We start from the raw sequence: 72089 nt of genomic DNA, 5'->3' as shown, positions 1-72089 counted from the left end.
CAATGAAATTAGAAGATCCTGTGTGCCACAACTAAGACCCAGAACAGCCAAATAAATACATAAATAAAACTAAATATTTTTTAAAATGCTTTGCCAGAACTGTTCAGAGGGTTTGGGCGTTTTTGAGCACAAGCCACCCTTTCTCCTTGCTCAGCTCTGCAAAAACCTTCCTCTGCTCCAGACTCTGGCATTTCAGTTTATTTGGCCTCACTGTGCATCAGGCATGTGAGCTTGCATTTGGTAACACAGTGAACACTACAGAGAGGCCATAAACAGAATATATCTGAGAATAAGTCAGTGTCAAGTTCTTAGTCGCTATTCTATGTGAACTTCTTGAGGCGAGGAGTTACAGAGCTGTTCCAAGCTAACATTCTCCCATTCCCTGTGAGGGGTTTTAAGTTCATCATTAGCGAGTCTTACCCTGAATCATAATGTTGATGCTGATGATGTCAATTAACATTTATTGAGGGTATAATCAAACTGTTATTAATCAATGTACTGTTATTAATCAATGTACTGTTATTTAATCCTCCTTGTAGTCTTGAGAAGTCTAAATAATCTGTAGCAGAAGTAGAGAATTGTAGGTTTAATGGTGGTTTATTTTAAAACTGAAATGTTACTGAGTTAGAGAATCCTGAAAATGAAGCCAGATTAAAGCTTGAGAGAAGCACCCATAAAAGCCACCCTTCTAGTTTGTTCTGATTTCCTGCACAGATGCTGTCAAGTATTGATGGTTTTGTGAAAATTTGAACCTGTACCAAACACTGAGGAAATGTGAGCAAGCAATTTCCAGGCTAATTTTTATAAATAAAGACACTTTTTAGAAATAAATAGTCACTACATTAAACTAATTTGAATTTACACCCTTTCCCCTGATTCCAACCTTCTCCACTGACTGATGCATTGTCTGCTTTTCAGATCTGGATAGTAATTTCCCTACTTAGATAGCTTATTTAATTGAATGCTGCCAATGGCATTTTCTCCTATTGACTCAGTATAACAGATAACAATGAAAAGAGTTCCTAATAGAATGACTGCTATGAACTAGTTAATTCACATGGCAGGCACTCTCCTAACTACTTTCCAAGTATTATCTCACTATTCACAGGAAAACATGAGGTAGACGCTATGTTGTTATTGCTGTTTTGCAGATGAGGAAATAGTGTCTCCAAGAACTTAAGTGACTGTCTTAATGAACAAAGCCAGTAACCTGGGCTCTCCTGGTGGCTCAGACAGTAAAGAACGCACCTGCAATGTGGGAGACTGGGGTTCAATCCCTGGGTTGGGAAGATCCCCTGGAAAAGGGGAAGACTACCCACTCCAGTATTCTGGCCTGGTGAATTCCACAGACAGAGGACCCTGGCAGGCTACAGTCCATGGGGTCTCAGAGTCAGACACGACTGAGTGACTATCACTTTCACTTTTCACAAAGCCAGTAGATACGGAGATCCAGTGTTTGAAATCGGTTCTCTTTAACTTCTGAGTCCTAACAAGCTGTTTTTATTAATTTATTTTTTATTGTTTTATGGTCTCAATATCATCTCTGATGTCTTTGATAATATCACTACTAGTTTCTTTAGAATTATCATTTCCTTTTACAGTCTCCGTTTTTTCCACTTTGCTCTTTTCTGGTTGTTTTTGTTTTTGCCTTTTATATTGTAGCCAAGGTTCTCAACTCTGAATATAACCAAAGACACCTAGAGGGCTTTAAAAAAACACTGATGCTCAGGACCACAGACCAATAAAATCCAAACCTCTGCTGTTGGGACATGTTTCTTCAAAGCTTGCTAATTGATTCTCTGTTCAGATCTGGGGAATCCTTGGATGTCTCTGTGTCTATGTCTGCTTAAGCAAGGAAGACTGGAAAACTGACTAGAAAACTCAGGCCCAGATGATTCAATTAGTGAATTCTATTGAACGTTTAAGAAAAGAAATAATACGCTATTATACAAAATCTTTCAGAATATGGAGAATGATGGTCCTATTAAACTCATGTTTTGAGGTCAATATCTCCCAAATATGAGGCCAGACAAAAACACTAAAAAATCCATCCATCCATCCATACCAGTAATCCTTGTGAGACCCAAAGATTTTTAACAAAATGCTAACAAATAAATCCAGGAAGGCAAAGTTGATTTAATATTTGAAAATAAATCAGTATAATTCACTTAATAAAAGAGAAAAATTATCATTTCAATCAATGTAGAAAAATGTTTAAAAATATTCATTCATGATAAAACATTTAATCAAGTTATAAAGGGGACTTCCTCATTCTGATAAAGGGTACATATGAAAAACTTACTGCTAATATTATACATAATGTTTCAAAATTAAATGCTTTCTCCCTGAGATCAGGACCAAGGCAAGGGTGCTAATTATTACCCCTTATGTTCAACATTTTACCAGAAAGCATAGCTTTCACAATGAGGCACGAAAGGAAATAAAATGCAAAAAGATCTGAAAAGTAAGTAAAACTATCTCTTTTTGAAGATGTCATGATTGACTATGTAGACTATTATAAGAAATCTATAAACAACTGCTATCTACAACTATTAAACTAATTTAGAGAGGTTATAGGGTAAAATGTCAATGTACAAAAAATTGCATTTTTATATACTAAAAGCTGATTATACCCTTTTTGCATGAAAGAGGGACTGGCTGACATTTAGCTTCAGTATAAGGTGGTCTTGGTTGTTTACAGGGATATCCCATTGTAAATATTTTATATCTTTATTCTTGGGCTGGTTGATTCCTCAGAGAAGAGTTTTCTAATCTGTCTAGACCATAATGTTCTGACTGCCAGTGTTCTGGAGGTTGGAGATTTCAGGAAAATCAGTACACACATTTCCACTTAATTCCCATTTTTTGATTCCCTGTTTTTTGCCTAGCATCCCTGGTACATTTACCCTCTCTTGAGAATCCATCGATGTCTTCCACTGGGACGAGGGAAGGACTCTCCCTGCGGAGGGGTGGGGTCTCCCCTGGGATGTGTGACTGCTTCTTTCAATCCCCTTACCAGAGTGTTTTAATTTGGAGCCTCTCTCTCCCTCACCCTGCTCCAGAAGTGCCTGTTGCTACCAGCATCTGAGTCTTTTGAGAACTCTGTGGCAGGGATGAAGTGGGTTCTCTGTGTTCCCTGCTGCCAACTCAGGCTCCACTCCTGCTAACTAATGACTGCTCAGCCATCTGCTTCCAGGCATGCAATATTTTTATTGTTATCCTCCCTTCTCCTGTTATCCTCCCTTCTCCTGTTCCTATATGTGTTTGTGAGAAACCTCTTCATCTTTTCTATAAAGTACAGCGAGGATACTTTATGTGAAATTGAAATATCAAGATCACTGATTTAAAGGAATTACTTACTTTATTAAAAAATTAAGTTATATATTACATTTTAGTAATACTTTATACTTATGTAAGAAAAGAATAATCAAACCTCTCATTTGTAGGCTTTAAAGTAACAAGCATTTCACATGGAAAATTCCATATGGAAGCAGATGGTTTTATTATCTGCAGTGAAAAAAAAAAAAAAAACTAAAAGAGTATCTGGTTTACCCAATATCAATGAGCCACTTTTCTCTTCATTCTGCCTCTCACATAACCCATACATTTATAACTTAGGTTTTCATGGTAGTTAGAAAGAAATTTGGTGTAATTGTCACCATGCCTCCGAGGAAGAGAAAGACTACATTTTAGAGGCAGTACTAATTAATTTAACTAATTAATTTAATTGAGAGTTAACCGTGAGGCAGGCACTGTCTGAGACAGAATGGACCCAGATCCCTAACCCTCTACGGATTCCATGCCAGGCTGCTGGCTTCTGATATCAAAATCAACATAAAGGGCACCAAAACACTCCTTCAGTAAATTCTGTGAAATAGGGCACCTGTGCTTATATCTGTGGGTATTTCTTCTTGTATTGCTATCTGTTTTTGACTTCTGTAGCAGAGAGATTAGCATTGTATTCAGATTTAATTAAATTCTTCTGATGTTGCTGTTTGTTGATTATAGCATCCGCTTCTAAAGATGACTTGAAATAGGCTTCCAAGGTATATGCAAAGGTGATTAAAAAAAAGTTAAAGTCAGAGAACTGAAGCAGAGGGAGAATACAAATAGGAAAATAGAATAAACCTCAGACTGACAACAGTGAACAAAATGCATGTAGACAAGACCCATTTCTCATTAGGCACAGACCACAAATTTCCCTCTGTTTCTTTTGGTATTTTAAAGAAAAAACATCATTGATTTCCAGAAGTCAGAAAAACCAGTTCTCAGGTGATATAGGCACTTCCCAGGTGGCACTACTGGCAAAGCACCTGCTGCCAGTTCAGGAGACCTAAGAGTCGCTGGTTCAGTCCCTGGGTCGGGAAGATCCCCTGGTGAAGGGCATGGCAACCCACTCCAGTCTTCTCGCCTGGGGAATCCCATGGACAGGGGAGCCTGTGGGCTACAGTCCATAGGGCTGCAGAGAGTCGGACACGACTGAAGCAAGTTAGCGCTCACGCACGTAAAAATATGGAAGATCTTGACGAAAGGATCTTCATTAAGAAATGGAGTGAAAAACTTTCTTCCCAAAAAAAAAAAAAAAAAAAAATACCACAGGGATTCCCTGGTGGCTCAGTGATAAAGAATCTGCCTGCCAATGCAGGAGCTGTGGGTTTGATCCCTAGTCAGGGAAGATCCCACGTGCCTCAGGGCAGCTAAGCTCCTGTGCCCCAACTATAAGCCCGTGCTCTAGAGTTTGTGCTCTGTAACAAGAGAAGCCAGCACAACGAGAAACACTCAGCAACTGGAGAAAGCCCCTGTGCGGCAGTGAAGACCCAGCACAGCCAAAAATAAAGAAAATTATTTAAACATTACACTTTGACTTTCTTTTAAAAAAAATACAACAGTGAGTTCCATTGGACTACTTTTTCTTGCATCTTTACTATAGTCCAACTGTGTTAAAGTATAATTTAGTAAGAGTGTTATACCAGGAATCTAAATTAAGAACATTCTAGAAAACTCTTCTGCATATTTATTTTAAAAAATGTGAATTTTTCATTCTCTGTGAGGTTGTAATAAATTTACCAATATTTGCAGTTTACAAAATACTTTCTTTCATATGGGTTCCCTACCAAGGCAACTTTCCAGTGGGTGTTGTCATTATCATCATCTTTTTAACACAGAGAATCATACATATTAAATAATTCACACAAAATATCCTAGCCAAGAAATGGGAAACCAATATTGGAATAAAGAATCTTTAACTCTAGATATTGTCTTCTTAACAACTTACCATTTAGCTACATCTAGGTGACCAAGAAAATGCTAACACACAATTGTTTATTCCTTTTAACTTTTAATAAACTGTAAAGAGCATAAAGTGGACTCATTAGAGACTGATGAAATATATCTGGCTATGACTATGTAGCAACCATCCAAATCATGATATAGAATATTTCCAGCAGCCCAGTAGGTTCTTTTGTGCCCTTTCTTGGTCAACATTTATTCTCCCAGCTGCTCCTGCTGCTGCTGCTGCTAAGTCACTTCAGTCGTGTCCGACTCTGTGCGACCCCATAGATGGCAGCCCACCAGGCTTCTCTGTCCCTGGGATTCTCCAGGCAAGAATACTGGAGTGGGTTGCTGTTTCCTTCTCCAATGCATGCACGCATGCTAAGTCGCTTCAGTCATGTCCAACTCTGTGTGACTCCATAGACGGGAGCCCACCAGCGTCCTCCGTCCATAGGATTCTCGAGGCAAGAATACTGGAGTGGGTTGCCATTTCCTTCTCCACTATTCTCCCAGAGGTACCTCTTCAGAGGTAACCAATATTCTGGCTTATATTATTATCAACTTGATCAAGTCTTTGAGCATTATGTAAATAGATTCATACTATGTATACTCTTTTATGTCTGGCTTTTTTTGCTCGTAAAAATGTCTGTGAGATTCACTTATAATGTTGTGTATATCATTGCTGGGTCTTGTTCTTTTTTAAAAAACAGCTTTATTGACATTTATTCTGCAAAGGATACAATTCATCCGTTTAAAGTACATAGTTCAGCATTTTCTAGTATATTCAAAGAGTTATGCAACTATCACCAAAATCTAATTTTAAACATTTTTAACATCATCTAAGAAATCCCATACACATCAGCAGTCATTCCCCATTTCCCTCCCAAGCCTGCCAAGCCCCCCCAAACCATGAATCTATCTACTTTCCATCACTATAGTTATGCCCATTCTGCATATTTCAATAAAATGGATATACATAGAATGTTGTCCTTTGTGACTGGTTTTTTTCACTTACCATCATGCTTTCAAGATTCATCCTTATTGTAGCATAATATCAGTTCAGTCGCTCAGTTGTGTCCGACACTTTGCAACCCCATGGACTGCAGTATGCCAGGCCTCCCTGTCCATCACCAACTCCTGGAGTTTGCTCAAATGATCATGTCTGTTGAGTCAGGGATGCCATCCAACCTTCTCATCTCATCCTCTGTTGTCCCCTTCTCCGCCCACCTTCAATCTTTCCCAGCATCAGGGTCTTTTCCAGTGAGTCAATTCTTTGCATCAGGTGGCCAAAGTATTGGAGCTACAGCTTCAGAATCAGTCCTTCCAATACATATTCAGGACTGACTTCCTTTAGGATGGACTGGTTTGATCTCCTTGCAGTCTAAGGGACTCTCAAGAGTCTTCTCCAACACCACAGTTCAAAAGCATCAATTCTTCAGTGCTCAGCTTTCTTTAGAGTCCAACTCTCACATCCATACCTGAGTATTGGAAAAACCATAGCTTTGACTAGTTGGACCTTTGTCGGCAAAGTAATGTCTCTGCTTTTTAATATGCTATCTAGCTTTGGTCAGTTTTTCTTCCAAGCAGCAAGTGTCTTTTAATTTCATGGCTGCAATCACCATCTGCAGTGATTTTGGAGCCCCCCCAAAATAAAGTCTGTCATTGTTTCCATTGTTTCCCCATTTATTTGCCATGAAGTGATAGAATAGGATGCCATGATCTTAGTTTTCTGAATGTTGAGTTTTAAGGCAACTTTTTTACTCTCCTCTTTTGCTTTCATCAAGAGGCTCTTTAGTTCTTCTTCACTTTCTTCCATAAGGGTGGTATCCTCTGCATATCTGTGGTTATTGATATTTCTCCCAGGAATCTTGATTCCAGCTTGTGCTTCATCCAGCCTGGCATTTTGCATGATATACTCTGCATATAGCAAACACCCTCTTCCAACAAAACAGGAGAAGACTCTACAAATGGACATCATCAAATGGTCAATACCAAAATCAGATTGATTATATTCATTGCAGCCAATGTTGGAGAAGCTCTATACAGTCAGCAATGACAAGCCCAGGAGCTGACTGTGGCTCAGAGCAGGAAATCCTTTATTGCCAAATTCAGACTTAAATTGAAGAAAGTAGGGAAAATCACTAGACCATTCAGGTTTGACCTAAATCACATCCCTTATGATTATACAGTGGAAGTGACAAACAGATTCAAGGGATTAGATCTGATAGACAGCCTGAAGAACTATGGACGGAGGTTTGCGACATTGTACAGGAGGCAGTGTTCAACACCATCCCTGAGAAAAAGAAATGCAAAAAGGGAAAATGGTTGTCTGAGGAAGCTTTACAAATAGCTAAGAAAAGAAGGGAAGCTAAAGGCAAAGGAGAAAAGGAAAGATATACCCATGTGAATGCAGGGTTCCATAGAATAGCAAGGAGAGATAAGAAAGCCTTCCTCAGTGATCAATGCAAGCAATGCAAAAGAAATAGAGGAAAACAATAGAATGGGAAAGACTAGAGATCTCTTCAAGAAAACCAAGGGAACATTAGAGATACCTAGGGAACATGTCATGCAAAGATGGGCTCAATAAAGGACAGAAATGGTATGAACCTAAAAGAAGCAGAAGATATTAAGAAGAGGTGGCAAGAATACACAGAAGAACTATACAAAAACGATCTTCAAGACCTAGATAATCACGATGGTGTGATCACTCACCTAGAGCCAGACATCCTGGAATGTGAAGTTAAGTGGGCCTTAGGAAGCATCACTGCGAACAAAGCTAGTGGAGGTGATAGAATTCCAGTTGAGCTATTTCAAATCCTAAAAGATGATGCTGTGAAAGTGCTGTACTCAATATGCCAGCAAACTTGGAAAACTCAGCCGTGGCCACAAGACTGGGAAATGTCAGTTTTCATTCCAATCCCAAAGAAGGGCAATGGCAAAGAATGTTCAAATTACCACACAGTTGCACTCATCTCTCATGCTAGTAAAATAATGCTCAAAATTCTCCAAGCCAGGCTTCAACAGTACATGAATCATGAACTTCCAGATGTTCAAGCTGGATTTAGAAAAGGCAGAGGAACTAGAGATCAAATTGCCAACATCCGTTGTATCATCAAAAAAGCAAGAGAATTCCAGAAAAACGTCTACTTTTGCTTTATTGGCCACACCAAAACCTTTGACTATGTGGATCACAACACACTGTGGAAAATTCTTAACAAGGTGGGAATACCAGACCACCTGACCTGCCTCCTGAGAAATCTGTATGCAGGTCAAGAAGCAGCAGTTAGAACTGGACATGGAACAACAGACTGGTTCCAAATTGGGAAAGGAGTATGTCAAGGCTGTATACGTATGAAATTGCTAGTTTGTATAACAGTTCTATTTTTAATTGTTTGAGGAAGTTCCATACTGTTCTCCATAGTGGCTGCACCAGTTTATGTTCCTACTAACAGTGTATGATGGTTTCCTTTCCTCACATCCCCACCAACGCTTGTTATTCATTGTTCTTTTGAAAACAGACATTTTGTCAGATATGAGTGTTCTATCTTTGCAGTTTTGATTTGCATTTTCCTTAGGATTGGTGATGTTGAAATCTTCTCATGTGCTTTTGACCATTTATTCTTTAGAAAAATGTCTATTCAAAAAAAAAAAAGAAAAATGTCTATTCAGATCCTCTGCCCATTTTAAAATCGGGGTATTGATTTTGATGTCAACATGTATGAGTTAATTGTATCTTTTGGTTATTAACCCCTTATCAGATTTTGAAAAATATTTTTCTCATATCCTGCCACACTGCTGAATTTATTATTCAATATTTTTACTGCAGGAAAAAATATTCATTTGGGTTCTTTTCTGTTTTTTAATATTCTGTATAACACTACTATGAACATTTTTTAATATGCTTTTTGATGGACATAGATAAATCTGACATATTATCTCAGATATATACCTCTGAGTGCAATTTCTGGGTCATATTATAGTCAACATACCTTCAGTAAAACTCTATGTCAGTTTCAATAATTTGTTTTTTTTCCATACTTTGATTGTAGTGATGACCAGCTTGAGTTATTTCTTAGTGATATGACCTCAATCTATTAGTGACTAACTGGTATTTATCAAAATTGAAAAAATGGAAAGGATTACAAAAAACTAGATTTAACATGATGAGTATTAAGGACTGTTATTTCAGTTCAGTTGCTCAGTCGTGTCTGACTTTTTGCAACCCCATGGACTGCAGCACACCAGGCTTCCTTGTCTATCACCAACTCCCGGAGTTTATCCAAACTCATGTCCATTGAGTCAGTGATCCCATCCAGCCATCTGTTGTCCCCTTCTCCTCCCATCTTCAATCTTTCTCAGCACCAGGGTCTTTTCAAATGAGTCAGCTCTTCACATCAGGTGGCCAAAGTATTGGAGTTTCAGCTTCAGAATCAGTCCTTCCAATGAACACCCAGCACTGATCTCCTTCAGGATGGACTGGTTGGATCTCCTTGCAGTCCAAGGGACTCTCAAGAGTCTTCTCCAACACCACAGTCCAAAAGCATCAATTCTTTGGTGCTCAGCTTTCTTTATAGCCCAATTCTAACATCCATACATGACTACTGGAAAAACCATAGCTTTGACTAGATGGACTTTGTTGGCAAAGTAATGTCTCTGCTTTTTAATATGCTGTCTCGGTTGGTCATAACTTTCCTGCCAAGGAATAAGCGTCTTTTAATTTCATGGCTGCAGTCACCATCTGCAATGATTTTGGAGCCCCCCAAAATAAAATCTGCCAGTTTCCCCATCTATTTGCCATGAAGTGATGGGACCAGATGCCATGATCTTAGTTTTCTGAATGTTGAGCTTTAAGCCAAGTTTTTCACTCTCCTCTTTCACTTTCATCAAGAGGCTCTTTAGTTCTTCTTCACTTTCTGCCATAAGGGTGGTGTCATCTGCATATCTGAGGTTATTCGTATTTCTCCCGGCAATCTTGATTCCAGCTTGTGCTTCATCCAGCCCAGTGTTTCTCATGATGTACTCTGCATTTAAGTTAAGTAAGGACGTTAGACGGGTAATAAAGAAGATGTCAGAATAAGGGGAGGAGAATGTTTAGCTTTAAAAAGCATAGTCAATAGATTTTGTTTTTCTAACAAACTGTAGAAAGTAAACATTGGAATCATTTCTTAAGAGTGAGAGAGTCTGACTTAGTAGTCATTTATAGACACAGTTTAAAGAGAAATATCAGACTAGCTTCCTTTCTACCTGCCTAGTTTTAGAGATCAGTTCTTTCCTCTATAAGCTAAGACTCATCCAAACCTAGTCTTTAATGTTGCATTAAAAGTAGTTAAAAGACCAAGTAGTTTAACTTAAATATAAAGGAATAAGTTTAAAGAAGTAGCTTAAAGACTGTTTTTCCCACATTGCTCCTCTTCACTGATGAAAAGGGTCAGAAATAATGAAAAAAAAATTTTTACTGGAGGAATTAACTCAAGAATAGATGTGAGGTTAAAATTTTCATCCTTTAAGAAAATCCTGCCTGTTTGAGGGAACCTTGAACAGGTTATCCAAAATCTTTCTTTGCATGGGTAGATAATGAAAAAAACATTAAAATGTCTTTTAAACTTCAACTAAAAATAGGTAAAACTATACATTTCAACTTTGGCAGAATTTCAGCTCTTAATGAGAAGTGAAAAGGAAGCCAAATTTGAAGAAAAATTGTTAAGCATATTTAAAGTTTGAGTAATTTATTTTGTGGGAACTTTACAGAACATTTTGACTTAGTGTTTTTGGATACAGATGATGGATTAAAGTTCCTTCTTTTAAAAGTCAATGTAGTTAATGATTTGAAAATTTAAAAGGTTCTTGAATTAAGGGCACTGTTTTTATTATTATCATTTATATTTATTTACTTGAAATATTTTTCTACCCTTCTTTTCCTAATCTTTTTTTTTGTTTGTTTGTTTGTTTGGTTGGTTGGTTATTTTAGTGTCAGTATTTATGGCTTTTCCAATATGGTGACTCTTCCTTATTTTTGTAACAGCTTCTCTGGCTCTTTGTTTCATCTGGAACTGGTAAAAATTCCTAGCTCTGAAATTCAGTGTTTGGACCATGACGTCCATTTCTGTCTCTCACTGTTACTTGTACAGAACCCGCCCTTGTCTGTCACTGAGAAACCTTTCCGCCCTCATTTTCCACTGCTCCCTTGCTTACCTGAGCCTTGCTGCTTCTCTGGAGTGTTGCAATAACTATACAGAAATAGTTTCTCCTTTCACTTTCTGGCTTTTGAGCTTTGCTAATTCCCAATTTCTGGTAATAACAAAATCAGTTCCGTTAGCTGGGTGTCTCAAAGCTGAGTTTTTTTCTGGAGAAGGTGACAGGGCAGTTATGATTGGCTGAGTATCCCAACAGGGTATATCAGTTTCTCCTGACTGACTCCTGTCTAGAGAGCCTCATGTTTTCATGGAGCCATGACCTATTTAACAATTATTTCTCTTTCTCCTCCTTATTTTCCAGGAGGGGTGACTACTATCTCAAGTCCTGATTCCCACCTGGGCCCCCTGTGTCTACTTTTCTCGAGTAAGAAGTTTCTTCTTCTTCTCTCGTCTAAAACCCCTTCCCTTGTCCTCCCATCCTTTCCCGTCTATCATTGTTCTTCTGTCTTTCTATCAGTTTTGAGTTCCTGTATAAGCGCTTTTGGTCTCATCTGCATGTTTTGAACCCTGCTCCACCTCTTACTTTTCTTTCATGGTCAGCTTCTTGAATTCGCCTACTCCTTTGAAAGTGAAAGTGAAAGTGAAGTCACTCAGTCGTGTCTGACTCTTTGCGACCCCGTGGACTGTAACCCACCAGGCTTCTCCATCCATGGGATTCTCCAGGCAAGAATACTGGAGTTGGTTGCCAGTTCCTTCTCCAGGGGATCTTCCCGATCCAGGGATCGAACCCATGTCTCCCGCATTGCATGCAGATGCTTTAACCTCTGAGCCATGAGGGAAGCCCCACCTACTCCTTTATCTAAGGAAATATTCCTTTCTCTAAGCCAGTGATTCCCAATAGGGAGTGAGCTGTTCTTTCAGGCGATGTTTGGCAACGAGTGGAGGAGTGTTTGTGTCACAAACTGTGGCATGGGGTGTTATTGTCCCCTGTTGACTGGAGACCAGGGATCCTGTTCAACATTCTACAATGTCCAGAGTAGATACCCCTGGCAAAGAACTACCCAGCCCAAAATATCCTTAGGGCCCTAGTGGAAGAACCTTGCTGTAAGCCTAATTCAGACCAAACTTTTGCCCCTCCAGGAAACTGAAATGCTTTATGACTGTGTTTACTTCGAGTTTTTCCTTCCCCTGTCTCCTACTTTTTCATGATCTTCTAGGATGAAAGTCAATGCTTGTTGGCTTAGCTTCCTTAATTTCCACTCACATCACTGAATAACACATGATGATGATGAAAATTATGACTCACTCAAAATTATTAAGATCTTTAACAGAATCAGTGTTCCCCTGAGCTCATCACAATCACCTTGGAAGTGAATGAAGCAGCTGCGAATACTTCTCTCATTCCACTTGTGACTTGATTATTAGCCACAGAAGCCTATGACCTTGAACTTAGATACATATTTAAACATTTGTTTAAGTATGGTACATAAAAAATCATCCTTGCTGATTTTTGTGTTGAGGAACACCAGGCGATAGCTCTTTGAAGTGAACATTGTTAAAGATGTATTTGAAGTCCAATCGCATAACTTTTTACAATATATGTGCATTTGTCAGAAATAATAGAATCAAGTAAAAAATAGACTGCTTATACAGATAGGGTGAGATGTGTAAAGCTTTACTGTGGGTGTGATTTCCCACCACGAGGCTGTGGTGCCCTTGAAAACATCAATGGATATGGCACCATTCAAAGAGACACCTTGTCCAAAGCATTTGCTTCTCTGTCTTCTCAGAGTGTTTAGTAGGATATTTTAAACACATACACACAAAACAATACATTTCTAGTAAAATAGAAAATAACCTTAACTTCTTCCTGTATTCTGTAGCTAGCAGAGACAGTTGAAGGAGTTACTTGGAATCTCTCAAGTCAGAATTGAATTATTTCCCTTCTTGGAGGAAAAGCAATGAAATATCATAAAGGAAAATCTTGGGTAAAATTTTTCATCATAATGATGGAGAGTAACTTACAAGGTTGAATTATTCAACATATTTAAAAGAAATGTTCAGCTTGCCATTTCCTTCTCCAGGGCATCTTCCTGACCCAGGGATCGATGTAGGGTCTCCTGCATTGGCAGGTGGATTCTTTACCACTGTACCACCTGAAAGTCCATATCCAATAACTACTCTTATACAAATCAAATTATGAAAAGAAAGCTTGTGATGAAGAGTGTGGCTCGGAGTTTAGACAGTTTACAACATTTAATGAAGATACTGCGTTAGTTTTTTTAAAAAAATCAATGATCAATTTATTGTTTTTTCCAATGAAAAAGGCATTTGAGAGTGTTCCCTAAAGGAAAAAAAGAGACTCCCAAGGGAGCCAGAGACTTCCTTTGTCCTTGTGACCCAAGTGACTTTAAGTCTCACCAAGAGAGTATATAGTGAAATTTCTATAGGAAAAGCCTGAACATGTACCACCAAACTCTATAAAATTAATTTCATTTTTTTCTAAATTGAAAATCAATATAATAGCCAATGATACAGGTAGAAAGTAAATTTAGACAAGGAACCTGACTGAGTTAATATCAAGATTTTGAGAATAGAGAAGGAAATAGTTCAAGAAGAGGAGTAAAGCTCTAATACTGCTACTTATAGCATTAATATTAGTAGATTTGGGTTTTTTCCCGCATATAGAAACGATTTAATTCACAGTGTCTTCTGTGAAGTTGACACATAACTCTTTCCAAGGCATTTGTTCAGAAATTGAGAATAGCTATAGTGAAATCAAATTATCTATTATGAATGCCCTTATGCCAAGTAGTATAGTTATTTAACAAGGAACAATAAAATTTACTAATGACAACTTCTGCTCTCTCTAAATTATTCATTTTTTAAAAAAAATTCAGCATCAAGAAGATAAAAAAAGAAAAATAAAGAACTTAAATAGAGTTCTTGTTTGATAGTTATTGGAAACCAGTGACTGGAAGCACTTCGTATAGTGTGTCCTACAAAGGGCTTTTTAAATTTTATTTTTTGGTTGGTTTTAAAGCTCTTAACCCCCTCCAGGCTACTTAAGGAAACACAAGTGTCAAACCACTGTTGAAGTAGTTTCCTAACTGGAGGAAGAAGACTTGAAATGAGTTGCATTTTTAATAGATTATAAACTATATCTTATTTCAAATTTTAGTAACAAATCCTCTCATTGTCCATCTGGGGTATAAATTTTTTTTTCTGTCCCTTCATTAAACTTTCAGTTAAATCCTCTAAGTGTGCCATCCTGACTAATAGATGCTAAGTAAGAAAAGTTAGCTAACACATACTCCACTGATAAATCACAGTCTCCTTGCACTGTGCTCCCAGACTGTGTTTTCCTCCGGAAACACTTTCCATTGTCCCCTGCCAATGCAGGAGAGAGACGTGAGTTCAATTCCTGGGTCAGGAAGATCCCCTGGAGATGGGCATGACGACCCACTCCAGTATTCTTGCCTGGAGAACCCCATGGACAGAGGAGCCTGGCAGGCTGCAGTCCATAGGGTCCCAGAGAGTCAGACATGACTGAAGTGACTTAGCATGCATGTAGACAGCGTTAAGAAAAACCAAAAAAGATATGGGAAGCATCAAGATTTGATCTCTAGTTCCAGAACCAGAGATCAAATTGCCAAGTTTTGCTATCATAGAGAAAGCTAGGGAATTCCAGAAAAACATCTACCTCTGTTTCATCGACTACGCCAAAGCCTTTGTGTGGATCATAATGAACTGTGGAAAGCTCTTAAAGAGATGGGAATACAAGACCATCTTACCTGTCTCTTGAGAAACCTGTATGTGGGTCAAGAAGCAACAGTTAGAACCCTGTATGGAACAACTGATTGGTTCAAGATTGAGAAAGGAATACAACAGGGCTGTCAGCTGTCACCCTGTCTGTTTAATCTATATGGTGAGCACATCATGAGAAATGCTGGGCTGGATGAGTTACAAGCTGGAATCAAGATAGGTGGGAGAAACATCAATAACATCAGATGTGCAGATTATATCACTCTAATGACAGAAAGTGAAGAGGAGCTAAAGAACCTCTTGATGAGGGTGAAAGAGGAGAGTGAAAGAGCCAGCCTAAAACTGAATATTTAATAAACTAAGATCATGGCATCGGCCCTATTACTTCATGGCAAATAGAAGGAAAAAGGTGGAAGTAGTGACAGAGTTCCTCTTCTTGTCTCTAAAATCACAGCAGACAGTGATGGCAGCCATGAAATCAGAAGAGATTGCTTCTTGGCAGGAAAGGGATGACAAATCTAGACAGTGTGTTGAAAAGCAGAGACACTACTCTGCTGACAAAGGTCTGTAAAGCCAAGGCTGTGGTCTTCCCCATGGTCACGCATGGTTTTGAGAGCTGGACTGTAAAGAAGGCGGAGCTCTGAAGAATAGATGCTTTTGAACTGTGGTGCTGGAGAAGGCTCCTGAGAGTCCCTTGGACTGCAAGGAGATCAAACCAATCAACCTTAAGGGAAATCAACCCGGAATACTCATTGGAAGGACTGATGCTGAAGCTGAAACTTCAGTATTTGTCATCTGATGTGAACAGCTGACCCATTTGAAAAGACCCTGATGCTGGGAAAGATTGAAGACAGAAGGAGAAGGGGATGACAGAGGATGAGATGGTTGGATGGCATCACCGACTCGATGGACATGAGTTTGAGCAAGCTCTGGGAGTTGGTGATGGACAGGGAGGCCTGGCGTGCTGCAGTCCAGGGGTAACAAAGAGTCGGACACAACTGAGCGACTGAACAACAGCAGCAGCAGCAGCAAGATACTAGCAGGAGCTGGAAGCCTGCCCCGACCTGGGCGATCAGAGGAAGCTGGCAGTGACCAGGGAGGCCAGCCTCGTGAGCTGGCTCCCAGTGCTAGAAGACGTGCTTTCTCCGCTCTGGTGTCAGCTGGCCTCCTGCTTGGATAGGGGGACCTGAAGCAGTGTGGGAAATTGGTGGAGAGTGTAGGGAGAAGTCCCAGTGATTCCCTCTGTCTCCTTAGGCTGCAGGTCCCTCTGGGTGGGCCCTCCTGGCCACAGTTCCCCAGTGGTGGGCCGCCCCTCCCCTACTCAGCAGGCGCGTGGGATCTTTCTCATGCTGGTCTCATTGCACCCCAGTGCTCTTCAGCTCTTCCGTCACTTTTGAAACCAGCCCACAGCTTTCATCCTCTCTAATTTTAAAAATGAAAAATTGTCTTTCCCTGTTGGATCTTGATACATACTTTATATTTTTAATTGCTATTTTGCACAGATGTCTTATTTTTCCTTGCAGTACTTATAGTCTGTATCTTTATCTATTTGGTTATTGCTGGTATAGAGGAATGACTTAAATTTTTAAATTTTTTATACAGTTTTTAAAGGTCACTTTCTATTTATAGTTATTATAAATATTGGCCATGTTCCCTGGGTTGTACAATAATCCTTGATCCTATCTTATAGCTGACAGTTTGCACCTCCCCTTCCCCTACCCTTAAATTTCTCCTCCTCTGGTAAGCATGAGTTTGTCATCTGTATCTGTGAGTCTGCTTCTTTTTTTGTTATTTTCACTAGTACTCTGTTATATTGTTCAGATTCCTCATGTAAGTGATACCATACAGTACTTGTCTTTCTCTGTCTGACTTATCTCACTTAACATAGTGCCCTCTACGTCCATCTGTGTTGCTGCAAATGGCAAGATGTCATTCTTTTTTATGGCTGAGTAATATTCCATTGTATACATGTACTGCATCTTTTTCCATTCTTCTGCAGATGGACACTTAGGTTGCTTCCATGTCTTGGCTGTTGTAAATAGTGCTGCTATGAACCATGGAGGTGCATGTATCTTTTCAAATTAGTGTTTTTCTGTTTTTGGATATATACCCCAGAGTGGAATTTATGGGTCCTATGGTAGTTCTATTTTAGATTTTTGAGAAACAACCATACTGTTTTCCATAGTACCTGCACCAATTTACATTCCCATCAACAGTATAAAAGAGTTAGAAGAATGACATTATATCTACCAACCTGGCTGTACTCTGTTATTAATTTAAGTATTTGTTGATTCATCTGTGTTTTCAATAGAAATAATTGTCTGAGAAATAATGCTTATACTTCTTATTTCTTTCACTTTGCATATACCATTGGATAAGACTTTAGTCCTATATTTGATAGTTGTGGTAATAGCATTCTTTTTTTATTACCACCTTAATTAAAATGTGTCTATGGTTTTTCCATTTTGGTATAATGCTTGTTACTGTTTTAAAAATATATAGATATTTACAAATTTAGGAAATTTCTATCTATTTCTAGTTTTTTGGGTGTTTGAATAAAAAATTGATAATAAGCATTTACCATTACTTTCTAGCATCTATTGAAATAATCATAATTCTTTAATTCCTCACTATGGTGCTATGGTGTATTGCACTGATAGATTTCCTGATGTGAAACATTCTTGCATTACTGGACTAAACCCTACTTATTCATGACTTTCTTTTTATAATATTGTTGATCACATTAGCCAGAAGGTTTTGTTCTCTCATCTGTTTAATTAACTTTGGTTCCACATTCATAAGTGAATGGAATGTTTAATTATCTTGTCAGCATCCTATCTTATTAAAGTTTTCAATATTCTAGCTTTTGACTTTATTAATCTTCATGATTCTTTTGGTGTGTTTTTATTTATCATTTAATTTATTTTTAAGTATTGCCTTCCTTCTAGTGTCATTGGGTTTTCTTTGCTATTCTTTTTCCCAACTTCCTTCATTGTTAATTAAAAAAATTTTTTTTGTTTCTGTTCTATGCATTTATGGCTATTAATTTCCTACTGCATATCACTTTAGCCATGACATAAACCTTTTTATTAAATGTTTACATAGTTCTCCACTTCTTAGTAATTTTAGATTTCCCTTAGGATTTTTTCCTTTGAAGGGGCTATTCAGTAACAAATTATTTCATTTCTATACATTCATATGGCTTTTAAACTTATTCTGTTATTGTTCTCCAATTTTTCCCTAATGTCCAGATAATACAATAGGTAAGATATAAATCTTTTAAATTTAATTTTTCTAGCTTTAATGAGGTATTATTGACAAGTAGATTGATTATACTTAGTTGTACAATGTGATTTTTAAAGGCATACAACATAATTTAATATATGTATGTATTGTGAAATGATCACCACAGTCAAGCTAATTGGCACATGCACGACCTCATGTAGTTGCCATTGTTTGTTGCTGAAGAATTGGCCTGAGACCCTGTGCTATGCCCAGGTGTGCAGTGCAGTGACTCGGTATCTCTATGCCGATCATCACAAAAGGGTCATCACAACATGCCGCTTACCCTGTGTCACCAGTTATTACATCACAAAAGGGTCATCACAACACACCGCTTACCCTGTGTCACCAGTTATTACATCACAAAAGGATTATCACAACATGCCACTTACCCTGTGTCACCAGTCACTACAATATGATTGACTGTATTCCTCATGAGGGACATTTCATTTCAGTGTCTGTTTTGTAATGGGGAGTGTGTACCCCTTAATTTCTCTCACCTATTTCACTCATCCCCTTCATGTCCTGATATTAATTTTTTTAATTTACTGAGGTTTTCATTTTGTTACTTGATATAGTTAATTTTGTGAGTGTTCTCTATCACAAAAAATCTGTGTCAATTTTTACATAGATCTAGAAATTAGTTTTTATAGCAATTTCCCCCATTTTAGCTGTTTAATTTATTTGGTCTGAGAGAGACACGTTGAAATCTTCAATTCCAGTGGCAAGTGCTGTTGTATCTATTTTTCCCGTTCTTTCTCTCCATTGTTGCTCTACATTTTTTGAGCCTATATTCTTAGGTGCATATGTTCCTGCTTTTCCTTTTTCTGCTACATATTTTTGTTCCTTTATCTTTTATGCTTTGACCCTTATTTTGTCTAATATTAACATTGCTATTCAGGCTTTTGTTTGACTTGCGTTCTGCTTTATTAATCTTGGTGTCATAAAGGTACTCTCCTACATTGGTTCTAACAGTTGTGAAATTCTGCCTATTACATGTAAATCATCAGTCCATCTGGCATTGATATTTACATATAATGTGATATAGGGACCTAATTTCACATTTTCTCCACCAAGTCAGCCATCTACTTTTTTCATCACTCATCTGAAATGTCAGCTCTATTTAGTAACATGTTTCCATACACATGTTGTACTGGTTCTGGGATTCCTATTCACTTCTGTTTGTTTATCTTTGCACCAAATAGATTAGTCTTGCTTACTAATTTTATAGTGAGTCTTAATATCACGTACAGCAAGTCCTCCTTGGTTTTTTTTTTTTTTACCTCCTGAACGTTCTTTGTATCTTGATCCTTTTTTCTGCCATATAATTTTTGGAAAAAGCTTGTTGAACTATGGACAATCTGTGGCCTCCTTTTTGGAATGCCTCAGACTAACACATTGACAGCATTTCATCTTGTGTTCACGCACATGACAGTTTTCCTCATGTGTTGTGGTAGTCGGTAATGTTATTCACTAAAGTTCTATAATTCTTTGCATACCAGGGATCACTTAGGGTACTGAGCTGGAGTCTGTTCCTGCCATCAACGCCTAATTCTTTGTAGGGCTGACGTGATAAATACACGACAAGACGATCTCCTGTATACAGTGCCCTTTAGTCAGCTTGAGCTGCCCTGATAAATATCATAGACGGTGGCTTAACCACAAAAGCTTATTTCCTTATGGTTTTTGGAGGCTACCAGTTCAAGAGAGAGGTGCCAGCTGATTCCATTCTGGTGAAAGCTCTCTTCCTGGCTTACGAACAGCTGCCTTCTTATGCCTGTGGTGGGCAGGGAGAGAAGGAAGGAGGGCAGGGAGAGAAGGAAGGAGGGGAGGGAGGGAGAGAGAAAAAGAGCTCTCTGATGTCTCTTCTTAAAAGGACATGAATCCTCTGGGATCACAGCCCCTCTCTTATGATCTCATTTAAACTGAATTATCTCCATAAAAGCCCTGTCTTCAAATGTAACCACAGTGGACTCTGGGGCTTCCACATGTGGATTCGGGGAACACAGTGCAGGCCACAGCAGCCCAGGCTCTTCCCCGGTAGTTCTTTGCTCCTTGGGACTAGAGATAAAAGGCAGCACGGCCCGCCCGGCCACGACTCGCTCCCCCAGCTGAACTCCTTCTTGTCTTCATCCTACCATGCTGTGGCAGCTCACATTTCAGTATGGTTGTGAAAGTGCTTGAAGGGTATTCCTTTGGAAACCCGGAAATGCAGGGCAGGGCAGGAGAATTTTGCTCATTTTTCTTATTGCTCCAGGCCCAGTTGGGAAAAGTGGAAAACGGATGAAGTATTCATGCCACTCCTTCTACTCTTTTAGCAGGAAGAGACTGCTCTCTCTCATGGGGCAAAGCATCAGTTGATCACACTCTGGTTTTTCCCCAACCAGTTCCATCAGCTTTATAGCTAGGAACTTCTTCCAGATGCTGGCCTTAAATCAGTTGTATTCATTTTCAGCATTGTTGTAAGCTTTTCTAACTTCAAAGATATTTAGTTGGAAGGCGGAGAGGCTAGCTCAACACCCTTTTAAATGGAAATGACCAAATTTACCAGTTTTCATATGAAGTAAATGTATGTTTTTTGGCCCCCCACACAAAAAAATCTCAAAACAAAACACCCAGGATACTGGGTGTTGAAATAGGAATTTTTATGAGTGTTTAAATAAAATCCATATTTTCAATCATAGCTATCTTTTTTTCTTTTTTGTGGGCATGTCACCAGTACTGTGAAACTTCTATAGGCCAAATAAATGAAGAGAAGTCTGCCAGAATCACAAGTGATATTGAAATGGGTTTGGATGTTTTTAAAGATTTTAGTGTTTTTCTCTATTTATCTCAAGAGTACAATAGTTCTGTTAAATGCTTTCTGGATAGTGAACTCTTTTGTGGTTTTGATCAATAGAAATTCTTCTTCAATTACATATGGTATTATGTGATGGCAATCTATTATAAAATCATTTCCATAGTTTCTAGTGTTGATAATAAACAATTTATACAAATGTATTTTATCTTTCATATTTTGAAGACTGACATAGTGTTTCTCTAAACTTAAAAAACTCCATCATTTTAGGGTTGGAAATTTTTCTTGATAAATTCTTGTAGTGAGGAAGGACTTGCCTTATTGTGATGATCTATCGTGGACTTCCTGGTGGCTCAGCTGTAAAAAATCCGCCTGCAGTGCAGAGCTGCAGGAGATTCAGAGTTCGATCCCTGGGTCTGGAAGATCCCCTGGAGGAGGGCATGGCAATCCACTGCAGTATTCTTGCCTGGAGAATCCCATGGATAGAGGAGCCTGGTGGACTACAGTCCACAGGGTTGCAAAGAGTGGGACATGACTGAAGCAACTTGGCACACAAGCACGCGATGATACATAGTGTAGTGTTTTAAGAACAAAGACTTAGGAATCAGCACTTCTGTTTAACCTTGAGTGAATAATTAAAGCTTTCTAAATTTTAGTGTTGTAATACATAAAATGTAAATTATAATAAAACCTACCTTATAGTGTTCACATGATATTTACAAGACTAATTTAGCATAGTGCTTGCCATAAACGAACATACCTTAAAAGTTGGCTACTGTTAAGTATTACTGTCCTTGTGAACAAAGATTAAATGAAATTTTCTATCTTTTATCTTCTAAAATAGCATTTTCCAGGCCAAACGATAGTATATACTAATAACATTTCTACACACTGGAGCCCATAAGTGAGGGAAAAAAAGCAAAGGTTAACTAGTTTTGCTGAAGGATGTCTTGGAAGGAACTTAGAAAATCATAAAATATGCCTGCTCCTTGAAATCTTAGAGGAAGATTGCCAGATCACTTTGTGATCATGTCATATTTCCTGTATTGAGAATGAAAGTACGTACAGCATTTGTATATGGGAACCAATAGCCGTTTCTTAGTATTTTCCAGCTTAAACCAATAAGAAAAAACACGATACAAGCTCTTGTTAAAGAGAACTCAGAATTTTGTCCTTCCAGCAATTTCAAAAATCATGTTTTCATCTCAGACATCTAGTTTCAACCTCAAATGACTAAATGGAGGAATTATTCTGTAGAGATATCTACTCTCCCGGTGCTAATCCGTTGTTCCAAGAGCAGCATCCTGATGCCTGATTTATTTTTCTTCTGCATGAGTCTCCTGACTGGAGAAGCAAAGGCAGAGGCCCTGGGTGAGACCCGCACTGGAGGACACTTTGTGCTGTGAAGGAAAGATGTGTGAAGACTGCTGGTGGCAAGGCTCCTCTCTTCTGCTGCCCTATGAGTAGGTGCCTGCACCCAGCCTTCTCCTTCAGAAGTTGGTTAATGGTCCTCAGTGGCCGTTTGATTATGCCCACAGGGATATTACCGCTACTCAAGTGAAAGTGGCTCGGTCGTGTCCAACTCTTTGCAACCCACGGACTATCCAGTCCATGGAATTCTCCAGGCCAGAATACTGGAGTGGGTAGCCTTCCCCTTCTCCAGGGTGTCTTCCCAATCCAGGGATCGAACCCAGGTCTCCCATATTACAGGCAGATTGTTTACCAGCTGAACCACTAGGCATGCCAAAGAATACTGGAGTGGGTATCCTATCCCTTCTCCAGCAGATCTCCCTGACCCAGGAATCGAACCAGGGTCCCCTGCATTGCAGGCAGATTCTCTACCAACTGAGCTATCAGGGAAGCCCACCTCTACTAAAGGCGTTTATTAAATTATTCCTATCAATCACATACACTATTTTTCCAGTTAGCTGTTGCTGTGTAACAAATTATCTCAAAACTGAAAACAATGACCTTTTCTTTTTTCATGACTTTTATGAATCTTAAATTTAGGCAGGACTGAGTAAGCTGATTCTTATTTAAAAATACTTATTATTTATTTGGCTGCCTTGGGTCTTAGCTATGGTGCCGGGTCTCTCTGGTTGTGGTGCCCAGACTTAGTTGCTCCATGGCATGTTCCCCAACCAGGGCTCAAACCCACGTCCCCTAAACATTGGGATAATATAAGGTGGATTCTTAGCTACTGGACCAGCAGGGAAGTTTCTGAGCTGATTACTTAACTGGAGTCACTTGGTGGCCTTGAGGGTCTAAGAATGACAGCTGCCTTAGAGTGGTGTAAAGCCCTCCACATGGTGCCTACAGTAGGGTGGATGGACTTCTTACATACTTGATGCCTTCCCCAGAATGAGTGTTCTGAGATAAGAAGAGAGAAAGAGGAAGACTTCTGGCCTGGTCCCTGAAGTCACTCAGGATTATTTCCACCTCATTTTATTAGTAAAACGCGAGTCACGGGCCCAGTCCAGATCTAAAGAAAGGGTGGGTGAATACACAGGATCATGAACCGGGAGGGAACGGTTCACTAGCTATCTTTAGAGACTAGTCTCTCTGAGAGGAATTAGATGAAAATAATTGTTTCAGTCCTGCCGTAATTCCAGTGATGCTTTTGCAGCCCTTATCAGTTGGCACCTTGGAGACCTCCTGGTTGGCCTCCTCCTTGCTCAGGCTCTCTTCATGTCGATGACCTATACTGGGTGCTGCAGGATATGTCGACAGAATTCTCGATGGGAACTTGCTTAAGCTGAGTTCAAGAGTCTTTGCCATGTGTGGCTGATCAAGAATCTAAATTCACAGCACCGAAACTCAGATCACCTGCTGCACTCCCACTTCGGTAAAAATCTGGTTGGAATTCTCAGCTCGCCCAATTCTTCACTATACAGCTCTGACCCCATGTTTAATGTGTATCACCACTCCAGTTTTATACATCCCTGTATAACTCAGATCTTAAATAACTGTTGCACAACATCTGCTGATACTTCTCTCAGTGCTATTTATTATTGAAATACTCCTCTTCCTGCTTCCGTCCTTCCTCCTACGGTTTAGTCAACTGGAAATCAAGTGATCCTTTAAAAATCCCGCAGACTCTTGACACTTCTCTACTCGGAGCCCATTGGTGTCTACTCTTCTTACTTAAGTAAAATCCAGAGTTCTTACAATGATTTATGATGCCTGATGCGATGTACACCTGCTTTTCCCTCCCTGTTCTCTTATACACTTGTTCACTTGTCCATTCATTTCGCAAGTATCTACTTAGTGCTACTGTGTGCTAGACACTGTCTCGTGTGCAGAGAATAAGTGACCAGAGTAAAGAAAAACGCTGTCTTTGTGGAGTTGCACCACCCGCTCACGGTTCTATCTCCTCGGTGGTCTCCTTGCAGTTCCTGAAGACTTCGAAGCATCTTCCCATCTCTGGCCTTCGTGTCTGTTGCTCTCTCCGTTTGGGAATGCTCTTCTCCCAAACATTCACACAGCTTGCCCCCTCACTTCATTTATGTTCAAGCATCACTTCTGCAGAATCTGTTTCTTGACTATTCTATAGAAAATAGTGGCTACCCCTATACCATATTATCTTACCCCTCTCAGTAGTATTCATCACCATATGATAAGCTGTCTGATTGTTGCTTATTATCTGCCTCTTTCTAGACTAGAAGAAAATCTATATGGAGAGAGCTCAGCTGTGTTGTAACTCTGTCCAGATCATAGTGGGCATTCAATAAGTGCTTGTCGAATACCTTTTTGGATTCAATAATATGAATTCTGTTAACAGAAAACCAAATGGCTTTTCAGTGATCACAAGCCCCCTCAGTCAGTCTGTTCAGGGGCTCAGCCATGCCCGACCCCGTGGACCGCAGCACTCAGGGCCTCCCTGTCCGTCACCAACTCCCTGAGCCTGCTCGTGCTCACGTCCACTGAGTCAGTGGTGCCATCCAGCCGCCTCATCCTCTGTCATCCCCTACTTGTTGGGATTTTTAGTTTATCTAGGCCATTTAGCTGCAGATGAGATTGCATTGGTGATTTGAATTCCTTCTCTCAAGGTTAAACATTGACCTGCGCTGCATGCGTGCTGAGTCGCTTTAGTCATGTCAGACTCTTTGTAACCGTATGGACTGTATCCGCCAGGCTCCTCTGTCCATGGGATTCTCCAGGCAAGAATACTGGAGTGGGTTGCCATGCCCTCCTCCAGGTAATCTTCCTGACCCAGGGGTTGAACCTGCGTCTCTTGCGTATCCTGCAATGGCAGGCGGATTCTTTATCACTAGTGCCACCTGAGAAGGTACTATATTTACCTAAAGTAGCATAAAGAGATAGCTTAAGCCCTATTCCATGGTTACACAGAATAGTTTAAAGCCTCATTTGTGTTTCATTAAGAGAAAATATATGGGAGAAGATCTTGAGTCATCTTTAAATTATCCATATTTTCATATTCATGTATAATGCTCACTCACAATTTATTTTGTTAGGCAATAAACAGCAAATGTTGGTTTATTTTAATTAAAAAGCTACTCAAATTAAACCAACACCATTTAAAGTTCCATTACATAAAATGGACCATCATACATTATGCAGTAACTTCAGCGATACAAATACAATGAACTGAATAGAATTAAATTTGTCAGTGGAGTTCCTTAAATTGACTTACGCACTAAATACCTCTTGTTTGTCATTCAGAGACTTTAGATGCTGCCTTGGTAGGCCACGCTGCATGTATAGACAGATTTCTTTGTTATTAACATTTTTTCTTTATTCTTTTTTTTAATTGTGTTTGTTTTTGAAGCTCTTTATTTTATGTTGGATCATAGCCAGTTAATGTTGTGATAGCTTCATGCGCACAGCAGAGTAACTCAGCCATACTTAGACATATATCCAATCTCCCTGAAAACCCCCTCCCATCCAAGTTGCCACATAACTTTGAGCAGAGTTCCCTGTGCTATACAGTAAGTCCTTGTTAGTTAACCATTTTAAATATAGCAGTATGTACACAGTTAGGGAGTTTGGGAAACAACATTTACGTAGACAGGTTTATTTCAGTCTTTTCTATCTTTAACTTTCAAGTTGCACAGAAATTTGAGCTATTTTGACAATATTAACTCAAAAAGGGGGGGGTAGTTATAATGGATACTGAGTTCTTCTGGTTGATCTGAAGCAATATTAAATAAATTATCATCATTACTCATGAAGGAAATATTAATATCATTGATAACTTCACACAGGAGTCAGCAAATCCAGGTTGCAGGACAGGCCTGCCTACCACTTATTTTTGTTCAGTCTGAGACCTAACTGTGGTTTTTTTAAAATTTTTAAATGACTGGAAAAAATCACATGGACCACATTTCATGACATGTGCACATTTTATGAAATTCAAATTTCAGCATCTGTAAGTAAAGTTTCATTGGATACAGTCTCAACTGCTTGTTTACACATTGTCTATGGCAGCTTTCATGCTTGCTCAGATGGTAAGGGATTTGCCTGCAATGGGATAGACCCAGGTTTGATCCCTGGGTCAGGAAGATCCCCTAGAGAAGGGAATGGCTACCCACTCCAGTATTCTTGCCTGGAGAGTTCTATGGACAGAAGAGCATGGTGGGCTACAATCCATGGTGTCCCAAAGAGTTGGACATAACTGAGTAACTGGCGCTTTCACTTTTGTGGCAGCTTTCAAGGAGAGTTGAATAGTGTCAAGAGGGATCATTTGACCCCAATTCTCAAAATAGGAACTGACTGTACTTTTCCAGAAAAAACTTTGCTGACTCTGATTTAGTATGCTGATTTCTCTACTTTTCTCAGTAGAACATATACATCAAAATTAAGTGAAGAAAAGCAAAATGCAGACTTGCCATCTCTCCCTTGGACAGTCCTGCTCCTTGGCTGTGGAGTAGTTTCAGGCTGTACTGAGGAGTCCATAGCATTGGGGTGGGGACTCCCTGACCTACTGCACATGTCCTTCTAGTGAGGCCCATGTGGATTTATTTCTTGGTTCACTGTCTCTCATTCATTCTGTGCATTAATGTAAATAACATTTCCCAAAGGCAGGCTCTCTCATTAGTAATGACAGCACACATTTTTCTCAGGGTTTATTTTATTTACATCTTTAGAGTATTTTTAGTTATACGCTTGTGTTAATACTGTAATTTAAATAGGGTAATAATTTAAAGAGACAAAATCCCATAAAGTGATACTACAGATTTAGCTACTTGCCATGTAGAACAGATTGTGTCAATATTCATAAGCAAAACTATCACTAGCTTCCCATTAATTTAGATTCGAAGTGAAGATGGTGCTCAATCATGAATTATGCCTGGAGAAAAAACAGGACTGGGTTCATGTCATGAATAAAAAACGGATATCTGTATTTTAGTGCATTACACAGAAGCAGATATTAATCTTTCACTCTTTATCAGGTATAGGTAGCAAGTGTTGATCTGAGTCCTTTAAGACAAAATTAGTGATGTGATAGGAGCCTGAGAAATCCTCACAGACTGGGCTTCTTTTCAGCTTCTCTTTCTGGGTCTGTTTATTAATAATGTCACTGGAACTCATCTGTCTCACAAAGACAGTTATACTTTATAATGTCATTGTTATTTTGTTTATCAAGAGGCTTACTTTTAAAGTAAAAATGTTTTCTTAGTGATGCTGCATATAAGCAATAGATAAATGTTAACTCCATATGATTTGTATGACTTTTTAAATAAAAGGAGAGAAAGTAAACACAGACTCTTGCCATCTTGTTCTAAACTTGAGCTACAAGAATACTCATTTCAGTTCTGTAGGTTTGTTTCATTTTGAGGGAAACTTTTTTTCTAATTGACAATTTCATGGAGATAATTGTAGATTCACATACAACAGTAGGAAATTATAGAATGAACTTATGTGTCTTTTATTAATTTCTTTCTCCTAATGAATATACTTTGCAAAACTCTAGTTAAATATCACAACCCAGATACTGATTATGGCTATGGCCCACCTGCCTTACTCAGATTCCTCAACTTGTACTTGGATTTTTTATGTGTACATTTACTTCTGTACAATTTTATCACATATATAAAGTCACCCCTGCTCTTTTATTACTGTTTAAATTGATGTTTGCCTGATATCTTTTACTATTTTTTAAAAATTTCAACTGACCTATATTGAATTTGAAGTGAGTTTTTTGTAAACAGCTTAAAGTTGGGTTATTTTTTCAATCAACTATTTATTCTCTGTTTTTTGATTGATGTATTTAAATAATTTATGTCGTAGTAGTTAGTGATATGATAGAATTGCCCTGTGTTTTATTTACTTTTTTTCCCCTTTGGTTTGTTTCCTCTAGTTCCCATTCCCATGTTTCTCTTTTTTTGCCTTCTTATGAGTCACGTGAACATATTTAGAATTACATTTTTTTATATTTATTTATAGTGTTTTGGGGTGTCTTTGTGGGGCTTTCAGAAGGGCTGCTCTGGGTACAATATGATACATATGTAATTGATAACAGCTACTGGTATCAACATTCTACCTTTGTGAGCGACGTATGGGAACCTCACTTGCATTTAGGTTCATTTTCCTTCCTTCCTTTTAAATATCATTGCAGTAAATATCTGGTGGTTTGTGTATTTTGTTTTAATCATCAAATATAATTCACAAAATTCATGAAGTAAATGATAGCTTACTGTATGTACCTATATTTCTTGTCTCTGTGGTTCTTGCTTCTGAGGAAGAAGAAAACTTTGTTCATTTTCTAATTTCAGTTTTGTTTGAAAAATGTCCTTTGATTTTTAAGGATAGATCTGCTAGTAACAAAATATTTTACTTTTTTTTCCTTATGAGAATGTCATTATTTCCCCTTTATTCATGAAGGATCGTTTTGCCAGTGTGGCGGGTTGAATGGTGGTCCTCACAGGTATGTTTATGTCCTAATACCCAGGATCTGTGAATGTCGCTCAGTTTGGAAAAAAACATTTTGCAGATTATTAATAATTAAGGTAAGCATTGTGAGATGAAATCATTCACGTGAAACCTACCTTCAATGACAATTATTCTTGTAAGAGACAGAAAAGGGACAGAGAGACAGATGTGAAGATAGAGGAAGAGACTGCAGCTTAGGAATGCCTGGAGCCACCGGAAATTGGGAGAAGCAAAGAATGAATTATTCTCTAAAACTCAGAGGCTGTACAGCCTTATCTATGTCTTGATTTTGACCTTCTGCCCTCCAGAATTGCAAGGGATAAGTTTCTGTTGTTGTAAACCACTCAGTTTAATGCAACTTCCCTAGTAAACTAATATAGCCAAATAAAAATTTTGTAGTTGACAGTTCTTGTTTTCAATGTATGGAAATTGTTGTAGCACTTTCTTCTGGCTTCCATGGGTTCAGATGAGAAATCTGTTGTTATTCAAATAGGCATTTCTCTATTGATAATATGTTGCTTCCAGCCGCTTTTAAGATTTTTTTCCCCTTGTTTTTAGTTTTCAGAAATTTAATAATGATGTCTTGGCATGGATTTCTTTGGGAAAGAAATCTTATTTCGGATTTGCTCAGCTTCTGGAATCTATAGGTTTGTGTCTTTCACCAAGTTAGGAAAGATTTCAGTATTTTTTTGGATATTATTTTCACCTTCAATCTCTTTTTCTTTTCCCTCTTGAACTCTGAGGATGCAAATGTTGAATATTTTCCTATTGACCCACAGATTCCTAGGTTCTCGTCTTTTTTTTTTTCTTCTAAGTTTTCTTTGCATTGTCAGATTGCAAAAATTCAGGGATTTTTTTGGTCTGCAAATCCATAGATTCTATTCTATGTCATTTCTGCTCCACTATTAAATCCATGCAGATTTTTAAAAAATTTCTGTTATTGTATTTTTCAGTTCTATAATTTACAGTTGATACTTTTAAAAATAACTTCTCTTTCTTGGATGATAGTTTCTAATTTTTTATTCAGGCCAAGAAAATTTGTACTTGATTGTGGAAGTATTTTTATGTCAGCCGCTTTAAAACCCTTGTCAGATTATCCCAGCATCCAATTTATCTCAGTGTTGGCATCAATTGACTGTCATTTCTCATTGAAGTTGCAATTTTCTTGGTTCTTAGTATGACAAGTAATTTTATTTTATTGTATCCTGGACATTTTGTCTGTTATGTCCAGAAACTCTGCGTCCTACTAAACTCTTGTAATTTAGCATGTGGTCACTCTGTTTAGGTTTATGCGTAGAGCCCACCTACATTTAAATGGGCTGTGGTCCCAATGTCAGTTTAATTTTTAAAGAGTTTGTGGGGTTATTTTGGTCTTCTGGCTTATCTGGTGCCACTGGGGCCCCCTGAATCCCTACTGACACTGCCTAAGGAGTGGGAGAGTTTTCTCCATCCTGCACTACGAGGTTGCTCTTTGTAGGGGATGGGAGTCTCAGGTTCATATCAAAGAGGCTTCCTTGGTCAGGCTCCTGCAGTGATGGCATTACAATTCCTGCTGTGGGAGATGCAGAACATTTCTCAGGCCAGGAGCCTGTGGTGGCAGGATCTCCCCTAATGGTGCCCACTGGCCGCCCCTGTGTCTCTGGGCAGGGGAGGGAGTCTCAGGCCTGGGGAGACAGTGAGACTTCTGGCCAGGCTTGTTGTGATGAGACCCATCTTTGAGCTGCTGGACCCCCTCGGCATCTTTAGGAGGGGGGAGGTAAGGCCCTGCCAGAAAGGAGAGCACTCGTCCTGGCCATTGATTGTGAGTGAAGCACTCAACCAGTTCCCTGCTCTAGAGGGACCGGAGGTTCAGCTGGTGTTGTCAGAAGGTTTTTGACCCTCAGGAGGATTAAGCCTACCTAGACTATCTTCCTGTGCTACCTTGAGGTCAGGGAATGTTGAGTCTGAATCATCCTTTTCTGGGTGGAGGAATGTGAGACATGCTGCTGATGCGTTTTTCCTCTAGATTCTGGGGTCCCAAACCAGTTTGCCACCTTCTTGTCACCTTTTAGAGTTCTGCTTTTGTTGCCTCTTTTTTTTTTTTTTTTAAATTTTCAGAGTTTATAACTTTACTAGGCAGGGAGGAGGGTAGAGAAATGGCTTTACGATATCTTGCGTGGACCCAAAGTTTTAGGTAAACATTTAATTCAAATGTACTGTGTGTACAAAGAAGGAATACCTAATGTTATGGTTGAATTTTATCCTCCAAAAAGATTCTCAAAAGCCTAACCCCCAGTGCTTCAGAATGTGACCTTATTTGGAAATAGGTTTGTTGCAGTTATAATTACTTACAATGAGGTCCTACAGGAGTAGGGTGAGCCTTTAATCCAATATGACTGGGGTCCCTAAGAAGAGGGGAAGAGGCACACAGATACAGATGCATTAGAGGAGAACATTATGTGACAACATAGGCAGAGATTAAAGTGTTGTAGCCACGTGTCAAAGGATGCCAGGACACCAGTGAGCCACAAGAAACAGGAAGACACAAGGAAGGATTGTCTCTTTCAGGTTGCAGAGGGAACGCAACCCTGCCAACACCTTGATCTGAGATTCTAGCCTCCAGAACTGTGAGACGATTAATTTCTGTGGTTTTAAGTCACCCAGCCTGTGGTACTTTGTTACAGCAGCTCCAGAACCTAATACACCCTATATTTTAAAAATTCCATCTGGCCAGAGGAAAGATGGTCCGATTATGAAACTGAACTACTGTGATGGATCACAGAAGTATCACATGTTTTCCAAGCCTATAACCAAATTAATTGCTACCAGCCATGAACAATTACTTTTAGCGGTGGGAACACAGGACTGTAAGCCTTCCACATGCTTCTTTTGATAACGTTTTCTATTTGGACACCACTCACCGTGATGTATGGTTAGAGACAAAGCCTTCATTGCCGCCTGGAAACCTGGTTCATCTCTCGTTGAATCCTTTTCCATTTCCCTGTGTTTTCCCTAAGTGTCTTTTATGCTCTGCAAATCCTTAGTTTATCTTCTTCCAAGCAAACTGATTCCAGATGACTTGTCTTCCTACTCATTTTATAAAACAGAAGATTCATAAAATGAATCCCTTCAGCTCTTCTCTTATCTTCGAGGAAGAGTTCAAGTTGGCATTGCATCTCCTCCCACGTCTTTGTGCAAATATGTGGTTTTGAAGATAAAACTCTGCTTTAGGTCCACTAGCCCCTCTGGAAGGAAAGTGTTGGGTAGTGGAAAAAACATAATTTAGGTGTACTTACTGGCCTTTCTGGACCTCTGGATTTTTTTTATTCATAAATGAAAGGTGTAGGGTTGGATTATCTTAAGGTTTACTTCCAATCCTAGCATCTGGAACCTGTTTCAAGAGACCACTCGTGGCAAAGGACAGGCCGTGTGGGAAGATCTGTCCAAAAGAATCATGCAATCAGAGACCAGCTCCTTCCATTACTTACCCTGCTTTCTCGTGCTAAGCAATGTGCAAACGGGGAATCAAGGTGGAGCCAGGAGTGTCTGGAGAGCCAGTCTATGTGACACAGGGGACGTGTGTGTAAATGAGGGGCAAGAAATAAGGACTCAGTATCAGGCAGTTTCATAGCCATATTCTTTTCTTTTTTAAGGTTTGTTTATGTGTTTGGCTGTGTTAGGTCTTAGTTGCAGCACGCAGGATCTTGATGGCAGCAAAGAGTAGGAATCTTTTCGATGTGGCTCATGGACTCCAGTTGTAGTTCATCAGTTTAGTTGCCCCGTGGAATCTTAGTTCCTCCGACCAGGTATCAAACTCACACGCCCTGCTTTGGAAGGTGGATTCTTAACCACTGGACCACCGAGGAAGTCCCCATGGTCATGTTCTACACCAGTGCTGTCGAATGGAAATACAACACAAGACATAAATGCAAGCTACAAATACAAAATGCTACAGGTGAAATCAGTGTTAACAATATGCTACATTCTTTATTTAGTATCAAGCCTTTGGATTCCAGTACATATTTTTTTGTTCACATCACATCTCAGTTTGATGAGTGACACTTCGTATACTTTAACCACATGTAGCTAGTTGCTACCGTGATAAACAGTGTAGATCTGTACTGCATACTATCAGTGACTTGTGGTTGCGTTCACATTACCTCTTTCAGTCATCACTAAACCATCCATTTACTCTTCCCCATCTTCCAGGTTTCTTACTTCTCGCCTTCATCTCTGCTCTTTCAATTTCATATCCACTGTTAGGCTCCAAATGAGGATTTCACAAGGACAATAATTATGCCTCTGAATCATTTCTTCCCTTCACAAAATCAGAATAATAATTTAAAAGAGCACCAAGACGGAAAAGCTACAATTTGTTTGAAAACTATTTACTGTATTTATATAGTGTTTTATGGCTTTCCATGTCTTTTTGCTACAATACTTTATCTAGCTTTCACAGTAATCTGTGAGGTTCTCCAACCACTGTTTCCACTTTCTTCACAGTATACTTAGGTGTTAATATGTTCAAAACTAAAATGATAATTCTTCCTTTCTGTGCTTTTTGTTTGTCTCAGTATTCTTGAGCTTAGAGAGGGGTGGACCACCACTTGCTCCATCGGTCTGCCTGGGAGACAACCTACCTACCAACCCACCTCCTCTCCTCCCTCTCTCACTTCCAGATCTCTTATCAGACGTATCACCAAGCTCCAGTGATTCTACTCTAAAATATATATTAATTCTAGATGGTTTGTTTCATCTTACCTTGATGGTCAAGCCCAGATCATTTCATGCCTAAACCATCATTTTTTTTTTTTAAACCGGTCTTTGCTTCCATACTAGTTCCCTAATCTTCCCTCTCCTTTCTGAAACACATATGTATTTATGGCACTTTCCCAGACAAAATTTTAACAAGTCCATGTTTCTTAGAACATCGCTTCTCCAAGTTTACTGTGAATTCAAGTACTCTGAGGCTATTGTAAAGTGCAGATTCTGGTTCAGTAGGTCTGGGCCCCTAGACTCTATTTTGAGAGATGGTTGTGTTCTTGCTTGCCCCATACCACATTTTCAGTAGGAGATTTGTAAGGGATAAGGTACATACCCCCTAGAGTGGCATACACTAAGACCCAGCCTCTGTCTAGGTCTCAGCCTTAAAACATATCTTCCTTCATCTCCAATCTGCTGAAGCTGCTTATCTACTTTCTACACCCTCCAACCTAAGCCAATCAACTTCAGCATGTGTGTGAAAAAAGTTCACTTAAGCTGAAATTCCATATTTAAAATTACCAGACATTTTTTTGTCAGTTCTCTTAATTCTGTCACTAAGAGGCCACTAGGCAGCTGATTCCAACCTCAGCATCCATCCTGCCCTTCTGTGGCTTTTGCTTTCAAGTGAACCCAAGGGGATTTGTTTGCAGAGTTTGTTTGCCCTTCTGTTGGTTCCCTGGTCCAATTCAACGTGCAGTGGGTTGGAGTTGGAAGCTGAGGGAAGAGTTCCTCCACCTCCCGAAAGGAGATTTACTGGAGCCCACAGCAGCCTGGACCCCACCGTGGCCCGGACCCCACCATGGCCCGGACCCACCGTGGCCCGGACCCCACCGTGGCCCGGACCCACCGTGGCCCGGACCCCACCGTGGCCCGGACCCACCGTGGCCCGGACCCCACCGTGGCCCGGACCCACCGTGGCCCGGACCCCACCGTGGCCCGGACCCCACCGTGGCCCGGACCCACCGTGGCCTGGACCCCATCATGGTCCGGACCCCACCGTGGCCCGGACCCACCGTGGCCCGGACCCCATCATGGTCCGGACCCCACCGTGGCCCGGACCCCACCGTGGTCTTGACCCCACCGTGGCCCGGACCCCACCGTGGCCCGGACCCCACCGTGGCCCGGACCCACTGTGGCCTGGACCCCATCATGGTCCGGACCCCACCGTGGCCTGGACCCACCGTGGCCTTGACCCCACCGTGGCCCGGACCCCACCGTGGCCCGGACCCACCATGGCCCGGACCCCACCGTGGCCTGGACCCACCGTGGCCTGGACCCACAGTGGCCCGGACCCCACCATGGCCCGGACCCCACCGTGGCCCGGACCCCACCGTGGTCTGGACCCCATCGTGGCCTGGACCCACCGTGGTCTGGACCCACAGGGGCCTGGACCCCCAGGGGCCTGGCCCCGAGGGCTGGTCCAAATGGTGTGGAGTCAGGGAAAACTGTCTGGGCAGCACTTGCATGTCCCGTCTTAAGAGCGCGGTCCCGGGGCCTCAGGCAGCTGGTACTGTCTTGCTGTCTGAGCTTTGCTCCGTTTGATCAGTGCACGTGCCTGCTTCCATCCCCTTTCCAATCAGACATCTGCATCCAGTTCCCAGTTCCACCTCTTCCCTGTCTACATGCTGGACCCCTCACACTTTTCTGTGCTCGTGTGTTTACTTGTCTTCACTCTAGAAATATTTACGGAGCAACTGCAGTCTGTCCAACGCTGTGTGAGACCCTGGGGACACAGCGGTGCAGGTGAGAGCTGTAACCCCAACATGTAACTTGGCTCCAAGTCCTGTTTCGAAGAAGGAAGACGGAATGCTCAGGGAGCCTGGAGCTTACCCTGCTAACCTCGAGTTCTCATAGTTTACCCCAAGGCATTAATACTTGGTGTTACTGTGTTCCAGCTCCCATAGGCATTGCTATTAAACAAATCACTATTATTGTTAGGTTAGCTATTATGATTACCTCTTTTCATAGGTCAAATATACCAACCACATTGTGATTAAATAAATTCACTCTCTATATTAATCGGAACTTCCTGTGGTTGTAAGAAGCAGAATCCAGCCTGAACTGCTCAAGCAAAGAGGAGGAAACCAGGATAGGACCATCAACCCAAGGGAAAGACAGAGGTGGAGGCAGATTCACAGACAGCAGGAACTCAGTCCCTGACCATCTTCCTCTTTCCCTTTCTCTCCATGCCTTTCCTAGAGGCTTCTCTGTGCTCTTTATATCGTGTACAGCTTTTGCCATCAGGCAGCTATAGACTGTTTCCCAGGGGCAATCTGGAAAAGCTCAGAGAAGAATTCAGCTGTCATTTCTGGACCAATCGCCTGTGGTCCTGGGACAGATGGGGAAGCTTCCACTATGGCCACGTGATGGAGGAGGGGAGAAGGGCGTCTCCCAGGGCATCTCCCAGGTGAGGGCAGGAATGATGGGCACGTGATATTATAAATGTCTGTTTGCGATGCCTGGAAAGCAAACCACTATGGTTTCCAAGTTCCAGACTTATATTAATATTTGGATTCACAAAAAGAATTTACAATTTTTGGGAATTTCCAAAGTTATAAATTATTCTAAAAATACACCCAACGTTCTTCATATCTTAAAACTCATTATTATAGATATCTAAATTACTTGATTAATAAGAAATATTAAGCTGGGAAGCTATTTACCAAGAACCATAGCCTGCAGTGAATATTTAAACACTGGAAAATGCTAGCAAGCGTTATTAGATAATATTCCAATAACGTTGGGCTTCCCTTGTGGCTCAGACAGTAAAGAATCCACCTGCAGTGCAGAAGACCTGGGTTCAATCCCTGGGTCGGGAAGATCCCCTGGTGAAGGAAATGGTAACCCACTCCAATATTCTTGCCTGGAGAATTCCAGGACAGAGGAGCCTGGTGGGCTACAGTCCATGGGGTCGTAAAGAGTTGGACATGACTGAGTGGCTAAGCACAGCATAGCATTCCAATAATGTAACATCCAGATCTTCTAGCAAGGCTACCAAGCCAACAAATCACGTGTCTGAATTGCTAAATTAAGGCCTTTTTTTGTTTCTTGTACTTATTGTTCTTTGGGACGCCTTCCAGAGAATCTGTAAGTACCCTGTGCATGTAGGCTGTGAACATGTAATCTAGCAACAGATACAAGCCAGAGTGACTGAGTAGACTGATATTTTTTTAAGTTTTTATTTAATTTTTTAAAAACACTTACTTTTTTCACTTCAGTGGATCTTTGTTGCTGCACGCCAGCTTTCTCTAGTTGTGGCAAGTGGAGGCCGTCCCCTGGTGCACGGTCTTCTCACGGTGATGGTTCCTAGAGCGCAGGCTCCAGGCGCTCGGGCCTCAGTAGTTGTGGTACACAGCCTTAGTTGCCCCGTGGCACGGGGAATCCTTCCAGACCAGGGCCGAGCCCAAATACCCTGCATTGGCAGGTGGACCCTTAGTCACCGGACCACCAGGGAAGTCCTAGACTGATGTATTTTTTAATGTGACCCTGTCCTTGTTCCTGGAAAAGCCAACCTTGACTTGTAACTGTGAACTTTGACTTCTCTCGCGTTCAACTTGGTATCTGTAAATCAACTTTATGTCTGTGAATTTCTTAGAACCAGTAAGCATTCTTTTCTTTACATTTACTTTTGATGGGGGATAACTGCTTTACAGTGTTGTGTTGGTTCCTGCCAAGCATCAGCATGAAGCAGACGTAGGTACACACATGTTCCCTCCGTCTTGAGCCTGCCTCCCCCCTCCTCCTCCCTCCCATCTCTCTAGGCTGTCAAGCCAAGCCAGCTTGAGCTCCTTGTGTTACACAGCAACTTCCCGTTAGCTTGCTGTTCTACACGTGGTAATGCATATATTTCAGTGCTCCTCTCTCAATTCGGCCCGGTCTCTCCTGCCCCCACTGTGCCCATAAGTCTGCTCTCTCTGTCTGACTCTCTGTTCCTGCCCTGCAAACAGGCTCATCAGTACTATTTTCTTAGCCTCCATGTATATGCGTTTATAAAAAACTGGAAATAGAACTGCCATATGACCCAGCAATCCCACTTCTGGGCATACACACTGAGGAAACCAGATCTGAAAGAGACACGTGCACCCCAATGTTCATCGCAGCACTGTTTATAATAGCCAGGACATGGAAGAAACCTAGATGCCCATCAGCAGATGAATGGATAAGGAAGCTGTGGTACATATACACCATGGAATATTACTCAGCCATTAAAAAGAATTCATTTGAACCAGTCCTAATGAGATGGATGAAGCTGGAGCCCATTATACAGAGTGAAGTAAGCCAGAAAGATAAAGAACATTACAGCATACTGACACATGTATATGGAATTTAGAAAGATGGTAACGATAACCCTATATGCAGAACAGAAAAAGAGACACAGAAGTACAGAACAGACTTTTGAACTCTGTGGGAGAATGTGAGGGTGGGATATTTCAAAAGAACAGCATGTATACTATCTATGGTGAAACAGGTCACCAGCCCAGGTGGGATGCACGAGACAAGTGCTCCGGCCTGGTGCACTGGGAAGACCCAGAGGAATCGGGTGGAGAGGGAGGTGGGAGGGGGGATCGTGATGGGGAATACGTGTAAATCTATGGCTGATTCATATCAATGTATGACAAAACCCACTGGAAAAAAAAAATAATAATAATAAAAAAAAAAAAGAAAAAAAAAAAAGATTTGTTTTTTCCCTTCCTGACTTTCTTCACTCTGCATAACAGGCTCTAGGTTCGTCCACCTCACCAGAACTGACTCAAATGTGTTCCTTTTTAAGGCTGAGTATTGATAATAGTCCATCGTGTATCTGCACCCCAACTTCTTTATCCATTCATCAGTCAGTGGACATCTAGGTTGCTTCCATGTCCTAGCTGTTGTAAACAGTGCTGCAGTGAACACTGGGATACATGTCTCTTTTTCAGTTATGGTTTCCTCAGGGTGTATGACCGATAGTGGGATTGCTGGGTCATCTGGTTGTTTATATTCCTAGGTTGTTTTTTTTAAGGAATTTTCATACTGTTCTCCATAGTGACTGCATCAATTTACATTTCCACCAACAGTGCAAGAGGGTTGGTTCCCTTTTCTCCACATCCTCTCCAGCATTTATTGTTTATAGATTTTGATGGCCATTCTGACCAGTGTGAGGCGATATCTTATTGTAGTATTTATTTGCATTTCTCTATTAATTAAATGATGTGGAGCATTTTTTCATGTGTTTATTAGCTATCCAGATGTCTTCTTTGGAGAGCTATCTGTTTAGGTTTTCTGCCCATTTTTTCATTGGGTTGTTTGTTTTTTTAATATTGAGTTATGCTGAGGTAGGTTCCTTCTATGCTGATATTCTGGAGAGTTTTTTTTTTTATCATAAATAGGTACTGAATTTTGTCAAAAGCGTTTTCTGCATCTATTGAGACTGTCATGTGATTTTTATCTTTTAATTTACTAATATGGCATATGACATTGATTGATTTGCATATCTTGTAGAATCTTTGCATCCCTTGGATAAATCCGACTTGATCATCGTGTATGATCCTTTTAATAGGTTGTTGGATTCTATTTGCTAGAATTTCATTGAGGATTTTTATATCTATGTTCATTAGTGATACTAGCCTGTGATTTTCTATTTTTGTGATGTTTTTTCCTGGTTTCAGTAACCTCAGATATGCAGATGACACCACCTTTATGGCAGAAAGCAAAGAAGAACTAAAGAGCCTCTTGATGAAAGTGAAAGAGGAGAGTGAAAAAGTTGGCTTAAAACTCAACATTCAGAAAACCAAGATCATGGCATCTGGTCCCATCACTTCATGGCAAATAGATGGGAAACAGTGGAAACAGTGACAGACTTTATTTTTTGGGGCTCCAAAATCACTGCAAATGGTAACTGCAGCCATGAAATTAAAAGACGTTTGCTCCTTGGAAGAAAAGTTATGACCAACCTAGATAGCATAATGAAAAGCAGAGGCATTACTTTGCCAACTAAGGTCTGTCTAGTGAAAGCTATGGTTTTTCCAGTAGTCATGTATGGATGTGAGAGTTGGACCATAAAGAAAGCTGAGTGCTGAAGAATTTGGTGTGGGAGAAGACTCTTGAGAGTCCCTTGGACTGCCAGGAGATCCAACCAGTCAATCCTAAAGGAAATTAGTCCTGAATATTCATTGGAAGGCCTGATGCTGAAGCTGAAACTGTAATACTTTGGCCACCTGATGCAAAGAACTGACTCATTTGAAAAGACCCTGATGCTGGGAAAGATTGAAGATGGGAGGAGAAGGGGATGACAGAGGATGAGATGGTTGGATGGCATCACCAACTCAATGGACATGAGTTTGAAATAACTCCAGGAGTTGGTGATGGACAGGGAGGCCTGGCATGCTGCAGCCCATGGAGTCGCAGAGTCAGACATGACTGAGCGACTGAACTGAACTGTCTGATTTTGGTATCAGGGTGATGGTGATCCCATCGAATGAGTTTGGAAGTGCTCCTTCCTCTGCTATTTTTGAAAGAGTTGGAGAAGGACAGGTATTAGCAGTTTTCTAAATGTTTGATAGAATTTATCTGTGGAGCCATCTGGCACTGGGCTTTTATTTTTGGGGAGATTTTTTAAATCACAGTTTCCATTTTAGTGCTTGTGATTGGCTTGTTCAAAATTCCTGTTTCTTCCTGGTTCAGTCTTAGAAGGTTGAACTTTTCTAAGAATCTGTCCATTTTGTCCAGGTTGTCCATTTCATTGACATATAGTTGCTCATAGTAGTCTCTTATGATCCTTTGTATTTGTGTTATCTCTTGCAACCTCTCATTTTTCATTTCCAATTTTGTTGATTTGAGTCCGTTGTTTTCTTGATGAGTCTGACTAATGACTTGTCATTTTGTTTATCTTCTCAAAGAAGTAGCTTTTAGTTTTGTTGCTCTTCACTATTGTTTCCTCCATTTCTTTTTCATTTATTTCTACTATGATCTTTATGATTTCTTTTCTTCTGCTAACTTTGGGGTTTTTTTTTTCCCATCTTTTTCCAGTTACTTTATGTGTAAGGTTAGGTTGTCTATGTGATGTTTTTCTTTTTTCTTGAGGTAGGATTGTATTGCTATAAACTCCCCTCCTAAAACTGCTTCTGTTGCACACCGTAGGTTTTGAGTCATCATGTTTTCATTGTCAGTTGTTTCTAGGTATTTTTTGATTTTGCCTTTTATTTCTTCAGTAACCTGCTTGTTATTTAGAAATCTATTGTTTAATCTCCATGTCTTGGTATTTTTACAGCTTTTTTCATGTAATTGATATCTAATCTCATAGTGTTTTGGTCAGGAAAGAAGCTTGATATTATTTCAGTTTTCTTAAACTTACCAAGGCTTGATTTGTGAGCCAAGATGTGATCTATCCTGGGGAATGTTTGTGTGCACTTGAGAATAAATTGTATTCTGCATTTGGATGGAATGTCCTGAACATATCTTGTCCATCTGGTCTAATGTGTCATTCAAAGCTTATGTTTCCTTATTAATATTCTGTTTTGGTGATCTGTCCATTGGTGTAAGTGGGGTGTTAAAGTCCACTACTATTATCATGTTACTGCCAATTTCCCCTTTTATGCATGTTAGTGTTTGACTTATGTATTGAGATGCTCCTATATTGAGTGCATAAATATTTACAATTGTTATGTCTTCTTCTTGGGTTGATCCCTTGATTATTATGTTGTGTCCCTATCTCTGGTAGTATTCTTTATTTTAAGGCCTATTTTGTCTGATAGAAGAACTGTTAAACTGTTACTCTTTCTTATGATTTTCATTTGCATGGAGTATCTTTTTCCATCCTCTCACTTCCAGTCTGTATGTGTCTCTATATCTGAAGTGAGTCTCTTGTAGACAGCATGAATATGGGTCTTGTTTTTGTGTCCATTCAGATAGTCCATGTCCTTTGGTTGCAGCATTTAATCCATTTACATTTAAAGTAATCATTGATATATATGTTCCTACTGTCACTTTCTTGTTTTTGGTTTGCTTTTTAGGTCTTTTCCATCTCCTGTGTTTCCTGCCTATAGAAGCCCCTTCAGCATTTGTTGTAAAGCTGGTTTGGTGATGCAGAGTTCTCTTAACTTTGGTTTGTCTGTGAAGCTTCTGATTCCCCATCAGCGGTGAGTGAGGTTTGTTGGGCAGAGTCATCGTGGTGTAGATTGCTCCCTTCCCTTACGTTAATTATTTCCTGCCACCCCGTAAGGCCTGCAGAGGTCAGCTGTAAACCATACGGGAGTTCCCTAGTATGATGTTTGTTGCTTTTCCCTTGTTGCTTTTAGTATTTTTTCTCTGTGTTTAATTTTTGTTGGTTTGATTAATATGTGTCTTGGCATGTGTCTCCTTGGGTTTATCCAGTATGGGATTCTTTGCACTTCTTGGACTTGACTGTCTCTTTCCCCATGTTAGGGAAGTTTTCAACTATAATCTCAAAAATTTTCTCAGATCTTTTCTTTTTCTCTTCTTTTTTTGGGGGGACATTCAAATGTTGGTGCATTTAATATTTTCCCAGAGGCTCTGAGATGATCGTCAATTCTTTTCAGTCTTTTTTTCTTTATTCTCTTCTTCAGCAGTTATTTTCATCTTTCTGTCTTCCAGCTCACTTATTCATTCTTCTGCCTCAGTTATTCTGCTATTGATTCTTTCTAGAGTATTTTTAATTTCCGTAATTGTGTTGTTTATCACTGTTTATTCTTTATTTCTTCTCTGTCCTCATTATATATGTGAAATGATTCTTGCATTTTCTCCATTCCATTTTTGAGATTTTGGAAGGCCTTTGCTATCATTACCCTGAATTCTTTTTCAGGTAGTTTGCCTATTTCCTCTTCATTTATTTGGTCTTGAGGATTTTTACCTTGTTCCTTCATTTGCACAATATTTCTCTGCCTTTTCATTTTATCTATCGTTCTGTGTTTGAGGTCTCCTTTCCCCCATCTATAGGGTCATAGTTTCTGTTGTTTTTGGTCTTGCCCTTGCTAAATGAAATTGGTACAGTGGCTTGTGTAGGTTTTGTGTTGGGAGGGACTTGTGCCTATGTTCTCCTGGGAGGAGGTGTTTTTTTTTCCCTCTGATGGGTAGAGCTGTGTGAGGTGTTGCATTTTGGGGTTTCCATGGGAAGCCTTTATGCTAATGACTGGGTTTGTGTTCTTGTCTTGCTTGTTGTTTGGGTGAGGCATCCTGTGCTGGGCGCTGCTGACAGCTGGTGGTGCTGGGTCCTGGATACAGGTGGAGGCCTTCACGGGGCTTCTCACTCATATCCCCTTGGGTCAGGAACTCTCTGGCAGTCCAGTGTCCTGGACTGAGTGTTCCAACCCCCAGAGGTTCAGGACTGATCTCTCATCAGGGAACCAAGATCCCACAAGCATTTGCTGTGGCAGTAAGGAGTATTAAAATGAACACTCTAAAAAGAAAAAGCAAACAAAAAGCCTAGAAAATAAAATGAACCCCTGGCAAATGGTAAATGCAAAATCAGTCATATAGTAGTAAAATCAAAGGAACATACATACACACACACACACCCCCAAACAAAACCAAACCAGTCCAAAGTAAACAAAGTATAAGAGAGGGATCTGGTGAGCAAGAGAAACCAAAAATGGTATCAACCAATTAAAAACAACAGTAACTAAAACCCAAAACAGAAAACAAGACCAAAGCAGAGAACCAACAAGGAATGATGCAAAGAAAACAAAAGAAACTAACAACCATGGTGAAAAAAAGAAAAAAAATAGAAAAGCCAAGTTAAATAGAAGTACATAAAAATATTTTATATATATTAAAAAATAACTACACCAAGAAAAGAGCAATAAGAAAAACAATAAAAACAAAAATACAAAAAAAAAGAAAATACACCCAAAAAACCCCCATGGAACTGCCAATGTAGAGGTAGAGGTATATAAAGGAAATGAAAATTGAGATTTAAAAAAAAAAAAAAGAAAATTGAGATTTAAAAACATTCTTAAAAGCTTAAATAGATATAATAATAATAATGATGATGATAACCACAGCAACAGAGAAAAAAAGAAGAGGAAAAAAGTCCAGAATCAACTACAGAACAAATCAAAACATAAGAATAACAATAAATGTTTTTCTCAGGTCTCAGCTGTCAGCATCTTCTCCCCACTGTGATTCACAGCCCACCTGTGCCTCCCTAGGAGACCCTCCAGTACCTAGGGGGAGCGATGCTGATGTCTGGACCTGTTGCAGGGACAGCTCAGTCTTTAATCTGGCCCTGCTCCTGAGTGTTCTTGCCTCCAATGTCCACAGTTGCCACAGGGAGAGTGTTTTCTTTTGTGGGAACACTCAATCTCCTTTCATATATTCCACTGACGGAGTCTACATAGTTGATCATGTGAATTTAATGTCTAGCTTGTACAGCTGGTGGAAAGGTTTTCAATCCTCTTCTTTAGCCACTCCACCTGTGAAGCTCAATTATCCCCACCTCTAGGCAGGTCATCCACAGGAGTCTGCTCCTGAGGCAGCCCTGGAGGACGTGAGTCCGCTTCGTGAGGACCAGGTGTGAAGGTGGCACAGCTGCTTGGATCGCATGGGCCCCCACGGCACGAGGTGTGCAGGGAAGCCAGTGGCCGGCAGTGCGAGAGGTGTGCACTATTAGGGTTTTTTTGGCAACTTCTGGCCATTCTCCCCGGTTAGGACCAAGCGAGGAGTTGGCGTAGCTGCTTGGATTGCAGGGACCCTGGTAGCACCGAGTGTGCAGGGAAGCCAGAGGCCATGGGTGCAGAAGATCTGGTACTTTTAGAATCTTTTTCTAGTCTCTGACATTCAAAGGGCCTCACTGGCTGGTCCTTCTCTATTGCTCGGCATGCCAAGTGTTCAAAGGGCACCCCCGGCTGCGGTCCTTCTCTGTTGTTTGGCACATCAGTCACTCAAAGGGCCACCCTCTCTGGAGTCTTTCTCTATTTGTAGGCTGCTGGCCCTGCCATGTGGGGAGAGAGACACTACAGTGGTGGCCCCACCCTCCGTGATTGACTCAGCAGTAGCACCCTGCCTCCATGGCTGCCTGGCTTTCCTCCTAAAGGCATTCCCCACAGCAGTCTCCTCCCTCCTGTCCCCTTGGACCGTTTCCCTGCAGTCAGCAGCAGTCTTCATCCTGGGATTGCTCTTCAGTCTCTACCCTCCAGCTCCCAGCCCGTGTGTGTTTCCTTTCCAGTGGGCAGGGACTTCTGCCAGCTCCTGGCTGGTGCTCTGCAGGGTCCTCTGCATCTGAAGATATATTCCTGATGCATCTGTGGAGAGAACTGCATGTACCTCACATCACCTACTCCTCTGCCATCTTGACTCCTTTCAGACAAAGGCAAAAAATAAGGTTTTTTCCTTGATTATTAAGATTTAATTCTCACAGGAGAATTGTAATTATTTCTCCTGATTTCTCAACTGTTTTTTTTTTTTTTAACTTTGGAACTGGTAAAACCATTCTCCTGAAATTCTGGGAAGGAATTCCTACCTGAAACCACTGCTATTTGTTCTTAATTTTTAGGAAAATGTGTTTCAAGTTCCGCATGATTGATTTATCACTGTGAAAACTCTTGAAAATACCCTTTACAGGTAAAGGAGTTTTTATAATATGGCCCATGTGTTTATTCTTCCTTTCCCTGGAGCAGAGATGGATTTATTATGTTCTCACCTATTGCTAAGGGACTCTGAATGCCTCTTCTCAAAAGAATTTCATGCATAATTCAGAGAAGTAAGGGGAGCTTGCTATACTTTGTGAGTTTATGATACAATACTGACTTACAGTTTTAACATTGGTTTTAGAGCATAAGGGATAAAAGAAACATTTGCCTAAGTTTTTATATAAGTTTAAAAAGTTTGATTCAATACTGTTTACCCCGTCTTTGCACCAGAGGATATTATAAAAGGGATCAGAACATTTCCTTCCTCTGAAGCATTCACACCCATGTGCCTCCATGGTTTCACTGGGCAACACAAACAGATTCCTCTGGGGCTGGCCATTAATCCTGGGCATCTAAAAGTGTCACTGTATTTAAAAGTTGAAAATGCTCATCTCTCTAGCAGAGAACTGAAGAGCAGTCTGGGCAATGTTTGGACCTGGGGAGATAGATGTTCAGGAGAAGTGAAAGTGAAAGAAACAACGTGACAAGTCACTGACACTATAGGATGGTTCAAATAGTTCACTTGTGTGCCTGTCAAACACATGTATAAACCCCAAGAGGCCAAGCACTATAAGACAGACAGGCAGGGAAGGGATGAGGTCAGTGCCCAGCAAGCAAGCATTCAGTAGACATTTGTGGTATTGAATTCAATTCAGAGCATTGGACTTCCCTGGTGGTCCAATGGTTTTACAGGTTCAATCCCTGGCCAGAGAAGATTTCACATGCTGCAAAGCAGCTAAGCCCACGCGCCACACCGCTGAGCCCGTGCTCTAGAGCCTGGGAGCTGCAACTACTGAGCACACACGCCTAGAGCCCTTCTCCCCAGCAGGAGAAGCCACTGCAATGAGAAGCCCATGCCCCACAGCTAGAGAGGAGCCCCCACTCACTGCAACAGGTGCAGCACCACCAAAAATAATTAAAGTCAGAGCCTCGTCTTTGAGGCACCTGACAATCGGACCTGATCAGGACCTGATCCGTGAACTAATGAGCAGGTGAAAAACTCTTAAAATCATACCTAACGTAGTTCATAAGCAAGGATAAATCAACGAAGGGCAATGTTACCACAGCAAAACCCCAATTCCTTGCATCCTTATCACAATCCTGAATTGCCTAGAGTTTAGAGTTTGAATGAAATAACAATGCGTAAGAAGCTGGTTTTGGTGTTCATTCAGAATCTAACATGTGGGTTGATTTGTCTAATTGCGTCAGAAATACTAGGTGGTGAAAAATATGTACAGAATGATCAATTTTAAGCACTGAAATGACTGAGATCATGAATAAAATGCCTACCCTTGAGATTTTTATTGAGAATCAAATAAAAAATGTAAAGTATTGAAGCAAAACAAAAAAATTGTAAGAAAAAAAATGAAATGCTATGGAATAAATGAATCTCAATACACTTGGCTCATTGAGGTTGCTTTAAACCTGGGCACCCAAGGGAAAAGTTGGAGTCATCATAACCATTTCAGCTTTTCAACCTTCTGGATTTTGCAAGGAGTTATAGAAACTACTGAGATCTGACTTTGATGGCAGAGTCCTTCATCCCTCTAAAATCTGACCCTCCAATTGATATGGCCTCCATCAAGCCCCTCAGTGTCTTGGAGAGTTTCCAAGGGATCCAAGCAGTTAGTGGTAAATGAAATCCTTTGGGAAATGCCACTTAGGGGGATCTGGTGTGATTTCTTCCCTTCATCGCATCCTCTGGGGTCCTCTCATCGTGGTGTGGGGTTATGTGTGTTGTGTCCTTGGGTTCATCTCCCCTCTACCCATCTCAGCCATGAAGCTACACTGACAGACAGTTTGGTAACAGAGGTTTAGGGATGCTTCCAGAAACAGTCTCTTCTAGAGTCTACACAAAACTCCCAGCAGTCACCAGAGTGGCCAGCTTTGCTCCCCTCAGTGCCTTACATACACCTGTTGGAAGTGAATCATATGACAGCAGTCAGGCAACTCATCAACAGTCAGAGGAGGCCAGTGAGAAAGGTTGAAGTCCTGGAATGGCATCTCCATTGCAAACCCAGACTGGAACCAGAAACCCAGAGAAATTCAAAGATGATTTGAATTTCCAAAGATTTCCAACTCCCCAACACCTTCAACCTAAAAGCAAATAAAAACAAATAAATAAAAGAAGAAAGAAGGAAGAAGCCGAAACAATTTACTTCCTGGGCTAAAATTACAAAGCTAATATGAAAGAAACAAAATCTGAAAACAATTACTAGGCAGCCATTTCAGGAGGAAGCAAAGCCTGTCCACCAGGAAACTACCAGGAGGATATCCTCAGCTAGTTTTTGAAACTTGTCATTGAATAATAGTTTAACTTGTTATTAAATATTACTGTCATCAACATAGCTTTTTAAATGATGGTAGTGATAAAGGAGCTATGTCAAACAACAAAATAACGTGGCTTTCATTTTCTATCGTGGCAGCAGTTAATGAAATATTACATTGTTTGTATTGTAGTATGATATTTTATACCATATTCAAATTATATAGCTGGCTACAGAATTTCACCAAGGGAAAACTATGAGGGCAGGTTGACCAGAGAAAGTATTTTCTATTCTAAAAATAAAAAAAATTAGTGGGAAAAAAAATTAATTTAACTTAGAAACCTCTTTTCAACAAAAGACATTATTGGGCCTTTCTAGGCAAATGTAATACCCTGTTTGTCTTGTTCAATCTTTGACACACAATCCATCCTGTATCTTCTGCAGTAGCACGCACCATTGATATTCTACCCACGTAGCCTCAGCTCCCACATTTTTGAGCACTCCTGAGACTCCTTCCTTGGGGTTTTTCTCCAACCACAAGGGTCTACCTAATCTCTGATCAAGCCCGACTAGAAATGCCTAGTAGGTAACACTTTCTGGAGCCACCCTCATCCAGTGACTGTGGAAGGCTGGTGGGAAAAGAACCTGCTGCCCGGCTTCCTGGTTGGACTGGTGCTGGTGGGAGCCGGGATGGTGAGAACTCCCCAGAGGACTGGCCCCTTGTTCTCTGCCGTGGTAATCCGGGGCTGCCTGCTGAGTCAACTGTTGTGCCTGTCTCAGGACATGGCCTTGGGGAACCCAACCTAAGATATCCATAGAAGGCCCAATTTCACCCATTCCACCACCTGTCTCCCCGCTCCAATCATCTCGGGAGCCTAAGGTAAAACAGAGCCCTTGGCTGCCTTCTGTCTTTTAGCTTGTATTCACCGCAGTCCCACCTGAAACCCCACTCCCTCCTCCTTCCCTCCCTGGACTGAATTCCTAACCCCTCACCTGTAAGCCCACACTCTTCCTAGAGAGGATGAAAAGAATTGCTAATTTTCGCTATAAACAAATGAAGCTGAACTGATAAAATAGCAGCTGGAAAAGACAGGTTGGATGTAGGAAGTCGCTATGCACCTTTCCCAACTCACTCAGCCCAGGATTTCTGAGGAACATCCGGAAATCCAGACATTTCCTTGGATTGTTGCAGCTCTGATAAAAGTAAGCAGAGCAAGCCTCTGATTCTACATCCACCACCCACTCTTCCCTTGACTCGAAGATAATAAACTGTTTAAAATACTTTGCTTTTACAATTCTGATATATTGCTTCTGTGATTGCTTTCTATTTATACCTCTAGCCCACCAGTTCCTGGAACTGTGGAGGCCTGACGCTTAAACCAACTGCTGTAATTCTGAACAAAACTGACAGCTTTCTCTGGGTTCTCTAATTGGAAAAGTCTCCAAGGCAAAGAACTGGGTAGAAAGAGCATATAATTCATTTCTAAGCAGGTACTTTTGGATGTAAATCAAGAGCTATCTTCTTTCTGATTTATCCTACATGTTGTTTGTACTCCAAGCTGATCATTCTTCAAATTTCTTGTTCAACGGGGACCATGGCTTTGCTGTGAGCTGTATTTACTCTTCCTCAGCCATATGTGCACCCAGCACATGTCATTTTGAACAGACCAGTGACTTTGCAGAATTTTCCAGAGCAAGGTCCTAGACTACCTGCATTAACACCCTGTGGGATGGTGTTTGAAAATCAGATTCCTCAGACCACCACTGACTGATTCAGTGCAACTTTGGGGAGAGGCCTAGTGATTCCTAGGTTCAGAAGCTTGAGAACAACAGGTTTGGGTGTTCAAATTTGACAGGAGAGTTTAGGTCACAAAGGTTGAATGTAAGTTTTCCTTGCCTCTCCCAGGACTGAATCCACAGTGTTGAGCTCATCAGCTGGCTCTCCCTAACTTAGCTAGTAAGCACTTATTCTAAATGACAAAGACTCAACCTAATCCCTTCTGCTGGAAAGATGAAAAAATGGTTTTCAAAGAATAAAATGCACTTGAGTTTTCTAAGGGCAAAAACATGACCCGGATAAGCATAACACTCTAGGTGGCAGAAACAGGGATGTAGGGTGTTCTCAGTTTTGATCAACTGTACCTTTGGGAGCAGATGTTTGAGGAACGATGTTCTAGTTTCCTGACTTAGATGATGAGCAAAAATCAAGAAGAGTTGGTTGCATTTGTGTTGGGAGGAAATATTAGTTTCAATTTTTTTCTAAAATCAGTGTTTTTGGTGATATCTGCAGTTCAAGTCTCGTGTGGTCTTATGTAAACATTCTTGGCTTTTCCATCTGTCAAGACGCTATTAAGTAAATTCAGTCTCTTTAGAAATAATCATTGTTTCCTGGCCCAGGATTTGGAAGGGTTCCCAAAGTAGATGACAGATGTTTGGCATAGAATCCCACTCGACATTGTGGTGAAGGGATTCATTATGGGCGCACAGAGGAGAGCTCAGCTCAAGGACGAAGGATCTTTCTTTAGACTCCAACAGTGAATGTGTTTGTGGGTGTCAGCAGACCATTTGAGAAGACATACATGACTCTAGTGGGTAAACAAATCTCTTCTTCCTGGAACAGAGGACTGCTGTGGGCTTGGTTGATCTGAAAAAGACCAGAACAATAGCAATGTCTTTTAAAAACTCTCAGCTTTCAGAGCAGTGTTCAAAGTACACGTCTTCTGATGAAGTTCACGTCCGCTGCTCATGAGAAGGGGAAGCCCGTGGCATTTTCCCATCAAGCGCCTGGCGTTGTTCTCTGGGTATTTTAGGGTGTTCTTACATCCTTGTAAGGACATCACGGATGATGTTCCTCGTGGTTCGGTATTACTGACCGACCTCCTGTGTCGGCCCCGGTTCCACATGAGAGATGTTCACTGTAAGAGCTCACCAATAGAAACGTGGCTGATGGGCACCATGTAGACTCTGTACTCGGAGTGGTTTTATTGATGCCCCTGTCTTTCCAGCCTGGCAAGGTATACACTCTCCAGCCTCTGATTCTCGGTTTCTTTATACCTAGCCAAGCGTTTTCCAAGACAGAAGATCTGGAAGTGCTTCTTCATCACTTGAATACCTGGCAACGTGAATGAATAATATTTTGCACAGCTTTTCTGTGTATGAGTCATTGACCCCAGGAGCATAAACCAGTTTTTCAGTTTTAAATTATGTAAACCTTTTGTTACACTCCACCTAATTAGTGTCCATTGTGTTAAAAAACCCTTTTTTATGTGTTTATTAATAGTCAAAGTATTAAATGAAACCATAGAAACCTCTGGAGGAGAGGCAGCTTCATCTCTTTTTAAAAACAAGTAATTCACTTAACATCTTTTCTAGTCAAATGAAAGGCTTTAATAGTTGGAAATGATCATTTAGTAACTTTTTTTTCCCACAGCTTTTTGTCTCTTTGGACTTTTACCTCTATACAGTCTCCCACCTCCTGGGAAAGGAACATTTTACTCAACCAGTCAAAACTGCTTTTGCAGTAAGTTTACAGGTTATATACATGTTTTAAATTTTATGTCTCACACAATATTTGGATTTCTGAAATGTTGCGTTAAACTGCCATTTTTGGAAAGCAGTTTCCATTTCTCTATCATGGATATTGTCATTGAACTGCTCTTGTTTGGCTTGGCTTTTTAAAATGACTGTCGGTTTTGCTGCTTTAATTTTATCCTGAACCCAACCGTATAAACACGCAGCATCAGCCTCACCTGGAACTTGTTAGAAATGCAGCATCTTGGGCCTCACCTGAATCACAGAACCAGTAGCTGCCTTTTAACAAAACTTCTAGGTGAACCTTGTGCACAATAAAGTTGAGAAACTCAATTCTGACCTAGTCCTTCCACTTTATGGTAGGATTTCCAAAGAAAATGAACTCAGAGTTTGGTTTTATAAATTATGGTATCTAAAAATACTGGCCTTCCCTGGCAGCTCAGTGGTAAAGAACCTGCTTGCTGATGCAGGAGACGTGGATGAGATCCCTGGGTTGGGAAGGTCCCCTGGAGTAGGAAGTGGCAACCAGTCCAGTATTCTTGCTTGGAAAATTCCATGGACAGAGGAGCCTGGTGGGTTATAGTCCGTAGGGTTGCAAAAGAGTTGGACACAACCTTAGTGACTAAACAACAACAAAGAAAATACCATAATAATTGGAAGACAATGAAGGCCCAAGGTAGAAGCACCAGGATGGTTGCATTTACTGCAGGGCATCCTGCTGGCAGCTCAGACTGTGCTCAAGGTTGTAAGTGCAACGGTGCTGACCAGGGGACCCCCTGGCGCTGTCCTGCGAGTGGAGAGTAGGTTAGTGTGTGGTGAGGCAGTTCACGGGCAGAGAAGAGACAGGCTGGTCAGTGTACACACGTGACGCACCGCTGCCGGCAGAGATACAGAAGTAGGACAGAAGCGTGAGTCATTCTGTGGGTGGGAGGTGGGGCAGAGGACGGGCTTCTCAGAGAAGATGACTTGATTTTAAGAATTTCACCCCGTGGGCAAGTCAGAAGCTGTTTCAGGCAGACAGACATGAAAACACTGAGACATATAAACCTCTCTAAGGAAATTCACGTGGTTTGGTCTTGGTGAATGTAAGCTGTGGGGTGGGGAGGGGCGGGGAGTGTTGAACATTAGGTGGGAACCCAAAGGACAGATCTGGATGCCCCGTGAGTGCTAGGGAGCTCGGCTTTTGTCAGAGGGGCCTGAAGAATTTTAGATGGAGGAAAAACACAGCCAGCGTGGTGCTTTCAAGAGGATCTTCTGGCTGGAGTGTGGAGGATGAGACGGGGCCAGCGTAGAGCTGGGGAGACCAGGGTGCTGGCGGCTGCGGTGGCCCGGGGAGACGCGATGATGCCAGTTGGTGCCAGGAGGTGGTGGCCTGGGGACAGCTCAGGACAGAGTCCAAAAAAAGGAGGAGGAAATCCTTTTCTCTGCACCACCAACTTCTCCCTCAAACCTTTGGAAGACAACAGTTCTTTGCTGAGTCTTAGTTAGAGCAAACACTTCCAGGTCTTTTTAAAATTTGTTTTGTTTAAAAAAATTTTTTTTTTTTTGGACTTTTCAAAGTCTTCATTGAATTGTTACAATGTTGCTTCTGTCTTACCTTTTGGTTTCCTAGCCACAAGGCATGTGGGATCTTCCTCCCCAACCAGGGAACAAACCCAAAACCCCTGCCCTGGAAGTCTTAACTGCTGGGCAACTGGGAAAGTCTCTCCAGGTCTTTGAATTGCTGTCCACGGGCCACAGTTTTGCGTCTCTCTCTGTTAAGTGCTTGCTTGAGCTCTCTCCCACGTGCAGTGGGGTGCCAGGAGTTAATGGAAAGATGAGGTGGAGTGGGGAAAGAGACCTAAAAGTTACTGGGTCCCTAAATATGCTAAGTGCACCACAGACATTGGTTCATTTAGTTACCAGAATCCTGCAAACTAAGTATTGCTACCTCTGTCTTAGAAATGGAAAAAATAAAGCCCTGGAGACTAAGGATCTCCTCTATCAGCTACAATGAGCAGAAACTGAATTTGCACCCAAAAATGGGTGATTCGCATTCTCAACTACTTGCACCTCAGGGATGCCTGACAGAGGTTAATCCACCACTTACTCCCACCACCCCCCCAAGGTTTGCTGAATGTACAGGTAGATGATCAATTGCCTTCTCCAGTTACACGCTTTGCCCACTGAATGAGGTCACTAGAACCAGTGGGCAAGCAGAGAAGATCATTGAGTGACCAGGTAGATGACACAAATTCTCTGGAAATAATAATAATAATAATAATAAAAAGACGTTGCATGCAGATTCTGGTTGACTTTGTTTGTACACAGTTCTCTCCAGCTGGGCCATATGTTTCTGCAGCCCACAGACGATTAAAAACATGTCAGGAATGAGTGGGAAGCAAGTGAGATCTCATAGCTGACAAGCTGACTTCAGGGGAGGAGATAGGACCATGTAAAGAGAGCCCGAGATGTAGAAGTCAAGAAGCAGCAGTCACTGTTTTGGTCACTAACATAGGGGCAGGCAGTCCCACAGACTCAACTGGTTCTTGAAGGCATGACTATTACAGCACAATGTATAGACCCTAGGGGTCAAGGTCACTGCCATCTCCCGCCTACAGGACAAAGCATCCATGTAACATCCCGGACCAGAGGGTCACTCCTATGTCTACAGGAACCATTTTAGGAGTGTGACAATATGCATCTTTTTTTCGGGTTAGAAGCGGTTGGCATCTACAGAAGATTCTTACACTCTATTCAGCAAAATCTCTGAGTCATGGCTGCCTGTTGGCCATTGTTCAGTGGTTTTTTGCATGTTGCTCTTGCTGTCATGTCAGACTCTTTGCGACCCCATGGACTGCAGCGTGCCAGGCTTCCCTGTGCTTCACCATCTCCCGGAGTTTGCTCAGACTCAAGTTCACTGAGTCAGGGAGGCCATCCAACCATCTCATCCTCTGTTGCCCCCTTCATGCTAAGCTGGAAACACAGACACAGAAGTCAGTTCGTAGGTCCTTCAGTTTCCCCTGGAAGGAAGTCTTCCAGTCCGCCCTCCCACCTCCTGCCTCGGAGGAGCAGCTCTTCCTCTCTCTTCACCTCTGCGATCCGTACCTGCTGTTTCCAGACAAGGAGCTCTAAGCAGGGGGAGGAAGAAAAGTTAAGGGAGACAGGAGAACATTCTTACTTGACAGGTGCCACCCTATACTGGCTCCTAAGTCTCAAAGATTTGGGGGTGTTTTTTGGTTTGCTTTTGGCTTTTTATTCAAGTATACTTTATGTACAATGTTGTGTTGGTTTCAGCTGTACAGCAAGTGACTCAGTTATGCATACAGATGTATTCTTTAAACAATATCTATTTGGCTGCATGGGATTTTAGTTGCGGCATGCGGGCTCTTCATGGCGGCACATGAGATCTTTTGTTTGGGCCTGCGAGCATCTCTCCTGTTGTGAGCTTGGGCTCCAGAGCGCCTGGGCTTCAGTACTTGCCATGAGTAGGCTTAGTTGACCTAGGGCATGTAGGATCTTTATTCTCTGACCAGGGATTGAACCTGTATCCCCTGCATTGGAAGGTGAATTCTTAAGCACTGGATCACCAGGGAAGTCCCTACATTCTTTCTTATATTCTTTTCCAGTATGCTTTATCACAGGATATTGGATAGAGTTCCCCGTGTTATAGAGTAGGTCCTTGTTTTTTTTTTTTTTTTTTACTAAGTCTCAAAGTTTAATGAGCTCATGAATCACAGGGAGAGCTCATTAAAATCAGGATTCTGAGTCGGTAGGCCTAAAATGACCTCTGTGCTTCTGCATTTCTAATAGGCTCCCAGGCGACACAGATGGTGCTAAGCCATGGACCATACTTTGAGTAACAAGGATTTAGAGATTCCCCTGCAGTTCATCTATGCAGCTAATTAATGCCATTCCTTGAATTCAGGTAACTCTCTTTCAGCTATAGCCCTTGGTGGGGGCTTTTACTACTTTGCTTTTAAAAAACCATTGCCTTTGACTACTGGGGAACTGATAGACCACCCCCCTGGTCAGAATAGCTTTTAGCATATCATCAGGTTTGGTTTTGCATACTTTGACCTTCATTTCACCGTGAATACAGTTACTTCCTAGACATCTGCCTCTCAGCCCCAGAGGACTGTAGCTTTCCATGACAGGGCAGGCATCACCCCCCTGTCCCCCAGATGTAGGGAGTGTATGAAGGGCTCTCCCCGTGGAACTGTTGAAGGTCACACACTAGGCTTGGGATTGGAAGGAGTTGTTAAAACTGACAGTATAACTCTCTTCTAAGAAATTGCTTCACAATTCCTCTATCCTTAGTCAATAATCGAGCTCCTTTACATTCTCAGTCTGGGTGAAGGGCCATATATCCTGTAACCAGTTCTAGATATATCTTTTAAAAATTTACATGTTGGTGGCTGTGCTCAAAACTAAATATGGCATCTCATGAACTGCAGTGTATCTCTGTGCTTCTCTTCTCTGTGATAAGCATCTTGTTTCCATGTAATATGGTCTCTGAATATTTGCCAGTTTCTGGATGCTTTCTCGTTTGTCAATAATCTACCTAAAATAAGGTACCTAGAATCAGACACAGAACTCCGTATAGACTCTCCCAGTCCAGAGTTTATTAAGGTGGTGTTTTTCTATCCCCTACATGTGACTTCATTGATGCTCTTGGAAGTTGAATGTATGTGGGAGAGAAAAAGAAGAAGGGGAAAAGGGAGGAATCAATAAATGTATAATCTTTTTTAAAAAAATGGAGTGTTATTGATTTACAATTTTGTGTTAGTTTCATGGCAAAGTGATTCAGATATATATATATATAATATATACATGCACATATATTCTTTTTCATATTCTTTTCCATTATGGCTTACTTTAGGATATTAAATATAGTTCCTTGTGTTATACAATAGGACCTTGTTGTTTACCTTCTTTATATATAGTAGTGTGTATTTGTTAATCCTAACCTCCTGATTTATCCACCCTCCCCCCACTTTTCCTCTTTGGTAACCTTAAGTTTGTTTTCAAAGCCTGTGGATCCATTTCTGTTTTGTAAATAAGTTCATTTTTATCATTTTTTTAAGATTCTATATATAAATGATATCATATGGTATTCGTCTCCCTTTGTTTAATCTACTTTACTTAGTATGATATTCTCTAAGTCCATCCATGTTGCTGCAAATGGCATTATTTTGTTCTTTTTTATGACTGAGTAGTATTCCACTGTATATATGTAACAAATCTTCTTTATCCATTCATCTGTCAGTGGGTGTTTAGGCTGTTTCCACATCCTGGCTATTGTAAACAGTGCTGCTGTGAACATTGGGGTGCACATATCTTTTCAAAGTGGAGTTTCTCTCTTTTCCCAATGATGGAATTGCTAAATCATATGGCAACTCTATTTTTAGTTTTTAAATGAACCTCTATACTGTTATCCATAGTGGTTGCACCCAGTGAGCTTAACTGTTTAGAAAATTGAGATAATGTTAATATAAAATAAATGAAGATAAGGAAATGAAGGGTTGTTCCATTTTAGACGTAATGAGTTTGAAATGCCAGCAGGACACGTAATGTGGAACTATTCAGCAGGTGGTAAGAAATTACAGGCTGGAACATACTGGAAGGTAAACTTAGGGATAAGGATTTGGGGATCATGCTTATAAGAGAATGTCTGCAGTCTAGGGAATAGAGGATGCATGCAGGTTGAGCTTAGGGGAGAAGATAGCCAGTTCAGGCCTAAAGATGGTGGAGACTCATGCAGATTCCAAGAGAAGACAACATATTCTCCAAAACTGGACTGTCACCTATGTGACTCCCAGTGTTTCTTTCCGTGGCCTGCCCCATTGTCTGAAAGTGACATCGGCTTCATGTCTTAGGATTCTCCCAAAGAGGAGTGTGTGTGTGGCCACCTGGGAGGGGGTCACAGGTTAGCTGGCTGATGCTTCATTCATAAGGAACGCATTTACCTGATTAATAACCATTGCCACCCACTGCCTCCCAGGCCAGAATCCTGTGAACATGGAACATGGGTTTTTTTTTTTTTTTAATTGAAATATAGTTGGTTTACAGTGTTGTACTAATTTCTGCTGTGCAGCTAAGTGACTGAGTCATATGCATGCATGCTTTTTTGCTGTTCTTTTCCATCATGGTTTATCTCAGGAGATTGGATGTAGTTCTCTGTGCTGTTTGGTGAGAACTTCTTGTTTATCCATTCTCTCGGTAGTTGTTTGCAGCCACTAGCTCCACTCTCCCGGTCCATGCCTCTCCTTCCCACATTCCCCTTGGCCACCGCAAGTCTGTTCTCTGTGGCTGTGAGTCCCTTTCTGCTTCATGGAGAGGTTCATTTGTGGCGCATTTTAGAGTTCACATGTAAGTGATATCATATGGTATTTGTCTTTCTGTTTTTGACTTCACTTAGTAAGGTAATCTCTGGTTATATTCATTTTGCTGCAAATGGCATTATTTTGTTCTTTTCTTTATGGCCGAGTGGAACATGGGCTTTTTGATGCCCGTGGGGAATTAGAGGTGAGGTCTGGGTCACCTGTGAAAAAAATAGGCTTGGGCAGCAGGGTTGGGTGGACAGGACATGGGAGGATGCTTACAAACATAACAGGGAGACTCAGAATTTATTGTTTTGTGGAAATAGCTTATATTCAAAATGAGTGTATTATTTTGTTGGGTAATCCTCACCTAGCCAAATGATTTTATAAACATTCATGTATTCCAGTTAAAAATCACTTAATGTTTATTTTTATCCCTCTCTTAAATTGGATTATATATTATTTTTATTATGCTATACGTTTTATACAATCAAAGGAGTGAAAATGGCCATTGTCCACAAAAGCATGAAGAAATATTGCAGTATACACTGGTTTTAAAGGATATCCACAAATTTTTGTATATTCTTCAATTTCAAAAATGCATTTGTTTACTTGAATCTGACTTCAAACATTAAATTTCAGAATATAAATACCAATATAAGTTGTGATTATTGTTTTGATTTCTACAAATGAAATACATGAAATAATTATAAAATACTTATAATTTAATAATTTAGTAACTGGATGAGATAGTTTAATGTTTCGTAGCTAAATGTGTGCTATTAAGTATATATGCTGTGTTGTGTTAAGTCACCTCAGTTGTGACCGACTGTTTGCAATTCCAGGGACTGTAGCCCGCCAGGCTCCTCTGTCCACGGGATTTCTCAGGCAAGAACACTGGAGTGGGTTGCCATGCCCTCCTTCAGGGGATCTTTTCTACCCAGGGATCAAACCCGCATCTCTATGTCTTCTGCATTGACAGGTAGGTTATTTACCACTAGTACCACCTGAGAAGCCCTATTAAATTTGTGTTATGTATATTTTATATACATAACTACTTTTTATATACATGGTTTTTAAAGGGTATAAACTATGTATATTGGTTTAAACTCTCATAAGCTGTCCTCTTGACTATATAAGCAGACTAGTGACATATATACATATATGATCTTTACATTAGATACAGTAATGTGTACTGAGTCACTTGAGTCATATCCAACTCTTTGCAACTCCATGTATGTAACCTGCCAGGCTCCTCTGTCCATGTGATTCTCCCAGCAAGAATACTGGAGTGGGTTGCCATGCTATCCTCTAAAAGATCTTCCTGAACCAGGGATCAAATCTGTATCTCCTGCATTGCAGGTGGATTCTTTACTGCTGGACTGAGGAAGTCCCAAATATAGTAATAAATCCTGAAAATTTTTTGTTGAGACCTGTTACATCTTTTAAGAAGAACCCATTCAGTAGCATAATTTCTAGTGGAAACATTTTTAGCACTACACAAGTTCCATAAATTGTGATGTTTGGTAGCTTTTGACATCAACCAAAAGTGCAAAGATGAAAATCAAAATTCTAAGGATTCTTTAGGAAAATGTGGGGACGTACCAGAATTCACAAATACTGTTGTTGTTGTTGTTTAGTGGCTCAGTCATGTCTAACTCTTTGGGACCCCATGAACTGCAGCATGCCAGGCTTCCCTGTCCTTCACTATCTCCCTGAATTTCCTCAAACTCATGTCCATTGAGTCAGTGATGCCATCCAACCATCTCATCCTCTGTCATCCCCTTCTTCTCTTGCCCACAACCTTTCCCAGTATCAGAGTCTTTTCCAATGAGTCAGTTCTTTGCATCAGGTAGCCAAAGTATCGGAGTTTCAGCTTCAGCATCAGTCCTTCCAATGAATATTCAGGACTGATTTCCTTTAGGATTGACTGGTTTGATCTCCTTGCAGTCCGAGGGACTCTCAGGAGTCTTCTGCAACACCACAGTTTGAAAGCATCAATTCTTCTGTGCTCAGCCTTCTTTATTGTCTAACTCTCACATCTGTACATAACTACTAGAAAAAACCATAGCTTTGACTGGGTGGACTTGTGCTGGCAAAGTGATATCTTTGCTTTGTAATACACTGTCTAGGTTTGTCGTAGCGTTTCTTTCAAGGAGCAAGCGTCTTTTAGTTTCGTGGCTGCAGTCTTCATCTGCATTGGTTTTGGAGCCCAAAAGTATGAAGTCCTACACTGTTTCCCTGTCTGTCTTCCGTGAAGTGATGGGACTGGGCACAAAGATCTTCGTTTTCTGAATGCTGAGTTTTAAGCCAGCTTCTTCACTCTCCTCTTCCACTGTCATCAAGAGACTCTTTAGTTCTTCACTTTCTGCCGTTAAAGTGGTATCATCTACACATCTGAGGTTGTTGACATTTCTCTCGACAATCTTGATTCCAGTTTGTGAGTCATCCAGCCAAGCATTTCGTACGTTGTGCTCATAATAATGTACCACAAACTTGGCTTTATACAACCAGATTTCTAGTTTCCCAAAATTAGTTATTCCCAAATACCAGGGTCAGGGATGAAAATGCATGAGATAAAAGCTGGCGACTTCCCAGGTGACTCAGTGGTAAAGACTCTGCCTGCCAATGCAGAAGCCGCAGGAGACTGGGGCTCTATCCCTGCGTCAGGAATCTCCCCTGGAGGGGGAAATGGCTACCCACTCCAGTATTCTATTCTTGCTTGGAGAATCCCATGGACAGAGGAGCCTGGCAGGCTGCAGTCCATGGGGTAATAAAGAATCAGACACGACTGAGTGACTGAGCACTTGCACACACACACACACACACACACGCACGCACGCACGCACGCACGCACGCGCGCGCGCTGGGGGATCCAACATTTAGCTACCTGGAGCTCTTAAGCAGCCTGGAAAATTGTAATGTGATGATTATACTCACAGTGATGACTCTCAGGATAAAAGTCTTAGCTAACTTTTCTTTTATACCAATTGTATTCCAGAAGTCTTACTATCATTTCTAATGTAATATACCATCTTATTTGTGCTTCCCTTGTGGCTCAGTTGGTAAATAATCCGCCTGCAATGCAGGAGATCTCGTTTTGACCCCTGGGGTGGGAGGATACCCTGGAGAAGGGAAAGGCTCCCCACTCCAGGATTCTGGCCTGGAGAATTCCATGGCCTGTTTGGCCCATGGGGTCACAAAGAGTCGGACATGACAGGGTGATTTTCACTTCGCTTCACTTTCATACCATCTTGTTTAAGTAGCAGAAGGATTCTACTAAGTAGCAGAATGAAATAGGTTGTTTGATCCCCACGTTACAGATGAAGAAAAATGGTGTTCTGAGAAGTTAAAAGTAATTTTTCCAAGATCCTATAGTGAGAAATAGATATCTGTGTGTTCTCTGATATTCCAGGTGTACTTAAATTCCACATTTTGTTATGTGCTTTTTCTTGGAATGCTGGTAATCCATAGTTGCTATGTCTTTGATAAAAGAGAGCACTTCAGAAGAATCTGAAAAGGATACATGTGTATGTATAACTGAATCACTTTGCAGTACACTTGAAACTATTAACATAGCATTATAAAATCAACTATACTTCAACTGAAGATAAAATTTAATAAAACAAAAAAATAATAAAATGTGGACAAAGATTTCTGTAAAAAAAAGAAAGTGAAAGTTGCATCCCACTCTTTTGGACTACATGGACCAGACCAGAAGACTGGAGTGGGGAGCCTTTCCCTTCTCTAGGTGATCTTCCTGACCCAGGAATTGAACCAGGGTCTCCTGCATTGCAGGCAGACTCTTTACCAACTGAGCCATCAGGGAAGCTCAGAAAATGAATCAAATATTTGCCTTTTGCTTATGCTTGTTTCATTTCCTAAACATCTCCTGAATCCTCCATTTCTTTCTGTTTCTACAGTTTCCACGTAGTCCAATTCAGCGTCTCCTCATTCCTGAATTTCAGCAGCATCCTGACTGCTCTCCTTGCTTCTGCACTTAGCCCCTACCAATCCATTCTCTCCTGCACTACCGCCGTGTTCCTAAAATAAAGTCTTACCTCGCTTCCCTGCCTGAAATCCTGCACTCACTGCCCAGGGGCACGGTCTGGTTTGCCCCTGGCCTGTCTCTACAGTTTCACCGCATCTGGAGGTTTCTCTGCTCAAGGTGCTCTGGCTTCCTTGTACCTTTTCTCTTGCTCCCCAACCTCAGGACCTGGGGGCTTGCTATTCTTCCAGGTGGAGCGCTTCTTTTCTCACTTTTCACTTGGTAACCCTCCTTCAGGGCTTGGTCTAAATGTCAGTTTCTTGGAGCCACTTTCCATGATACCAGCGGAGGCTCGGCCATCAGGTTACAAGCTTTCATGGCACTGTCGTTTCCCCAGAACCCCCATAACTGCACCATGTATTAAGGAATTGCTTCTTAAAGTCTGTCTCCTACATTTGGTCATTAACTTCATGAGAGTAAAGTCTAGATCTTTCTTATTCACCACTGTTTCCCACCTCCTGGCAGAGTGCCTGGTCTCTGTAAGCACACAATAATGTTTCATTAAACATTTTTGCCTAAGCTTCAGATATTAAGCTTTTAACCCAGCAGTCATACAAGATGACTCTTGCTGGCCAGTGTTTTAGAAACACCACAAACTATTGTGAGATTGAGTATTTTAATGTCAAGCATTTGGGCACAGGAACTGAGGAATTCATCACTGAGGCTGATATCATCGTCAGATGGAGCACCCTGAGTTTGTGTTTGATTGCCTATTAATTATGCCATTTATTGAGGGCAAGTAGCAAAGCTAAGAGGACTTAGTAATGGAAGGTGTTGAATAGAAATCAGGGGAAAAAAGGCAGCAAAGAGCCTTGAATGTAAGATGGAGATAGTATAAAATGCTGAGAGATGTTATCAGGCAGAGGATAAAAGCAAAGTCACACGGATAAAGATGTAAGGAAGAAAGGTGTTTTCTGAAAAGTCCATCAGGGAGACTACAAAGTTAGAGAGATAAGTTAGCAAGTTTAGATTAGAAGAGGTAACTGAGAAAATACAGCAGTTACCCTTTTCTCTCTTTCTCTCTTTCATCCCCTCCCTCCTTTTCCTCTGTTCCCACCCCTGGAATTATTTTACAAGCACTGGGGTAAAGGTCAAGGCACAGGTGATGTTTAGAGAGGAACAGGAGTTTCGATTAGGTAATTTGCTAGTAACAGCTTTAGTAAATAAATGTGAGAATAATATGGAGTGTTTATCATGACAGTGAGTTTTTAATCAGATCCATTCACTAACAGAGCTGTAAAATAATTTGCAGATTGCTTTGAGGTAATAAATGGCTGTATAAACACAGTTTTATCCTAGCAACTGAAATTATAAAACTATTTGTTTTAGAAAATTCAAGCTCTGGTATTTTATTTCCCTTGAGTGGTGACAATAGATTTATGAAATGAAATCTTTTTTTCACTTGAATCAAATTATCCTCTAAGTATACTGACTAGCTGTTAGTAATGGATGGATATCTCTGGCAATAATTTCATTTTTGTTTTTGAATTTTCTTTAAAAATTTTCAAGATTCAAAAATAGCATTAGTGAATCACATGTGATGTGCAAGATGTGAGTGAGTTTTAAGTCTGTGCTTTGCTTTTGGAATCATTTCTGTGCCAGAGTGCATGCAAAAGTTCAGTATTCCTGAAGACAATGACTGTGACTTTTTCCCCGCAGGGTATTAAAAAGAAAAATCTATTGGCTTGGTAAAAATGTGAGAGAGAGGAAAAAAAAAATAACTAAAAGCTTCAGAAGCATCTAAAACTTGGTAATAGAGAAAAAACAAGAACTTCATCAAGATTCATTGTTCAGTTCCTTTTTGTGTAATCTATATTCTAGGGACACCTTGCTGAACTGTAGGTCTTCATGGTTCAAAGAAATCACAAACCCAGATGACTCTGGATTGGACCTCATGCAGTTCTGGTGATGAGTAACTGGACCAAAAGCCCCCAGATAGTCTGTCTCAGGTCCATGATGAGTTTCTCTGTTGATTTACAGGAGGTCAAAGACTATGTGGGAAAGAACAACAGAGCATCAAACTTTTGCTGTCTAACCTGGGGCTCTACCTACTGTCAGCAGGGTTCACAGGATCAGAAACCCACCTGGACAAGAGCTGCGTGAGATTTTTAACTGGCCACTGTGACTCAGCTGGTAAAGAATCCGCCTGCAATGTGGGAGACCTGGGTTGGGAAGATCCCCTGGAGAAGGGAATGGCTATCCACTCCAGTATTCTTGCCTGGAGAATCCAGGAGGAGCCTGGTGGGCTACAGTCCATTGGGTCGCAGAGTTGGACACAACTGAGGTGACTTAGCACACGTGCATGCATTATGATATTAAAAGGATCCCATATTTAGTGAAGAAATACAACCCATGACCTCAGTGTGTTACTGAAGCATGTCTAGCTGCTCGCAAAGATGTTGGTAGAAAGGAAAGTTCCTTTTGATCAGAATGTGAGCAACCTGGGGAGATGGTGGATTCAATGGCCCCCAAGAACCATCTTCAAAGATTCTGCTCAGCCATGAAGTTTTTAAAAGTAAAAAGGGAAGTAATCTAAGTTGATCACTGAGATGAGGGGTCTGAGTCATTGCCACCCCAACTGCATGCAGGCAAGTCCACTTCTTGTGATCTTTCATTAGATGTCTTGTTCGCACAGTTTGTTCATAAGATTACCGAAGGGGAAGCTGGGGAAGAGATAGGGTCACCTGTTAATTACTACCTGAAATTCATTTCTACTTGAAATGTCTACTTCTCTTCTTCTAGTTCTGTGGGACCTACAGGAAGAATTAACAGGCTAGGCAAAGTAGTGTGTGATCAAAAGATTGAATGTGTATGCTAGGGCCAGAGATGAATAGAACACGGGGTAGGGGGTTGGGGGTGCCTGGTTTAAGGTTGGTGACAAGACAAAGGGGCTTCCTGCAGGGAGCTCTTTCCTGCCAAAAGCTGCTTACAAATGGAAATGAAGTATCCCTAGGAGTTTTGTTGTTGTTTTTCAGTCACTAAAGTCTTTTCAGACTCTTTGTGACCCCATGGACTGCAGCAGGCCAGGCTTCCCTGTCCTTCACTGTCTCCCAGAGTTTGCTCAAATTCAGCCGGTGATGCCTCCTACCATCTCATCCTCTGCTACCCGCTTCTCCTGCCTTCAATCTTTCCCAGCATCAGGGTCTTTTCCAATGAGTCGGCTCTTCGAATCAGGTGGCCCAAGTATTGGAGCTTTAGCATCAGTCTTTCCAATGAATATTCAGGATGGATTTCCTTTAGGATTGACTGGTTGGATCTTCTTGCAGCCTCATCTATTGTTATTTAGTCAGGAATGTGTCATAATGTTCTAGTTTTCTGATGTAATTTTTCGGGAATTAAACTGGACCAACCTGAAATTACATCATTCATTATAGTCTGTGTCAACTGAAATTACCACCTGATACAATCTTGCTAGCAGAACATGTGAATGGGATAAATTACTCCCACCTTCATCCACTGGTAGGCCCTGGTAGCCTGTTCCATCAGTATGGGTTAACTAATCAAGAAAGACTATACACATACACACACACACACACACACACACACACACACACACACACGTACACTCTTTTTTTTTTTTTCTTCTTAAAAAGTCTCAAGTTAAAGATGATTTAAACACTGGTTCCTTGTTCTTGCCCTGTACTGGCTGCCTTAAGATTCTAAAACCCAAAATGTTTTAAAAATATACTGATTCCCATGCCTAGTCTCACAAAGTCTGTGTCAACTGTGCAGGAACAGGCATTCTTATATTTAAGTGGTGATTATTGAGAACCTGAGATTGGGAACCACAGGTAAAAGCTACCTCTTTCCATTCTCATCACCTTAGTAAGGCTTTCCCCTTACAGTTTTGCATATCAAAAAACTGACATTCAGTTTAAGACTAAGAGTGGAATTCATGTCTTTAGGATTTTTAACTCTCTGCTTTTCTCATTAGTTCAGATTTCTTTAAGACTTTTAGTGAGATCAAAGATTTTTCATAGAAAAATGCTCATAACTATTGTGAGAGAAAAGGAAAAGAAAATTCAATTCTAGTGGTTAGGCGAAGAATCTTCCATTTTTAGAAGATTTATTTAAGGCTGAGTAAATTCTCTGAAGTGCCATACATTTGCCCTGAGGGAAAGCTTAATGTATCTTACTTGCTTACATAACATCACCCTGAAAAAGCCAGAACTGAAGTATCAAACCTTCTCTCCTCCTTGCTACCTGCCCAATAGGTGAACTTTATAAACAGGGCACAAAAAGGCGACACAGACATTTCAGTTTTCTCCACATGCTTTCTAACTTTATAGAAAACAAAAATTCAAGCCATTTTTCTCTGACATTCAATCTCTTTCATTAAAAAAATGTACAGTATGAACTCTTGTATATCTACCATTACTATAGCTGAGTAACTGCCTTGAATCTTCTGCTCCAAGGAGGATGCTGAACCGACAAAATATTGCCAGGGCATCTTAACCCTCCTGCATCCTCAAAACCCAAATAATAATCCAGATGTAAAAGTCTAAACCTGAGCCTTCGGTAGGTCAGTTTCATCCAGGATCAAGCACATTCTGTGTTTCTTTCCTCCTGGTTTTCATCTGTTCTCTGGCAAAGCTTCCAGCAACAGATGTACTAAGAATGTGCAGAGTTGCCAAGATGCTTAATCAAGTCCTTGTGATTGTTGTGGCTGTCACCTCAAATTTCAGATTCAAAAGCACAACTTTATCAACTTATCCACAAAGGATCAGGTTCTTGAGGGGAAGAATAATTTGCATTGACAAAAACGCCCAAGCAATTGATTTATAAATCATAATGCCAATCTGTTTAATTACAGTGGCCCAGAAAGAATTTGCTCATTGGATCTTGTTTATTTTTGCCATTTGTTCTTTCAATAGCAGACTAATTGAATGACTTTCTTATTAGATACTCTTCCCACCATCCTGGTTTTCACAGTGTAACAGATTTTAAACCAGACAAGTTTGGGGGAAGGTTATTGGTCACAGAGAGCAGAAACCCACTCAGGCTTGTTGACTTTAAAAGGGATTATTGGAAAACTGATAGCTACATTCCAAAGTACAGTGTAAGGAGTAAGCAAAGTGGCAACTGCTGAGGCACCTCTGTCTTGTCCTTGAGCTCTCAGACCACTTGGCCTTGTGTCTGCAGCCCTCCGCACACGGGTCCCGGGTAATCGGGCTTGTCTTGCTTGCACGCAGCCCCACCTGGCAGCCACCCTACAGGATCACCCGCTCGGAAGGGGCAAAGCTTCATGGCCAGTGGCAGTGCCCCTTCCCACTCAGTCTGCTGTCTCCAGGCTTCCGAATTCATATCTTCTTGAAAGGTCCTTGGTTCAATCTATGGCTGTTTCCCAAGGCCGAGTGTCTAAGTCTGGACCAGTCACAGTCACTGTGCCTTCCCTGGGCCTAAGATTCTCTAGAGGCTGGAGATGTAATATTAATGCCGGGAGTGCAGGTGGTAGGCAGTTGCAGAGCATCCAACACCTTGGTGACTAGGCGGCATCCTCTGGGCATCCTCCTGGTGGGTATGGAAGCATCCTGAGTTGGGACTGTAGGGCCAGGACCAAACTGGGGGGCAGTGGAAGCGATGGCTTCTGCATGACGTTGTGCCATTGAGGCATGTGGCAGGGGGGCAGAGCAGGAAAGGGGGCGCAGAACCCTGGAGATCTCCTTGCCTCCAAGGTGTACAGATAAAGTGAACACCAGCATTCAGAGAGTTCTTTCATTTTCACAGAACTAGAACAAATAATCCCAAAATTTATGTGGAACCATGAAACAATCAGAATTGCCAAAATAATACTGAGGGGGAAAAAAAACAAAGCTGGGGGCATAACTCTCCTAGACCTCAAACTATAGTCATGAAAACTGTGGTATTGGCATAAAAATAGACACATGGATCAATGGAACACAACAGAGAGGTAAAGCCACACACCTACAGTCAATTAATCTTCAACAAAGGAAGCAAGGCTATAAAATGAGAATAGACAGTCTCCTCGACAAGTGGTGCTGGGAAAGTTAGACAACTGCATGTAAACCAACTAGAACACACCCTCACACAGTGCACAGAATAACTCAAAATGGCTTAAAAACTTAAATACAAGACATGACACGATAAAAGTCCTGGAAGGGAACATAGGCAAAACATTTTCTGACACTAATTGTACCAATGCTTTCTTAGGTTAGTCTCCCAAGGCAATAGAAATAAAGGCAAAGGCAAACAAATGGGACCCAATGAAACTCACAAGCTTTTGCAGAGCAAAGGAAACCGCAGAGAGCTGTCGGGCGCTCCCGCTTCCCTGCTCCAGGGAGCAAGCTTTGTAGAGCCTCTGCAGGGTGTCTGGGGGATGGACAGGACGGCCCAGAGGAGAATAGGCTGAAACCCGCATGAGGGAAGGCGTGAAGACTGCCTGGAGAGGATCCTACACTGGATACAGTGAGCTGAATCATGCTTCAGAAAGAAATGTCCACGTTCTAAACTCTGTTACCTTCGAATATGATCTTTGCAGGTGTAAGTAAGGCAGGGATCTCAAGACAAGATTATCTTTGATTGGGATAAGTCCTAACTTCACCCTAAGAAGCCTTTAAGAGGTGGGAAAGAAGAATACAGACAGACACAGGGAAGAAGACCCATGAAGACAGAAGCAGAGTTTTGCTACCACGGGCCAAGGAAGCTCCTCCCAGAAGCTGGGAGAGGGAGCAGGATCTCCTGAAGCAACTTGACAGAAAGCACAGCCTTTGATTTTGGGCTTTTAACATCCAGAACCATGATGTGATACATTTCTGCTGTTTGAGGCCAGGAAGTTTATGGTAATCTGTTAAGGAAGTCCTAAGAAACTGAATGTTGGCCTTATGACAGTCAGGGCTCTTCTGGGGAGAGATAGGAATTAGTCACCTACAGACTGCTTCCTTCTTTAATAGCAATCCCAGACTCAGAGCAAAAGGGTGTGAGGCAGTGAGCCCTGGGGAGCAGGTGGATGGGAGACCTCAGGCTCGGTGAGGACACAGACTCTGAGCAGACTGGATGGAAGGGGTCTTTGCTCTGACTTAAGATGGACATGCTGAACTGTGAGACTGAAAAGATGGCCTGGGTTCAGCCCTCACTGAGTCCCTGCATGTCCTTCCTGCTCACCCTCTAAGGGCCTCGGTAATAGCAACCACGTATTAAAAAGATTGTGTAAGATGACCTCCAAAAGTCCTGTGGTTTTCAGCCTTCTGGTCCTTAGGCCTCTGTGTTTAGGATAAGGGGAGAGTCAGGTCTGAGCCTGCAAGCCTTTGTCTGCTGGATAGGTTCCCTCAGCTGGATACAAAGGTTGAATGGAGGTATTTCCTCCTCCACCACCTCCCTGTGATAGATCCTCAGGCTTGATCCTCTCCACGTGTCAACTACTGACTGGGCTCAACAGTTGCCTTGGGAGGATTTGGCCCTTGAAGTTTCCAGGCATAGTCAATGACCCTGCCTATCTCAGGCTTTGGGGGACCCTTTGAGCAGTTCATCCATAAGAACCCCATAGGGGCCTTGCTGGACATCCCTCTGGGTGTATCCTCTTCCAGGCTCAGACCAATGTTGGAATGTTCCAGGTGACTGTGGAGGCTGATGGAAATGAACTACAAGTGTCCCCCTGGGATCCTTTCCTCAGGGTATGGTTTAGAGCTGTACTCTGCCATGTGGTAGCCACCAGCTCATGTGGCTTCCTGCTTTATAAGCCTGAATTAATGTAAGTAAAAGTTAAAAATGGAGTCTCTGAGTTGTACAAGCCACAAGTAAGTTGCCCAAGCGTCCCAAGGGGCTGTGATGTTGGATATTGCAGAACGGGAACATTTCCATCACCACAGAAGGTTCTGTTGGCTAGGCCAGCACTGCTCTAGATCAGCGTATCAAGTCATCCAAGGATCTTGTTAAAATACAAATTCTTATCCAGTTGGTCTGGGTTGGGGCCTGAGATTCTGTAATTCTAGCAAATGTCCAGATGATATCAATGCTGCTGCTTCATGGACTGTACTTTGAGAGGCAAGGACTCTGTGAATTAATTATAGCCACTTTGCTGGCTGTATGCTTAAGCCAAGGAGTGGGGAGGTGAGGATACTTCATCTGCAGGGAATAGACAAGAGACTGGGATGGACTGGATGGAATAGAGTCTTCACAGAAGAGAAAAATGGAACATCATTGGCTGAGCCAGTCAGGCCCCAAATGTCAGCCCAGGAGATACAGTCTTTCCTCTATAGAGCAGGCCTTCCAACTAAGGTGAGAAATACATTAGTCCAGGGTTTGGCAAACTTTCTCTGTAAAGGGTCAGATAGTAAATATTTTAGGCTTTTGTGGGCCATCAGGTCTCTGTATCAATGACTCATTTGTTGATGTAGCATGAACACAGTTATAGACAATATGTCAAGAAATGAGTGTGGCTGTGTTCCGATAAAACTGTCCACAAAACAAATGTCTTATTAGATATGGCCCACGGGGCATGGTTTTCTGACCTTTGCACTAGGGGGTCATAGTGGGTAAGAGGGCCTCAAGTTAAGCAACTTGTTGATTAGTATAGCTTAGGGTAAGTTTCAGCTATCCTTATTATTAGTCATTACTAATCAAGGTAAATGTTAATCATTAGGGTAATTGGTTTAGTTTCAGTTCCAAAGCAATGATTCTCTAATACATACAATACAAAATTACATTTCATGGATACTGAAATCAAACCATGATACACAGAAATTGCAAGTTGTCAAGAAACACAAAATGCAACACCTAGACAATCAATTCAAAAGCCAAAATCTCTCTACTAGCTGGCACCTTCTATTATCACGTGACAGCAGCAACTAATGATCTGAACGCCTTATTTAACATGAGAGTAAACAAAGGCCTAGGGAAAGCCACTGGTTCAATGGCCGATTTAGGAGAAAAGCAGGCTCTTATTTCTTAAACAGCATGTTACCTTCCCCTGACATCACCTCCCCTGTAGGACAGACAAAGCACCATTCAAATACTGGCAGCACAGGTGCCCTCATCCAGGGAGCGCTCACAGAGCGGTCCTGAGTCGTGGCTGTAAACACAACCGCTGCTATTACAGACATTCATTAAACGTTTCATAAACCATCTCCCTGTTTTCTCAGACTCTTGTGACAAGTATCTGGATGAAAAACATGTCTCTAAAGAGTTATCCAAGATATTTAATGAAGTCTTTAGTCATTCTGCAAGAATTTCTCTGTGATGAGTGCGAAAAGCAAGGATCATTTAATTTAAAACTATAAATTAAACCATTCCATCCAACAGTTTTGTTGGAGAAAGCACTGACTTAGATATTCGGAGATCTTGTCCCAGGAAGGTCTGCTGACGTGTTTGATGATTTAACTTGCTGAGACCTGAATTCCAGGTGACTCTTTCCTCCCCACTTCCTTCAGCTTGCCCCCATTCTCTAAGATTTAACTGTAAACACATTATTCTCTCAAAGACTTGGCTTTCTTCACACAGTACAGTTGGCAGTCATTCCACCAAGTTCTAGGTTACCCTGGGCTTCAGCACAGAGCATTTTCACCAGATCATGAAGACCCTAGGGTTTGAATTAAAGAGCCATGATCCCATGATGCCTCTGTGAGCCACCCAGGACAAATGATATACAATATACAAACCGTATATTGTAGATGAGGAACCCAAGGCTCAAAGAACGGCATCCACATGCCCAGGGTCATCCGGAGGGTGGAAGACCAGTCTCAACCCACATTTTCTGTCTCCAGACCGCTGCCATTTCTCAGGTGTCTGGAGAGACCTTGGGTGAGGTCAGGGCCCAATTGTAATGGAGACAGAATGTCCCCGCACCTCATGTGATGAAGAACTCATGGTCAAAATTACCTTGATTTGAAAGAAATGAATATTTATTGAATCTTAGCCTATAAGCTGATATTTACTTTTAGTATAAACAAACAAGTATTTATTATGTGAAAATGTTTATTTATTGTCACGGAAAATGTCTTTATGTTGATGAAAGTTACAACATAGTGGATCAATTGGCCAGACCAGAGTCTAGAAATTTTTCTCGACTCTTTATTTGTCCTAATTCATTAAAAGAGTTAATTTTTTAAGACAATGCTTCATTGTTGGACTTTTTTAAATCACAAAAGTAATGTCCTCATTAGCATAAGTAAAACACTACAAAGATATATGAATAGAAAAATTAGATCTCTTGTCTTTTGGTTCAGTATTTCCTCAGTATTCTTATCCTTCAAAACATATTTATGCCTATAGATTGGGCCTTTCTTCCTTCCTTTCTTGAAAAAATATTATACTAAAAAGTAAAAAGCCATAATTTGCTTTTTATTCTTGTAAAAATTTCATCTTATTGTTGTTTTAATTTCCCAAACTAGAGTAACACCGAGCATTTTTTTGTAGGCTTAGTCACTATTTGTATTACATATCTTTTGCTCATTTTTATATTTTACTTATCAATATATTA

General features: G+C 41.0%; 1 non-coding gene across 1 annotated transcript; it reads right to left on the bottom strand.

The window, feature by feature from the left end:
• Positions 1 to 23036: 23036 nt before the first annotated feature.
• Positions 23037 to 23109, bottom strand: TRNAC-GCA (transfer RNA cysteine (anticodon GCA)). Its single transcript has one exon. It is a non-coding gene; the product is annotated as a tRNA-Cys (tRNA).
• Between the last annotated feature and the right edge of the window lie 48980 nt (positions 23110 to 72089).

This window comes from Dama dama, chromosome 32 (assembly GCF_033118175.1).
Source record: "Dama dama isolate Ldn47 chromosome 32, ASM3311817v1, whole genome shotgun sequence".
NCBI lineage: Eukaryota > Metazoa > Chordata > Mammalia > Artiodactyla > Cervidae > Dama > Dama dama.
This window is presented reverse-complemented; position numbering and strand designations above follow the sequence as displayed.